A 72,089-nucleotide genomic window follows, 5' to 3' on the forward strand; every position below is an offset into this window, starting at 1 on the left:
CATAGCTTTCAGAGTTTTAATAGAAAATCTTCATCTTGGGAAACTTCTAGTTCACAGAAAATACCACCTGCTCTGTCCATCCCCTTCCCATGAAGCTGATTTTTGCAGGCTATTTAGTGTCACTACCAAACGTCACAACACTGCTACTGCAATATGAAATGCAGTTCTGCATCAATGTCAGTGTTTAAATACATAAAGTGAAAACAAGATTAGGAAAGAGCAAAAGCCATCCTTGTTTGCTATATGCCATTAGTTTGAAACACCATGGCTGAGCAGCATAAAGGTACTGACTGAGATGAAAAATAATTTCTCTAGGCCAATGGAAGTTTGATAACCTTACTCCAAGATGCAGGCTCAGGTTTTGCAAGAACTTGAATCAGAAGCCTGCATCTGTAACCTCAGATGCAGAAAGGCTTTTGAGTTCTCTGGCTTGTGGATCTAAGGGAAAGGCAGATTATCTGACAATTTGTCACTAGCTTGGTGCTGCAGCTCAATAAATACATTTGAGGCATTACCTGTAAGAGGACAGGTTTTGTACCAGCCTAATAGTGGAGAGATTCAGGACTTGTCTGTGTGTAGGGATGGGTACAATTTTGGAAAAATTTGCTTAGGAAGACTGTAAAATGCCTTCTCAAATGGGTTAGATGTTTTTTTTTCCTTTCCTTCTGCATTTCAGAGAAAGTTGCAGGGAAAAGTAGTGAGCAAGCTATCTCTTTCCCTGGTATGTACAGAGATAATGCGTTTGCAGACATACAAGGCCTCCTCAGACTAGAGACTGTGGGGAAGGAGAGAGAGAAGATCCAAAAAGCCTTGGAGAAGGTGGGGCATTGCCTTTTTCCACTTGAGGGCCTGGCATGTGCAGCATCGTTGGGAAGTGGTCCTTGCATCTGAAATAAACCTTTTTTAAATCCTTTCACTGCCTTGGCATTCTTAGGAAGAATACCTGCATATGTTTTATCTTACACTGTGCTTCCTTTGACCTGAGGTTATTTTTAGACTTGTTTTAGGTATCATAGCAATTGTCTTCCAGTCAGGTGACTACTACTGCCTAAATTTGTCTTAGCTTAGTTTTTCACTGTTGCACGGCACGGTGCATAATGTTAATTAATAGACAGTAATAATAACTAGCAATTCTATGCAGACTGAACCTTTTATGACCCTAGGAAAATTACTACAAGACAGTATATGCATAGGAGGATACAAAGGCTTCAGACTGCAAAAACCCATTAATTTTCATGGTCAGTCACTGCTTATTAAAAGGGTGCAAACCTGAGAGACAGGTAAATCAGTGCTAAAATTAGCAAAGAGAACAGTAAAACAACATAGAACAAAGGAACAAAGTGAAAGAAAGCACATCTGGTAGATAACACAAAAAAATTATTATCAAGTGGACTGAAAATTGAGAACGGGGATTGTTTCCCCAGTAATCCTGTCAGATGATGGAATCATTGTACCTTTCTCCTTTATTCTTTTTGAGTAAGCCAGTGGAGCACTGGAAGGTGAACACAACACCAGAAGAAAGGTATGTATATGTGTAAAATGTGTAACAGTATGATTAAGGAATTTTTCCAGTAATAATTAGGTAATTCAGACTATGATTTTCACTTTAATTACAACTGCAGTAATAACTGTTTATTGTGTTTGATTAGGCTGTTAAGACTTTAATTAGACTAACAATACATTTTTGGCTCTCTATATAAGTTGTGTCTTCTTTTTGCCCAGAACACGATTTTGAATATAAAAGTGAATGTCACATGTATGTACCTTGGTTTCTCTGGAGAGAAGTACACAAGTCTGTGGAAAAAAGAACAATAAAATCCACATTTGAAAACATCATATGGTAACATCATATGGTTATGTATTTATCATGCCTGTAACATTAAAGGTTATCCATTGTCTATCCGAGCTGCTGCTCAGTTCAATCTCATTATTTGTTATGATTACTAATTTTACATGTTTAGTTGTTTCTCAGGAATCTCACCCTGAAGGAAAGCAAAGTGAAAGTAAAGAAATAAAGTGCTCCCATCTCATCCAAAGGGAGAAGAAAATTTACCCCAGTATTCTATCTTTGCTAAAATTCTGTTCTCAGGTTTCTGAGTAATTACTGAAGCCCCACAAAGAGAAAAGTAAAAAGATTTAATTTTCTTTATGTAGTTTCCAACAGATTTCCTGACTGATGTTAAAATAAGGCTGTAAGAAAGCAAGACCCACGGACCCTTGTGGTTCTTGCATGAGGCTGCAAGCAGCAATTAGAAGCTAGGGTTTATGTTTTCTTTGTCTAGTTTGGTGCAGACTTTTTGCCTTCCCTTGCAATAGGCCAATTAAGAGAATAACTGATGTAACTGGGCCAGTTGTTTTTTAATCTAGATTGCTCTGTAGAGCACATGAAAGCAACGTTCTCTGTTCAGCATCTGTCTGATGGAGTTAATTATTTTTTCCAGAGTTATAGTCATACTTCATTCAGGAATACCTTTCTTAGCATCAAGTAAAACCAGGAAGCAACATTGTTTACATTAGTAGCTAATTCCATATTACATCACTTCATTTTCAGAGTCTGCAAAGATAAATATTGTTCATACACTTTTTATGTGCAATGTTATGACTGCATTACAGTGAGAATGAAATTTCCCTTCTTTAGGTGCCAGAAAGCGTAGTGATTTTAAAGACAAGAAAGACTTCAGTTGAAGACCTAAAATCATCCTCCTGCTTCAGGAAACAAAGCTGAACAGTCTTGTCCAACTGAGCAGACGACAAGAGATAAGCAAAAGTCAAAATCTAGCAACTGTAAGATCATCAAAAGCTGAACATCTAGTGTCTACCAGTAGACAGCAGATAAGGTTGAACAACAGGAAGTGAATGAAGGTGAAGAAAGCAGAAAAGAAATTAGAGAACAAGTTTTTCATAAGGGCAGAGGAATACATCTAAAAACCTGTAAAGATGCTGTAAAACTAGATGAAATACAATTTGAACTCTGCATAGTTTATATTTGCTTATTCTCTTTTTCAAGAAGTGTTAGTGCACAATGGGCATGACTTCCTAAATATTTTCTCTCCTTTGATATTTTCAGAGACCCAAGTGTACTTAATTAAGTGTATTTGAGTGGTGGTAAACCATCAGCAGACATTATGTCCTGGTTCTGGTCAGGACAGGGCTAATTTTTGCAGCAGCCAGGAGGGGCATGGCCAGGACCCTGGAGTTATTCTATACCACCTCATGCCATGTATAGTGGGCTGAGAAGGAGTGGGTCTCTTCTGGTTTGGGCCAGTGGCAGAGTGTGCAGCTGTGGGGCACTGGGTTCACCGTGGTGAGCACTCACGTGTGTCGTTTGCCTACCTTGTACAGTCATTCATACTGTTGCTGCTGTTCGTGTTCGTTCTTCATTGCTGTTTCTAGTAAACTGTTCTTATCTCAACCTGTAGTCTCTACCTTCTGTGACTCCAATTCTCCGATCAGTCCTGTCTCAGGGGGAGGTGGGGGGGATGTCAGCGAGCAGTGCACAGTCTGAGGCCTTTCATCGGGAACACTAAATTGGGGAATGCCATTCCTAAACTATACCCTATACATGGCACACTATAATGCCTATCTAGGGAAATGCATATGAGGGAAGAAAAAGTTTTTGAGAAAATAAATTCAATTCCTTAATTTGTTTCAGGTTTGAGTGCTATTTATTGTTATCTTTCTTCATTTTAATAGTTTTGAAAGTTTATTGTATGCAGCTATTTTACGTTCCCCTATTAAGAATCTTATTTTTACCCCTGCACAGACAGGTAGGTTATCAGATACAGAGCAGGATCTGATGTGTCATCTAATGATCAAGATTAATTTGTCATGTGCTCTTTGCTGATCTCTGTTCTGTGACACTAAAAGTGGTGTTGTGAGAGTCATTGTATTTACTCTATTGCTATTGATTACACATGACTCTGTTGAGCCCATGGTACTAGGACCATAGTTTTGACACACCTTTGACTCCAGCCAAAGCATTTTGCTGCTCAGACACATAATACCCTAAAAAGAAGGCTATATTATTTGGACAACCAGGCTGTAGCTATTTCAGCACATGTGCTAGGTTATAGTGTCCAATACAGGAGCACCCTTTGTTGCTCAATTGAGCTATGAGCATAGTGGTACATCTTCATACAATCCTCCATTAGCCACTTCGTATGTGCTGTGTACTAGAAGAGCCAACTCATTATTTCTTCTTAAATCAATCTCCTCTTGTCTGAACTGACCACTTTTTATCTAAATGTATGTAGTTTGCAACATTTCAAAAAAGTTGTAAATATTTGAGAAGGTGATATATTTTACAGACATAAAATGTGGCAAATTGGTCATGTAGCCAATACATGAGCATTCGATGTTCCTGCCATGGCCTGCAAAGTGCACTGCTGTGAACTGCACTTTGGCTTTTGAGAAATGTAGAGAATTTTCCCTTTGGCTAAGACTTTTCTTACCAAACCCTATTTCCTGTAAGGAAAGGTGGCTGCTAGCATGGCATTCCTTATTTCTAATTGAAATGTGTCTTTAACATGTTATGACTATATGAATAGTTACACATATGAATAAGAAAGGAGCCGTAAGGATGGCCATGTGTGTGACAGAAATCTGACTGCTACCACTATGTGTTGGGTATTTATTTTTTAAGTTATGAAGATAAGTCACACCAAAAAAAAAAAAAATATCAGAAATGTAGAAGCCATACCTTACTCCAGGGTTTATTTTGCTAAACAAGCATATTTAAAACAACATAATCTGTACTGCAAAGGGATTTCTATATTTACAAGTTAGTTTTCTCAAAGAGGGGGAAAAAAGATAGTTTATAGACTGACACATTTTGCAACATGTAAGTTACAGAAAGAGGATTTAATGTATCATTCCCTATATCACTTAGTGCTGTACATCATTCATAAACGATGTAGTTGCTTGTTCATCACTTCCAGGGGGAAGAGGTAGGAAACTGCTGCCAGCTGTTGATGTTCTGGCTTTGCTTTGAAACTCTGTGAGTTGAGGGAACAGCAAGAAACCAAACTCCTTACAGTGGGAGTTTTGGGACCTGAAAGGTGATCTCTGGTCCAAACAATCTTTGATAAGTTAGGAAATGACATCTGAGTGAACGTGTTATTGCAAGCTGGTTAAATAAAGGAATGTAGTTTACTGATATTAAGCCCACAAGAGATTTTTGTTTCTGTGTTTGACAGATCAATTTTGTGACAGCGTTGCTGTGAGAGAGCATACACACCTACAACACTGAAGCAACTCTTGAGGAGTTTATTCCCCATGTCTACAATAGAAATTTTTCAATCTGTATTATGATATACACTAAACCTGAGACAATGTCCGCGAATTGTCATGAGCTGCAAATAGGTAGACCAGTTAACACATCATCTTCCTTTTACAAAAGAAGTAATCATGTTAAATAGAGAATTATTTTGGTTCTCTTTCAGGAGAGTGAGGAAAGTAAAGCAGACAGGATAGCTCTGTTTAAAAAGGAGCAGATGTGAACTACCAGTATCAATTCTGTTTAAGCATGTGGAGACAAGGTCCTGATAGACAGGAACAAGTCTAAAGCACAGCTTTTTCAGGGTAGAAATACTAGTGCTATTTCCTTGTCTGGACATATAATGCAATGAAACCAGAAAACAAAGTTGAATGTGTATACCAGCAAGGATTTCCTGTATTGTAAGAGAACCATGAAAGAGGATTTAAATCCCAATCTTTTCTCCTTTCTCTTATCACAGGGGTTGCAGGGAGATTCTATTTTTCTCTTTTGTCCAGTTCAAAGAGGACTTGATGGCTCTTTGCATTCTGGATGGCAGAGGTGGAAGTACAAGTCACTTAAACCTGCATCATCTTTCAAAGATCCTAGGCACTGTTCATTATGGTGAGACCACTTCTCATGAACACTGTTGGTGGGTTTCTTAATTTTCTTTAGTTTGCCACAAGACTATATAAATAATTCATATTGCAACAGAACTGAACTATTTCAAAATATTGCTTGTTTATCAGTAGTATAAATAGGCAATTTTAGTACAATCACCTGATGCTAGGATTTTCAAAACAGTGTGGAGCATAATTCCTTTAGACTTCCTGGAAAATCCCAGCCTGGGATCTTAGCAGCATATAGAATATATTAAGAATACAGATATGTCAGGAGTTTCACATAATTATATATAGGATTTAAAAAGCATTTAGCTTAATCCCAGGAATTTTGAAGCTTAACTTGGTTTAAATGGTTCACAGACTTTGTAAGGCATAAATTGCATTCAGAAAGTCAAAGTGGTTTTTTCCACAATCATATTCCCCCTTGGAAAATGTGTTTAGTGCAGAACAAAACTTATTGCATAAGCCTCTCTTTTGTGTATCTTCCATAAACTTCAGACTACCCTTTCCTGAAATAATCTTATCTCTTCACAGGGTAATTTTTATAGTCCTCTGTTGGGGTAGAATTATCTAACTTTTCTATCAAATCTCATTATTTTAACAGATAGAGCAGTGTTTAATTGTCTCAACACTTAGAACCCTTGCTAATCAAACACTTTTTAAAGCACTTGGTAGATTCTTTGATAAAGACTGAAAGAATCCGAAAGTCTCTGGGAGAAGTCAACAAGCATAAACAGGATGACTATCTTTCAGGTTTCTGTTGAGGCTTTTCCTTATCCTTCCTGCACATCCATTTGTGTGCCAAGTTATTTTCATCAGCATTTGTCAATGGGAGCACAAAGGTATAAAACTACTTGAAAATTTACACTGGAAAAAAAAAATTGTTGGAGAATACCTATTACTTGAACTTAAGATGTTTTTGAAATTTAGATTCAGTGCTCTTTCAAGACATTAGAGGCAGGATTCCCAGGGAGCCCTACATTCTACTGTAGAGACATGGAAGTACAAATCTACTACTGTAGGGTAGGAGTTATCTGGCACTCTGGGACTCACTACACTGAGAGTGGGGTCTGGTCTGGGTGTCAGGGATCTTCCTTGGTTTGTGACAGTTTTGCCAGTTGGTGGCTCCCAAACCACTTGCCATACATCTGACATAAAACCCAGTTTAAGCCTGAGGTATCTTTGTATAGGCTCTGGCCCAGAGGCTAAAGACTTTCAGGCTCCTTTCTCAAAGTCAGAAACCTGTTATTTTTCATTAGGATAGTTTTTCTAGCTCCAGGCAATGCTCTGGTCTACTTCAGAGCAGTAGGTAAGTGACTCTTGCAACTGCTACAGGAAACTCATACTCTGTGTGAATAAAAAAAGGTCAAATATCTAGGCACTATTTCCTCTGTTGTAAACCAGAAATCTTATTACCAACTTATACACTTCTATTAATGCTTTGTGATCCTTGGATGAAAGTCTCTGCATATTATTACATTATCTTTGTTCCATGCACTATGTAAAGACCCGAGTTCAGCCTGGCAGTATGCTTCCTTAAACACTATCAATTGCACAGTGTCTGGCACTACTGAATTAATTCAGAATATCTGTCTTTAGAACCAATGCCTTTCTACATTCACTAAAAAAAAAATCCCAGCAACAAACCAAAACCAACCAAGCAAACAGACAAGCAGGAAAAAGACTTAGTTACAAAAGTGATGAATACTTTTGGAAGTAGCGCTAATCAAATTTTAACTTTTGAATTTTATGACTGAACAAATTAATTTAAAAAAAAACCCTGAGGAGATATATGGATGACTATTGCACTGGATTTTTCATTCTGCCATGTGGGTTTAAGGTACACTTAATTTTTTTGCATACTTCTTCTTGAATTTGTAGAATAGAAACAGCCTGCAAAATGAATGTCTAACAAAATTATCATTTGCTACCGGTATTTTATCTGAAGAGCTATTTTTTTTTTTTTCTGGAAAGCTTATCCTGGAGCTCTTTTCCCAATCAGTGTTCTCACAGTTAAGCTTCAAACCTCATTTTGCAGGGCTGGTCCAATCCTTTTATTTTATAATAATTTTTAAATTGATGAAGATTACTGGTTCAATCTTAAAATCATAACCATCAAGTGTTTCACTTTTGTCAGTAGATCTCATCCCCACAATGTCCTTATGAAACATATAAAGAATCTGGATCTATATTATGGATGGGAAAGAGCATACACAGAATATATATGGATCATGTTGCAAGAAAAGTTAGTACTGATTTAATTGTATCCTCAGAAGAAACACCATATAGAGCTATTTGGTTGGTCTCAGTGCAGGTACTTTGAGTTACATAACCAGAAATTTATTCTGTCACCCATCATATGGTTATCTGGTGTGGAAGGTCCAGATTTCTTTTATGCTTTGGCTCCTAAATTTAATTGGAGTGGTCTTAATTCTAACTTAGGATAAAGACACACCTTGAGATGTGAAAAAGACATGGCTCCACAAAAGTGTATAAAACACTTACCCCCCCCCAAACTATTTAAGTGGATGTTAAGCATCCACAACCCTACAAGGATAAAGGTCTTTCTGGTCTATTCATGGTCCTAAAGGTCAAGCAGAGAACTGGTTTCAACACAGGTTCCTGAAGTGAATGCTTTTTCACCAGATCGTTCCAATGAGGTTTTTCTTCCAAGCTGTTTTGGTATAGGAATCTATAGATGGAAGACCTTACATGCTTTTGAAGCTCTCAGATTTGACTGAAATGGTTCCTGCTACAGCTGAAAGTATCCCTATGAATGTCTCATACCATGGCTCCTTGTAAAAGAAAGCTTACACATCTTTCTTGACATCAGATTAGGGCTGGTCTGTTAGCACTTGTATGGAGAAGAGTATCTGATCTGAACATTTCTGCAAATAGATATAGAATAGTTTGGACAGTAAAAAACCTGGACACACAATTTTACTAGGTCTACCTCCAAAATGTACCATTATGGAATAGCAGCAGAACAAAGAATAGAGCCTAAAATCCAAAAAACCCATATTGGCTTCGATTTTTTTTGGCTAACTTCAGACCCAATTTTTCTGAAGTCTTTTTCCCCTCCAAAGCAGTGTTTTCCTTACTGCAGTGAAATTAAACAAATGAAAGATTACTAAAAAAAGAATGAAAAATATTTCCTTTTTAAAAAAATGTGTTCCACCTCTTGATATAATAATTTCTCCACATGATTTGGATTTGGTAAGACTGCCAGAGGAATGACCTTGTTCAGTACTTCATTTTATGTTTTCAACTTCAAGAATTTGAGGTGGCTTATGAGCCAGCAAATGTAAAATATGAGAACGCATCTTAAAGCAAATACATTTCTTTTATTGAGTAAATAGAAAATTGCAGCTTCTTATATGGCAGAAGCCCTAAACTATAAGAGTATAATAAAATCAAACCTGAAATTTCCAGTTTTATGTTATATTTTTCTCATGTCAGAGGGAAACCTAATAAGAACTGCCTTTGTTAGAAGGCATCTAAAAGAAAAGCAAATGAAAGGGAAAATAAGTTAAGGGGGTTATTTATTTATTTATTTAGTATCATTGTGAAGACTTTCATTATTGACATTATTTTATTCAAGGCAAAAATGTTTTTCAGTACAGCTAAAGAAAAGTGCCCTTTATACCTGCTCTTTAAGTACAGTTCAGTGCATTCAAAGCCAGAACACAGGAATCTATACAGAAAATAACAGGCCTTCTTCTGTAAAGCTTGTATTCAGAAATATTTTCAAGGCGTTAAGGGAAAAATGAAGTGGATGTACTGAGCTGGATCTTAGTATGCTTTTGTTGCCGATTTTTCCTGAAAACATTACTTCTTGGGGGAATATCTGATATAGAGTGAGAACATGTTAAAAGTACTACACAGAAAAGCAAGACTTGGGCTAAATTCAAGACTTCGTTGACCATCATAGCTGTGTATCTAACTCTGAGCAAGGTAAAGAGATCCTTGACAGCACACATTTATGCATCTTTCTGTATGGGGACATATATGTGCCAGCCAAATTTGTACCTTTAGATAGATACCTTTCATGAAAAGATTTCTATTACAAGACATATAAGAGGTATTTCGAATAATGTGATAAAGAGTACTTATATGCCATAAGACAGATTGTATGTATTGAAAAATGCATCTTTTTAAAAGGGGAAAAAGATTTACTTTCCCCCTAAATATTCTTTTATAGAAATGATAAGAATGAGCCATATTTAACTTTTATTGATGGTCCCAACCTTGGTGGATCTCTGTTCCCAGTCCACCGTATTTCAACAAAATATATAATATTTTCTGGCTTTGTTTTTGATAAATGTAAGATGTAATTTTTTGGTCTGAAAGCCAACATTTACATTTTGTTTTGTGCTACTTTAGCAGAAATTCGAGATGAATAGCATACCTCCAGAGCAACATCTCTCTTTGTCACTAATTATAATTTTCTTTCTAGCAATTCCGTTACAGAAACATAAATGATAGGATCATTTTAGTATAGTATATGGAGTGTTTTTTAAAATTTTTTAAGCTAAACTGTGATTATATTCCAGATAAATATAATCTATTGGCCCTTAGAGAGCCTTGACAAATGAAATTCTAATTTATATAATTCTGTGTATAAGACTAGTTAATTTACCAGAAAAGAAAAGACAGCAAGGCCAGCAGAAATTGAGACAATAAACTAACAGCAGAGAAAAGTCATGCTACAGAGTTTCTCTTTTCCAATCTATATGAAAGAATGAAAGCTTACTGGTCAAAAAAGTGCATGACCAAAATAAGAAGGAATATTTGGTGCAAATCATTATGTGATAAATAAGGCAGTGTTCAATAAAGAAGCCACATGCATTTGAAGGAGTTGCAACTTTTAGGTGATTTAATAATGCTACCTGGTATAGACAGAAAGGAAATGGGTTGGGCTTTATGTTTCAGCGTGAAACAGAGCGTGACATGAGTGCTTTGGCAGGCATCACACTCCTTTGACCGGCAATATTTCACTGTTGCTTAAGTAATGTCTTTCCACTGAGAGGCAAAGCTTGGGTCCTTACTCCCTTTTAGTTAATGCCGTCAGTTCTTGGGAAGGGCAGATTTCATATGCTGCCAGTTCCAGAGTGGGCATTCATCTTCCACTTGTCTAAGCATTTTCATCTCTTTCAGATGTGTAAGGTATTTTTAAGATGCAGGTAGGTATAATGTTGCAGAAATTCTCAGTGTTCTGCCAGGGCTGAAGTTAATTTGTGTTTCAATAGCATCTCACCAAGGTGATAGTACTGAGGAAAAATTATACACCAACCTCTTTTTCTCTTTTCTTGCTTTGTTTCATACTGGTAACTACTATGCTCCCTGGGATGGATCTGACAAAAGAGCTAAGGGAGCTAGAGCTGTGGGACAAAGCAATCAGCACACTCTGTCGTGCAAAAACAGAGGTAATATCTGTCCCGTGACAGCTGATCCTGCCCTGCATCACCCACTGTATGAAATTATCTCTTTGAATATTTTATCACATTTGTAATGGAAATAGTAACATAAATGTGATGACAATACAGGATGCTTCCTTTTTTCTCTACAAGAATTTGTAAAATTTTTATGGAAAAAAGGTCATTTTTGGCATTGTTTGAACCTTGTTTTAAACATGAGGAACACAGAATTGAAAAAAAAATGATGCAACATTTTTAATCTGTATTAAAACTCAACAGCATTTATTATGTTGATGAAATTCTTGATACAATTCAAACTAAGCATAGGGGGTTTTAATCTGTCTATTGATATACAGAAGCTTTTTAAACATATACACGTGATCATATACACTGAAAACATCTCTCCTCATTTTTCTTAGAACCACAGAATCAATTATGTTGGAAAAGACCTCCAAGATCACGGAGTCCAATCTTTGATTGATCACCACCATCTCAGCTAGAGCAGAGCACTGTGTCACATCCAGTCTTTCCTCGAGTACCTCCAGGGATGGCAATTCCAACACCTGCTTGGGCAGTCCAATCCGATTCTTCCCCTTCTGTGAAGAAATTCATCCTAATGTCCAGCCTGAACCTTCCCTAGTGCAGATTTTGGCCATGTTGCCTTGTCCTGTAACTTTTTACATATGAGGAGAGACAGCCCCACACCTGGCTACAACCTCCGTGCAGGTAGTTGTAGGCAATGATAAGCTCATGCCTGAGCCTCCTCTTCTCCAGGCTAAACAACCCCAGCTCCCTCAACTATTCCTTAGAGGACTTATGCTTTAGACCCTCCACGAGTTCCTCATAGGACTTACCCTCTAGACACCTTCCTACCAGACTAATATGAGATTAAAAATCTGAAATTTCTTCCCCAAAATAGTCTTTGCCATGCTAGAAGGTAATTTCTGAAACTAGCAGGTGTGTTGTAAGTGTATCTTACACTTTTCTGACATGTATACTAGAGCTCTGGAAAGGTAGTAGACTGGCACAGTGGAAAATTAATTCCTTGATATGACCTTGTTGTAAAGTTTAGGCAGTTCTTAAGCTCATTTCTCATATTTCCTACTCATCCCACCTTAAATTATGCTAAGGGATCTGCCCAGATTTCCAGAGCAGTTTATAGATGGACTTTTAAGCGCAAATAATTTGAGACTAGAACAGTGTGTTTGTCATTCCTGGTAAAGTGGATGATCAAAGATTTCAGCCTAAAGGTGATACTGCAATAGAAGACTGTACAAATAATAAATGATAATAATTAATCAGAACAGTCTAAGCATGAAAAGTAGCACTATATAGCTCCCCCAGGTGCCTCTTCCTGACATGAAGAGTTCACCTTGAGGATGAATTGACAGTTCATTCTCTATGCCCATGAAATTTCCAGTCTCCCTGAGAGGCTCTATTAGCAGCAATTGTGTTTGTAATTTGTAGACATGTCAATCAACTAATTTCATATAGGTCACTGAACAATTATTAGAATGCAACAATTTGGATTTTTACTGACCCAGGCTGAATTTCAGCTGGTAATTTACATCTGAAAGACTCCATATGGTATTACAAAGTCCCCGAGCCTGCAGTTTCCAACTGTTTATTTAATTCAGGTATGTTTATTAGTTTTAACACACATTCACACAGTCTACACAACTTAGTTTGTAGATCTGCATGGATAAATTCCATTGAATTGACATTATATGTGGAAAGCATAGTTTGCTAAATTAATTTGTGTGGGCCTAGGACATTAAGAAAAAAATGGTAGTGATTTCAGAGTATTCAATTTCTTTCCTCTTTTTGTTGTTCTTTTTTTTTCAGAGTGGGGGCTTCGATTCTCAATTTCTGGAAGTATTGCACAGAATCACAGGATGCTTGGTTTTGGAAGGGACCTCTGGATATCATCTAGTCCACTCCCTTGCTAAAGCTAGTTCACCTGGAGCAGGTTGCACAGGTTCACATCCAGGTGGGTTATGAATATCTCCGGAGGAGAAGACTCCACAACCTCTCATGACTGCCTATTCCAGTCCTAATATCGCCTGCAAAGTGTTCATCCTCTTTGTGATTCAGTTTCTGTCCATGGCCCCTTGTCCTGTCACTGAGTTGAACTGAAAAGAGCCCAGCCCTATCCTTTTGACACCTGCCTTTAAGATATCTGTACATATTGATAATATCCCCTCTCAGTTATTTCTTCTCCAGGCTAAACATCCCCAGCTCCATTATCCTTTCTTCATAAGACAGATGCTCCAGTCCCCTGAGCATCTTTGTAACCCTCCACTGGACTTGCTTCTGGATCTCCATGTCTTTATCGTACTGAGGAGCCCAGAACTGGACACAGTACTCCAGATGTGGCCTCACCAGGGCAGGTTAGATGGACCAGATCACCTTTGGTGACATGCTGGTAATGCTCTTCCCAATGCAGCCCAGGATACCATCTTGACCATAAGGGTGCGCTGCTGGCTCATGGACAGCTTGTTGTCCACCAGGACCTCCAGGTCCTTCTGCACGGAGCTGCTTTCCAACGGGTCACCCCCTAACCTACCCTGGTGTGTTAGGTTATTCATCACCAGGCTTCCCTTTGTTGAACTCGATTAGGTTCTTCTCTGTCCAACCTTCTAGCCTTAAAATGGATACTTTTGCCCTCATTTTTCCTGTGTTGCCCAGCCTGACTGTCTGGCCAGCCACACAAGGCTTTACGGTCCAGCTTGTGCTGGGAGCCCTGGTGTGCCCTGGGAAAGGGCTCTTCCAAGCAATATGGCAGCTGTATGAATTCCCCCTTCCTGTGACCTGGACTGTGGGCCCAGAGCCTGACAGCTGCTTTCTAGGAATCTTCCCCTGAATCACATGACATTTGTCCCTGGACATGACAAATGTAAGAAGGTTCAGAGGTTCCATTTTTCTTGAGCAGATGCTGTGCAGCTTAGATAACTGACTTAATTGCTTTTTCAAGGTTTTACTCCTGGGAGAACTGCTAAAGTATTTGGACACCTGGGAGCACAGTGAGTACTACTGATTTATCTAATGCATTTACCATCAATGCTTTTTCTGGGATTAAAATTTTGAACTAAAAAATGCATAATATCTGATTTTACGAGAAGTCCATATTCTTGCCTAGCTAGGAAAACCACAAGGGAGCAGCCTTTCTTAAGGTTTCTCAGTTCTTTTGGTTGTCAACCATAAAGCACAGAGAGGCACAAACAAATAAAGTTAGGGTAGAACTTTCCATGCATATCAAAGATTTCAAGACTTGACAGTGGGAAGTTCACTTTCTTTTATTATTACAGGCAGTGCTCAGTCTTGCATAAGACAGAGTGTGTTTGGCCCAGATCTACAAGAGCTAATCAGCACGCTGAGAATTAACTATGAGGGTAAGTGCTATGCTGCATTAGCCTCGAGGCGTAGAGAGTGCGCTTTACAGAAGTGGGCCCCACAAGGACTTCGGAAGAGCTTGCCTCTTCAAACTGTGCAGAGTCCAGATAGCCAGGTCTAGTTCATAAGTGTAATTCTTCTTTTGGGAACTGTAATGGGCTCTGCACTTCACTAACCTGCAGGAATAAGACACAAACTTCCTCCTCCCTGACCTCTTTGACTATCCATAAGCTTTGTTAGTGTTGAAAAGTCTCAAGCTCTGCCTGAAGTCTTGTACAAGCAGCCTGAACCAAATCTGTAGAGCAATGACAGCAAGAGTCAGCAAAATACTGGAAAGAAGGATCTCATTCTCATGCAAATGTCTTCAGAAAGAAAGAATAAGAGATGTGAAACATACAGAAAATATGATATATTACAGTAGTTTCTAAAAAGAACATTTTTCAAAGTTTTCTTGAGCTGTCAGCAGCTGTTTAAGTTTGTTAAGAAGCAACGGGGCAAAATGAAATCTTTTCATATATGATTATTTTTATATTTTCAGTACCTTTTTACCCCCCAGGTACTATCTAGTGACACACAAGATAATGCACTGTGTCCATGCAGAAACACAGCAAAAAGATCAAACATTTCACTTCATCGTCTTCAAATACTTTCATGCTACCATGGGCAAGAAGAATAGAGGAAAAGAAGCAAAAGTATACTTTAAATAGGATCTAGGAAAGAAAGAGTTTGTACACTGAGCTGCTATAAATTACTGCGAGTAAAGCTGAAAAATCGCCAAATGCTAGAGATGTAACAGTCTGGAAATGCAAGTAGAGATTTAAACTTCAGCGACCAACCCTACCTCCCCCCACGTTACTTGGAGAAACATAGTCCCTGCTGTTCACCTGTTAGTCCCAGGAGTAAGAGAAATTGCAGGTGGACTATATATAAATTATCCACGATTATACAAATATGGCCAATCTAAGTGTGAATGCAGTCATGGAAGCATTGAGGGACAAGCTTCATTTAAAAAAAAAAAAAAAAATTAAAAAACCCCCTAAACCCCACAACTCACAGTTAAGGTATAACACAGTAAACCTTGAGTGACCTTTTTCTTTGTTTATGTTCTATGTCATTAATTTACATTGTCGCTTTTTAAACAAGTAAATAATAAGCTTCTCTCATAATTTCCCTACTATTTCATCAAAATGGTAAATGCTCATTTCTATCATGATGAGCACTTTCTCCAGGATAAAGCACCACTGCTTTTCCATCTATTCCCCTGCAACATATGATTACTCTCTACTCTACTCTCTACTTAATTTTATTTAAGTATCTCAGAACTCCGTTATATAAGGAGGTGAATGAATATCATAAAACAAATAATGAGGACTTCACACCACTTTCCAGTTAGTTAAGAAATATAAGAAGATTTAGGAGGAAACTCATTTTGTTAAAATTACTCGGCAGTTGGAACACTAAAGAAATTAAACCTTTTGGGCAACCACTGCAATTTTTGCATGCTTGTGGTGACATATGAAAACTGTTCCTTGGCCTAAAGAGACTGTGTTAGTGACTGTGTGATGAATTCAGCATGGTATGGCAGGAGAGAAACTGTCAAACCTTATTCACAGTCACATGTAGGAAGGGTAAGAAGATCTGCAAGTAAATGAGAGCTGTTTCATATGCTGTCTTAATGTACCATAATATTCTCAGGCTGTTATTTATGACTTTTTATAACACAACCATTTTGATAGCTATCTGTTACTTCTTCCAAATGAAGTAACAAAAGCATGTTGTACAAAAGCACGTTGTAGATAGAAAAAACAGATTTTTCGTCCCCTTATTCTATTGATTTCCTTGTATCAAAATCAATACAGTATTTCTTCAAGTTTATTTAAGAACTGACCAAAAGATACTGTGGAGCAAGTCTGAAAAAGCCCAGAAAAGAGTGAACTCTAGGGACTTGTTCATGCAGTGTTTAGTTTCCCTTCTCCTGTGAGACAGTGATCAGATGAAAGGTAGAATGTATCAAATGAACACAATGGTTCTATTTGCATTTTTTTTAAAGCAAGTCTTACTTTCCTTGTACTAGTCTTAAGAAAGTTTGGCTCACTAAGCTCCTTATATGTCAATTTGTTTTTCTTCTGTTACATGACAGTTCTATAAGAAAAGAGAAAAAGTCAGATGCAGGAAAATATGCCTCAGTCACATAGCCTGATACCACTGTGGCAGCAGGGAAGGAGGGTATTAATGGCATTATTTAATGGCAGAAAAGAAAGATCCTGCATGGACCATGATTCTAGAAAGAGTCCATGACCTAAACTGCTCAATGTCTGATAGTGGCTCAGTGAGCTGTTAGTACCCTTCTATATACAATGGTTTTTCCTCCTTTAATTCAATTTCAAACTTATGAGGAATTTCCAAAATGATACCAAAATGACAATGATAACAGGACCAAATGTTGTGTGTGTGGTTTTTTTTTTTAATTAAAAGTAATCAATAGTTTGATGATAGAAAGCTGCAATCCCAGCTGTATTTTCAGTTTCGTATTCAGTAGCCACAAACTGCAGGACAACGTTCGCGACAAACTCGCGTTTTGAGAAACCTTTCAAAGACATGACAAAAATACAGCCTACTCTTTATAGCCTCCAGCAAGACCATCTCATGCTCTGATCTCTCTAGATTTTACATGCTCTGGTAGGCAGGTTGAGTGCTTGACTGGCAAGCGCTGGCTTTTCCAAGGAAACCCAAGACACTGCTAGTGACCGTGCTGGCTGCTGTGCATTTACCACAGTCTTTGTTCAACACTAAGCCTGTCACCTGATATATCACTAATGAGCACTGACTTCTGGAATAAAGGCTCCAAGTCAAGTTGCTTAATCACCCAAGGTGTCATAAGATCCCACATCAGGGAACCTACCAGTTTTAATGTACTGTTGAATTACATTCTTCCTGCAGCTATATTCAGAGGCAGAATACTTTAGTTCCTGTTTGAAGCTCTTCTCTTGTCTGATACATCGTATTTGGTTTTCTGATTTATGCAGCAGGGTTTGGGAGATAAGATTGCTCATAAATACTCTTTAGTTTCTTTGAGTGTATGGAATTAGCTTATGATTTAATATTTATAAAGTATTTTGGAATCTCTGTGAAAGGTGCTGTAAGAATGCACTTCAAGGGGCTGTTTCAGATATGCAAGGTCAGGCCATAGCAGAAAAGAGCTAAGAGAGAGAGCAAATATAATTTCAGAGGATATATCATAATTAATAGACTTTGTCAAAGGGAATCCTAGGGCAATCTGCAGATGAGGAAGATGATACATCAACAGAGCCTAAAAGAAGTCCAAGGAATTTACAAAAGCATAGCTTCCTGATGCATACTTGAAGTGTTATAACTCTACAAGCATGAGAGTAATTGTTAGACCCCAGCTACCAACCGAGTCCCACACAGCCACTCTCTCACTCCCACACCAGCAGGACTGGGGAGAGAATCAGAAGGATAAAAGCTAGAGAACTTGTGGGTTGAGACAAAGACAGTTTAACAGGGAAAGCAAAAGCTGTACATGAAAGCAAAGCAAAACAAGGAACAAATTCACTCCTTCCTATGGGCAGGCGGGTGTTCAGCCATACCCAGGAGGGCAGGGCTTCACCACATGTAATGGTTACTTTGAAAGACAAACACCCTCACTCCAAACTTCCTCCCCCTCCTCCATCTTTCCCCCACTTTATATACTGAGTGTCATATGGTCTGCAATATCCCTTTGGTCAGTTTGGGTCATCTGTCCCTGCTACATCTCCTCCCAGCCTCCCATGCACCCCCAACTTCCTTACCAGCCTGGCAGTAAAAAAATCAGGAAAGTCCTTGGTCTGTGTGAGCTCTGCTCAGCAATAATAAAACCACCTCTACATCATCAAACCTGTGTTCAGCACAAATCCAAAACATAGCCCCATACTAGCCAGTACGAAGAAAATTAACCCTACCCCAGCCAAAACCAGCACACTAATTTATGATTTATCTGTAAATAGTGAAATGGTAGGGTTGTTCAGTTTGCTTGTTGTCTTTTGTTTTAGAAAAATGCAAAATGAAAATTAAGTAAATTAACTTTAATATCAAATAATCATCAATAAAAGGAGACCATGCCAACTTGCTGAAGAAAATTGATATTTTAAACAAAACAGCCAATAATTACAGTAATTTTCTGTTCCACAAACCTCTGATTGACAATACCTTCAGATGGCTTCCCATGTAATTTTATAGCTCTAGCAATAGCTTAGTGTTGCTGCTGAATATTACAATAAATATTGACTATTTATCTTTCAATGGATGATAGTATTACAGTTTTATTCAAACAGGAATCTTTTTTTACAGTGGCTTTCTAAAAGGAGATTAATATATCATACAAATATTTATTATTATAGATAATACAGTAGAGAGATTATTGAGTCCACCATGGAGTCCAATGCCATCAGTCTGCCTTATCAGAAAAGGGTCCCCACAAAACCAAAAGTAATCAAACCCTGTAGAGGCAGAAGATTGGCACTGGCACTGCAAGGGCACTGTATTTTTGAGTGACCTCAGCAGATTAGTACAGTATGGAGAGTCCTATTCAAACCTGAACTCAGAACAGGTACATATTACTGAAGCAGGTTGTAATGTCTCCTCTTCTGATGCTGCTGGTGATGTTTCTCATGCTTCTCCTTTTTCTGTTCAGGTTTCTCTGCTTACTACAATTCTGCATGTCAGAGCTCACAAAGCTGAAGAATACTTTATTTGTAAGGTGGAAGGCAATGTTTTTAGCACCCCAAATTTAAAATCTTTTTGCTTTGATTACCTTCTTCCTAAAGTTTCTTATACAGGTTTTAGTCAGCAGAACTGTGTTGCTAACATAAACCCGACACCAGGTAAACAGTATTTTGTTGTTTGGGACTGAGACTAAAAGAGCTGTCCGGTTCTGATAGAGTCACAATTGGGTGCCTTGGGAGAATTGTTGAGCCTGAGTGGAAATGGCAGAAATTCAAGGAGTGACACTGGGACAGCCACTGGTCATGCAGCAGTAATTGTTCAGTTCTGGTTCTCTCCATCTCAGAAAGCATATAGTTGAAAACAGTATGAGAAAAGGCAGCAAGGATTATCAAACACCAATATTCATGGCAGAAACAGTTAAGTAAATGAGAAGTCTTCTTTTTTGAAAAATAAATGAGCAGACATGGTATAAGCAGATTCAGGTACGTAGGGATTGGGAGTGGTTGTTTCCTGCATCTTCCCTTACAGGATATAAGGGGAGGAAGGGGTCAAAAGTAGCCAGCATATATGAGTTGAGCGGTCTGCAATGTGTAGTTTAGTTATAGTGCTCCTGGCCAAAATATGTTGCAATTATATAAGCTTACACAGACCCCAGAGAAAGCTGGTGAAAGTCATGGAAAACAAATCCTTCAGAAATTTCTAAATATGCCCGGCCCAGGAATTACTCAAGCTGCAAAAAAGTTTGGAGGCAAAGGGGATACTTCAGGGAAAAGTGTATGGTAACTCTGTTCTTACACTCTTGTCAGAAACTTCCTTTTGTTCTCTCTGAGAGATAGACACAGGGCTTAAAGGACCTGGTCAGACCAAAGAGGACTCTTACAGTTTTGACATGCAGGTGGAAAGAAGTCACACCTTAGGCTCTACCTGGATCATCCAGGCTTACCAGCTGCTTTGAACACAGGAAGTAAGAAGCACCTATGGTGCAAAACAGCACTGAAATATTGAATGATCAATAGAAATTGCATGTTAACAGAGGAAAAGGAGCAACAAAGAAAGGACCTGCAGTGGAAAAACAGGCAGTTAAAAGCTACATGAGAGTTAAAACTCCCTGGAAAAAGAAGAGTTTTGAACAGCACTTCACTCTGCCTTTTCTAGCAATGGATGTCAGAAAAAGGCAGAGATTCAGAAGGTAGTCTTCATTCTAACAATAGCTAGCTCTGAAGCTCTTGATGTGTTTAATAGCTTCCACTTAACTCATGTAGAATATACCGACTGTAAAACTGCTAGAAATATTTGAAGATTCCTGCATTCTATGGAAATGTAAAATGGACGAGAAAGCTGAAGGCTTCTCTTTTTTTTTTTTTTTTAAACAGTAATGGGAAAATACCTTGAGTATGGCATTTTCCCATTACTGAGGCTGAAAAACCAGTTTTGCAATCTAGAACAGTGGGAGGAGGTGCTAAGATACGATGAAAGGAATATCCAAGCAATGATAGAGTATGTGCAATGTACCCAAAGACCCAGCGGGATGAGGTAAGATAACTTTTCATATACAGAATGAGCAATATCTCTGCAGAAGATAAAAAGGTTGCAATGAGGTGTTCATTCATTTTAAACTGAACATTAGCGGGCAGTAAAAAAAGTGCTGCTATACTCATCCAACCAGGACTGGCAGGAGAAAAAGACAGATATGAATTAACAAATTAATCTTTGTGGATATTGTATGTATCTATTTCTGTAAACTGTATGTGTAAACTAGATACATGTGCAAATAACATACTAGAAGACAAAATTTGAATAGTATCTAGAAAAATTATTATGTTCTTATGTTAAAAGCATGCCCATCCAGAAACTCAAAGGCATGAGACAACGGACACTGAGTCTAAGTTATATTTAAGACCTAATAGAAGAGGGCTGAAACTCAATCAAGTAATAAAAAAAATGTAGCTGAGAATCTCTCCAAAGTGTATACGGGTTTACAGTAATACAACACAGTCAAAACTGTTACCTGTTCATTATGAAACATTAAGCACCACTATGCTCAAATACATAGGGAGACTTTGGCCTTTCCAAGACAAAATCCGAATTTAGTTTAAATGTATCATAATCCCTGTAATTTAAAGATAATCAATATAATATGAAAGTGACTATATGCAATTTATTGTCCCTACTTAAAAAAAAAAAGTCTGAACGTGCTTGGCAAAGAAGCAGGGGTCTTTTATACAGCATTTGACACGAGTTTAATAGATCAATACCTATTGTCCATTTAATCTGATAAAGATGCCCTATCTGATCTGTGACAAATATGTGCACATTGAGGTCCAGAATTAACACCAAATGTGGGATCTTAAAGAAAATAATGAAAATCATTATCAAAGTGTGCCTCACACAATATCATCTTCAAATCTCAGAATGTGGAATACTTTATTGAACCAGACATTTTGCTGTTAATGTCTGCAAGAGATAGCATCACCTTTGCCTGTATGGCATGCATTAAAACAACAAGAAGAAGTGAATTTCTTGTAATTCTGCAACTATTTTAACAGAATTTAATTGACCTAAGTAAAAGAACAGATTGTCTTGAAAATGCATACTTTCAGAAAATGTATTTCATATAATAAGAATGATTTCTGACTGTAAATAATATCAGAATGCATTTTAGTAGTCACTCAAATTTAGCTTTGACAGGAAAATTGATTATTCTTTTCAGAATTCGTAGTGCAGGGACATGATGCCAGAGACGGGACGTAGCTGCTTCCTGAGAATGTGACAGGAGGTAGCCCTGTCAAAAGCAGGGTTTGAATCTATTGAATCTAGAAAAATGCAGAAACCGTTGTTTTTAGGGAACTGTAGTTTTTACATTGTTTCTAAACAAGAGCTTCAAGTTAGAGCAGGACCAATCTCTTATTTCTTGCATTGTTGTAGATAAAATTAAACAGTTTTCCTTTTCAAAGTAAATCCTTTTCTTAGAATTTCAGAATCCAGTCATTTATGTTTCCATTGAGAGGAACTTTATCATGGGATAAAGGTTTAATCCCCAATACACTGTGCATTTTAATCAGTTTAAATCTTTGTCTGAGAACAGACATTTCACAATCAATGGATTTTAATAACCTTTGGGGGAAAATTGCATTAAAGGCAAGTAGTAATACTTTTCTGGTTTCCCTCTTTGTTACTGTTGGTTTTCTATTTTGTTATTAAGAATCTTAGCATGAGACTCAGATCTTCAGGCATTCATCTGCTCTTGATGATTTTTCCTCGTATGAAGTTCTAATTCTCTTTTTGTGACAACATAATAATTTCCACAGCAGCTAATTGCAATATTTGTAACCACTGATTAGAACTACAGGTGGGGATATGTAGTCAGGACCTACTGAATTAAAAACAAAACAAGTTCCAAACAAGCCAAAATAGATGACAAGGAACAGAAGTGTTTTCATCATTGTGTTTCCAAAGCAACTATATTTTTTTTATAAAAAAGTGGATGTAAAGCATTCACTGCCAGTGAAGGACTTCTTTAGACAGAACCTCCTGGTAATTCAGTTTTCTTTACTGTGATTTCTTTACAGGAGTGGTGTTTAGGGTGATTGGAATTGTAGGTTGTGGTTTTTTTTCTGGAGCCACAGAAAAAGAAATCATCTACAAACTAATGTTTCTGTCAGTCTGAGGTCTCTTCCTGAATGATTAGAAACTAGAGCAAAGCAAAGAATTTTGCTTTTATCAGCCACTCTATGTTTGCTTGGAGAGACAGTGAAAGAAGGAAATATCAAATAGTTTTACTGGATCACTGAAGAAGGAGTTATTAATTTATAATTTGCCCTACAAGGGATGCATACTGTGACAGTGTCCCAGCACCAGCACAGGAAGCAGTTGTAGCTCACCTGTCTTTCCTGCCTTCTTACCCTCCATGCTAGTATGCTTTAATTATCTTTCCACATCTAGCCAGGCAACCCCGAGGTGGATTAAGAAGAAATGATAGCATCCCATTATCCAGGTTTCTAACTCAGGCACTTGGAAGCTGCTTTTCATGTTGTTCCTAGAGCTATGGTTGCAGCATTTTTGATGTGTTTAATGCATTACATCCTGGATTTTTTAAATCAGAAATGGATGGGATAATTATAAGAAAAAATGTTTCAGAGCAGCAGGACGGTAGCTGGCATTTTAGCCTTGAGCGTGAGGGTGGACTTTCCAGTTCATTGGGAAGCTCTTCCTCCCTGCAGTGCAATTTCTTCCTTCAGATTTTGTACAGGCTGCTATACTCAGCAGGAAAGATTAAAAAGGGCTGTGACAGTCTATCCCCAAGTGAAAAATAGAGTGCAGGCATCAAAACAGCTAGACCTGGCTTAGATAAAGCAAAACTATGATTTTACTTGTTCTTTGCCTTGAACCTAATTTCAGCCTATATTTCTTGGAGGACCGAAAATGCTTATTCAGACCTTAATTGCAAATATCAGATAGAGAGGAGCTTTAATACCAGGTTTTGTGCTATGGAAGAGTAGAACATTTTTTATTAACTAGTATTTTTTTCTGGCCTACCACTTTCAGCTAGCAAATAACGGTCTGTGTTAGGAATTCTTTATTGGATCCAAGCTGGAAAATATGAACAGTTTCATAATAAAACAAACTGAAAAATGGCAAACAATTTTTTTCCCTCCAACTTTTATTTAACTGGTCCTTACACCTATTAAAATCACCTCAAAGTCAATACTATTGATTATATTTCAAAGCTCATTATGAGGACAGTTTGAAGAGAAGTGGCAGGTTATCAGACTTTGCTTTAGATTACATTTGTCAATACTATATTTTAAAACATCCTTTGTAACAACACGGTTTTGAAGGTTCATTTGCCACAACTTGAAAGATTTCAGTCATTGATGAAATATGTGTTCTGTGCAAGGGTACTAGGTTTTTTGTGGTGTAAATAGATCTGTTCTGCTGCAGACCCATAAATGTTGAAATCTGGATCTATACTGTAAATGCTTTTAATGTCAATATGCATGTACCTGTATAAGAACCAATTCATATGAAGTCCATGACCTGTTTTTATGTTCACTTTCAGTTAATATTCACAGAGTGACTGGAATGATCGATCAAAACTCTGTTTATTAAACAAAATTTTAATCTCAATTACAGAACCTTTTGAAATTGCTTGAATTTATTTTTCCACTTCTATGGACAAGAGTTTTCCTCTAACAGGAGTTGTGGACTTGTCTGATGGAAGAAGTGCTCTTCAAGGGAATGGAAAAAAGTAGATATTGGGTATATAAAAAGAAGTAATTTGCAACCGTAATTGTGAAGCAACTGAAATTGCCTTTGCTTCGTAACAGATTAAATCAACTGTGGGTAACCAAATGTAAGAGGAAAAAAACCCCAAACCACTCAAAATTGCATCAGACAAAGGCATGGACTAAGTGCTTCTTTTTTTTTCCTTCTGCTTGTCGAAGGGTGGTCTTACGTAATATTGAGACTACTGTTCTGTGAGCCTGTGATAGACCTCACAGAAGAAATTAAGTGAAATAATTTGCTGAGGAAGATGGTAGCATATTCTTTTGGTTAAAATTTGGGAATTCCCTGTCCTTTTCTATCCTGGTCACAGTGGCATGCCTGCCTGCCTGCAGATGCAGTGGTCTGCCATAGCACGGACTTCCCAGTAAATTGCTTTATGCCTTGTTCCTGCCTGGCCTAACCTTACCTTTCCCCCAGAGAGTTTCCCAGGGGGACAGGGAGTCCATGAGGATGATCATTTCTCCAGCTGCACTCCTTGAATCCTACACCTTTTATCCTGCCAAACAGTGCTGGGTTTTAGACTCCAGCCTGTTATTACTGTTGCCCAACTATTTTCCCCTCATTTAGACTCCTTCTGAAAGAAAACCTGTTTATTTGTGGAGATCCCCACTCCTGCATCTTCACAGCCCCAAAATGATGAGAATCACCTGAAAATAAAGCTGATGCCATATCATATATGAGTCCCCAATAGAAATTGCTCAACCTAGAATCCTCAAGGGATATCTCCTTTGCGATCCTCTGGTGACTTTTAAAACTTACCAAGGACACATCGAGTATCTGCTGGTTGGCCTAGCAGTATTGTGTTGTGTTTGTGGTCATTATTTCTTCAGTCCACTGAACTGCAACAGCCAGCTGCTGAAATAAGTGCATGAAATCATTTGTCTTTGAGCCAAAGCAGAGTATTTAGGGCAGACAGCAGTGAGAGAAACTTGTGCTTGCTGCTACAAGGATGACATTCGTGTTACTCCCTTGTAAAGTGCTAGTTCCATCAAGGATGAGCAGCGCTGTAGTTGTTCATCCAGTCCGGAAGAAGCGAGAGTGCCAGTTCCTAGAATCCTTTTGGCCAGTTCTCTCCCAGCAGTTCACTGTCCATTCAACCTCTTCTCTGACAGAATTGTAGTCTTCCCCTTTTTCAGGCTCTGCTGCTTACCAAGAGAGAGGAAAGAGGAGACCTGCATGTTGCAGGTGACCTGCTGCATACTGGAATAAGCAGAGTTCCTGACAGATAACTAAACCTGAGAGCACGCCATATGCTGAAGTGTTCACGCCTAAAAGCTTCTGAGGCAATGTTTGACTGTGATACTACAGCTACAGTTGTTCACAAGAAATTCAAAGGCAAAGTTCAACTTTCAATTTGCTTGCATGAAAAGTTTGACCAGATAAGTCCTTAAAAGTAGATGATAAATACATCATATTAGAGAATTCATTCAATTCATGAAAGATGTACTGTCATTCGGATGAGAGCTTAGCAGATTATTGTTAATAATTTTTTAAACCAATGAATTCAGCCTCTTGGATCAACAATTGCCTGTGGAAAGATTCTTGAAGTTACCTGATTGATTTTACTCAGAGGTGGGTTTTTCCCCCTCTTTTTTTTTCCCTTTTCTACTGGGATTATACTGTGAGGAAAAGATAGTGATTATTTTACAACTGAGTAAAGTTGGACCTGTATTACTTACATTTTTTCATATATAAAATCTGAGTTTAATCATTTTTTGTTTTAGTTTCATTTGTGAAAAGATATATGACTGGGGACACCAAAGAACAGAAAGTGTAATTTAAATTGTTAGCATCTACCTGGACCAGAAGGATTCTACATCACACATAATTTCTAAAACCAGTAAGTTAACATAAGATTTTTACGACTGGGCTTCAGGCTTCAGACATTTTCTTTTTAGCAACTGCATAATCTATTCATGTAGGGGAAGTCAAAGCTCTGCTTTTCTTGTAGTCCCATTTTAGGCTTCCAAACTAGGGAGATGTGGAAGGAGGATCCCTTCACATGGAAAATAGCATGTACGGTTTATGACAACTCTAGTGTATTTGAATGTACAACATAAAAAATGATTCTCAGCTTAAGTGTAGACATGCAGATTTTCTTGGCAACTACAAAAGGAATAAACAAAGTGGAAGAAAATATTTTTTGAAATTTGAGCCAATATTAGAACATATTGTCTGACATTCATTCTCTTGTGCTTGAGACATTAAGTAAGAAACTGAAGACAAAAATGGATTTAAAAAAAGTATTTTCACTGAAGAGGACTCTCCGTATTTTTTCCCCAGAAAATCTTGCTAATAGGAAACTAGCCCATCTTTTCTGTCTCTTCTCATTTCAAGTTTTAATCAGCATTCTGCATCCTTGTTAGATTTCTTCTGGAACTGCTTGTTACAGAGTGTTTCACTTACTAACCTATCTCAAAAACTGTGCATACTCTTCTTTCTAATGTGTCTAATGTCACTTCAAGCATGTTTGTGTTTGCTCTTCTTTCTTTCAGCATATTTACCATGTGCTTTGGTTTTCTGTGTTGGCTTTTAAATATGTTTGTCCAAGATATTATGTAAGAGACCTTTATTCTTCCTCTTAATTATTGTAATTTATTTGTGTGTATGTGTGTGTGTGTGTGCATGAAATGGTGCTTTAAAAAAGTTTAGTATCTGTTTATTTATGAACACTGGAGAGAGCTTCCATGTGCAATATGAGAGAATCTGCAAGGGAGAGAAAGAAATACAGCTAAACAAGTGGGATAAATGAAGGTGAAAAATTTCTTGAGCTTCATAATTTAGAGAAATGAAATTTCTTCCAGAAATTAATTGCAGCTGTATGCATGCATGTATCTGGGGGCAGATTTTTTTCTTTAGCATAGCTCATTTGAAGTGCTAAGGGCAAGCTAAGTGCAAGTGGAAAAGAAAGAAAATACCAAATATTTGTTGTCAAGATTGCAGCAAAGGAAAACTGAAAGAGAACAGCTGTAGAGAAAGAGCCAGGAAAAAGATGGATATGCACAGGATTGTGTACTTTACAGCTGAAAGATATATGTAAGGACCATATTAAAAATAAAATTCATGAATTAGAAACCTAGTAGGGAGCAAAGATTGGGAAGTATTACGAAATGAAGAACCTACTCCTCTCACTTGTACTTAACTGAAAAAGAAGAGGAAGAATTTCACCAAGCCAACTTTTCCATTTCTGTAGAAGATTACTGTGCTGTTTTATCAGGGATTGTGATAGAAGGTGCATTTTATATTCCCTTTATATTTTGGCAGGGAACTGACACTTTGTTATTTACATGCATTATGTCGTTATGTTTCATTACACAGTATAATAATATGACACAGCTAAATGACAAAGTCCCCAGTGAATATTTTAAGCAGTAAACATCCCAGGACTGCAGTAAACATGCTAAATTACAAATTCATGGAGTGGTGAATATGGCCATTCAGCGATATAGGAATAGCTCATCTTAATAGACAGTGTGTTCTGTTGAAAGGGCATGGGCAATAGGATAGTGTTTTATTTATTTATTTATTTAAGGGCTGAGTATAGAAACCCTCAAGGAAAGAATATGCAAATTTATTTAAAGCAAATGGCAGAGTAAGCTTGTAGCTGTAAAGAGTTGTCCAGAGTGGGAAAAATCCTGTGGACTTCAATGATGTTTTCACCACTATTATCTACATTTACTGAAGAAAGGGCAAAGGTACTCAGACATTATTTGCAAATTAAAGGCTAGGCTTAGTGATGAAATACTGAGGTTTTATTAGCAACTGATTACTCAAAAAGCTCAGTCAATTAAAAATAACATCTTTAGGAGACTATGCATGAGTCTTGAAGTTGATCTCTCTTTCTCTACCTATAATCCTCCTTGTCATCTTCTCATGTCCATAATGTCTGCATGATGTCACATCATTTAATTTTTTGGTGTAAGAAGTGTCACTTTTATTCCTGACTTTTGCTAAGAAGTGTAAAAACAAATATGGCTGACAAAACAATGAAATAAAAGGCATTGTGTACTGTTTTTTTCTTTTATTTCTTTTACCTTTAACAAGAGAAGGCTAAAGGAATGAGGTGGAGTTGGAGGGTGAGGGCAAGGGTAGTGTGGAACACTCAGCTAGAGAAGAAAACAAGAAAAACAAGTAACCCCCAAGCCTTTTATTTAAAATACACTTTGTTTTAAGGCTTCTAATTACTATTTCCCATCCTGGAAGTGGAAGGCCAGGTTGGATGGGGCCCTGAGCAACCTGGTATAGTGAAAGGTGTCCATGCCCACAGCAGAAAGTTTGGAACTAGATGATCTTTAAGGCCCCTTCCAACCCAACCCATTCAATTATTCTATTTTATGATTCATAAATATATTTATTCTAGATGATTATTCTATAAAAACCTTTAACATCCACCTTTCCCACATTAGTAGGTTTTGGATTTGCCCTTCTCTATAGACTGTGTTCTTTGAATTCTCTGCTAGATACTGAATGCATCCTCTCTAGTCAACCATTATCTGTCAGTCCCTTGCTCTGTGAGATTTTCAAGCTGATGAGTTCCTCGAAGCTACAATGGTCCCAGCCTGTACGTGCACATCCTTGAGTTAACATCTTCATGACTCACAGTTACAATAGAAGAACAAATTGTTCTAGAATGTCAGAATGAAGGTAGTAAAGTGCAGGCTGTTGAAAATAATGAAATGGAAGTAATAAGAATTTGTTTTACATTAATTCTTTGGGATTATATAAAGACAGAAGATTGCAGAGCTGCAACCATATGTGTTTAGACAAAAATAACTTAATTACTGTATGTTAACTGAGACCAGGCTCAGGACTCTAAATTAAAGTTATGAAAACACCATAGTAACAGGAGAGTATATGCAGTAAAGGACAATATACCTTTAAGAACAGAAAAGTTATATTCTGCATGCAGACTTACTTACCAGAACAGGAGAGGTCTAGATGTAACTGCATGATAGAGAGAGTACAAACTGTGTTATAAGGAAATGGATAAAAATGTGCAAACCAGTGTGAAAAGAGACAGCTCAGGAAATGTTTGTATGCATAACAGATTCTCTTAAAGAGGCATATCATTAATCATGAAGACTTCAATTACCCTGGCATAGACTAGAATAAAAATCATGAAATGACTATGGAAAGTTATTTCTGGAGGTAAAAATGGAGTTATTTCTTTTCAAATCTGCTGAGCAATCAGGAAGGTCAGACAAGTCTTTGGATGTATCCCCAAGAAAATAAATATATGTGATCAATGAGACAAAAGTTGGTGAAGATATGATTCATGTGATTGTAGAGCAACAGCATCAAATTTTAAGCACTCAAGAGAATATTCATAAGGCTAGAAGAATAAAAATATTGGACTTTAAAAGGGCAGAGTATGAAGAATATGAAATATATTTAGAATACTGCACAGAATATTAAAAAACATACAAAGTCCTTGTAGCAGAAAGGGAAGCTACTTATGAAAAAAGGAGAAAACATAAAAATCTAGCATTTCAAAACTGTGCAAAATTAAGAACAATACCTGGGACAGTTTCTGGGTGGTGTACATATAACTTCATTTGCTTGGCCCATTTACACCAACTAGAAATGGTAAAATGCTTAAACTAAGATTAAGATAAGAATAAAATCAGACAAAAAGGACATTTATAAGTCAAATGTGCTGCGCAGAAAGGATTATATTAGAAAAAAGTGAAAGAAGAAAGAAATTGGAATAGCTACAATGAAATACACATACCTCTAAAGTAATTTCACTCATAGAAAAAGCTTTAATTTTCATAAATACATTAAACAGGTTTTTTTTTTTTTGCTTATGATTTCTGCTGGTTTTATATGTAATTCCACCATGAGTTAAAAAGCCCAGATGATGGTAAGCTACAAGTAGACAATTTAAAACAATGTCTTCATCTAAGGCATGTTAGACAGAAAAGGATGCTATTAGTTTTTATGACCTGTGTGTCTGCTGACTAAAACAACAACAAAAAGCTGGTTGAAGTGAATGCAATGTATCTTACAGTTCACAAATCAAACAAGAACTGTAGGAGGTCTTTAAACCATTTAAAGAATTTCATGGACTTTAAAAGCCATTCTCTGTGAGTCATGCTGTCTTTAAAATACTCAAGTTGTTTTTTTTTAGAGGTTGGCAAGCTAAAAAATTCCATCATAAACCAATGTATTACTGTTTCTGTGATATTTTGTAGAAAAGCTAAGATAAATTTTCCATATGAGAATAGCATGCAGCTTAATACAGAGGTATATGCAAAGCAAGAGTGTCCCTTACTGTAATATAGGACTCTATGTTACGAGAAAACTGCTGAGAATGTGGGTAAAAACTAAAGCAATAATCACTTCCTTTGAAAGGATAAAATTGTTTGTAAGGTAAAAGCACCCAAAACAAACAAGAAAAAGTTGGGGTTTAAATTTTAAGGTTACAAAGAAACCTGAGTGTATTAGAGTCAGTTCCATTAGAAACTAATTCTTCGTCATGACCTAAATGAGAAAGCTGCAAGGGTGACTGAAACACAACTGTGTCTCACAAATGTTTTCAGCAAAAATATTCAGGACACTGTGATATAAAATAAGAAAAGAACAATGTTCCAAAAGAGACGTTATTGGAAAAAAGTCTATTTGTTGTTATATACAGTTATAAAAAAGCTCGGAATTGTTCACATCATCTCTAAAAATAAATTTATAAATTGAAAGCTGTTAGGAGGCTGAAAGTCTATGTATTCTCTAACCTAAGTAAGGGCACTTGTTAAATGATAGATATGTCCTGATTTTCTTTTTTCCCCCGGATTTTGTCCTGTGAAGGAATAATTTAGCTGGGGCAGAATGACCTTATTAGTACAGCTAACACTGAAGAGATACAAGGAAACTGTTGGGATGGAAGGACAGCACTGCTTTCTTCTTTGTTTGGAGCAGGGATCATGGGCCATAGGAGGGATAGCAGATGGGGAAAGGAGATATCTTCTGTGGAGGGCAGAGAAGTCTACTTGGCAGAGTTTCCAGACACCTGGAAGCAGTATGTTTCTGTCTAGGCTTTCAACAGAGTAAAGTGCCATGTCATGTACTGTACTCTTATCAGCTCTGCACTTTATGCTATCTCAGCATTTTACTCTGCTCATAAATTTTCCCATTGGCACAATAACTACATGCTGTACTAGATAAATAGGTGAAACGTTCAAAAATGCCATGAATCAGGAGTCCAAAAAACCCCTTTCAGAAATGGAACTAAAGTGTGAAATGTCAAAATATATTCCTCCTCGGTACTGGAAACCCTAATATATTTATGTAGTTGCCTGCTTGTAAAAGCAAAATATTCTGTCTCTAGACAGGATGGGCGTATGTACTGGGGCACGCTGAAGCCTCTGTCCCATGTCAGCTCAGCAGAGGCCCCGGATGGAGCGTGTCCCAGCTCTCTTTCCTTCCTGAAGCAACAAAGCCACAGCTTGAGTGCAAAGCAGCTGGTGTCTGCCTGGTTTGCACCCTACCAGGGACTGAGGTGGGGGTGGGACCTACATACAGCCTGGCACTTAAACGGTGCAGACACGGATTCCTGATAGCCTAAGGAAAACTCAGTGCAGCTTCCCAGTTGCTGGCAACAGGGGCTCCAGGGTGCCCTCTGTGATGAGAGATCAGAGCTGCCCTGTGCCAAACATGATTGGTTGCAGCTGGTTCCGGTTGCAAGGCATGACTGAGCCTTGCAGCCAAGGTGGTGGTGACTCTGGGAAAATATACCTAAGGAAAGGCAAAGAATGCCACCAAGGCAGAGGACAAGGGAGAAAACTAGTGAGAAATAGCGTTGTGAACACAAAGGTCAGAGAAGAAGGAGGAGGAGTAAGCGTTCCAAGTTCCCCAGCAGATATCCCCACTGCAGCCCATGGACAAGACCATGCCAGACAAAATGGGTCCTTCATGGTGAAATGCAGCCCATGGAGAGGCCATGCTGGAGCAGAGGGAAAGTGTGAGAAAGAATAAGAAGCAGAGAGAGCAGCAGCCACTATGTGCTAACTGCGACATCTCCCACCCCCCACCCTCCCTGTGCTGCTGGGGGCAGGGGAAGGATACAGGAGTGGAAGAGTGCACTTGAGCGTGGGAGAAGCAGGAAGACAGACATTAACATTTGTCTTCATTTCTCACTATCTGCATCTGGTTTAATTGGATATAAATTAATGGTAATTGTCCTTATATCAAGTCTGTTTTGCTCACAGTAGTAATCAGCTGTCTTGACCCAATAGTTTTCTTATTTTCCTTTTGTCTTGCCAAAGAAAGAGGGAGTGAGTGAGCAGCGCGGTGGGAGTTGGCCTGTTAGCCAAGACTAACCACTATGAATTTGAAAAACTGAACAAGAAAATGGAAGCTAAAATTCAGAATGAGAGAGAAATAGTAGCTAATCTTTCACACAGATATTGAAGACATAATTTCCCACACAGATACAGGGATTTCCAGATTCACCCTGACCTACAAGGCAATTGGCAGTCCTCTTACCAAGGTCTGCAAATTAACATGAAGGAGAAGGAGAGGGAAGCGTCTTCCGCCTTTCCATCAGCAACTCCTTCCTGCTTTCCAGGATAAGGCAAGGTGGAACAGGGCCTCTTCTGGTTCCCTGGATACTTTTCAACTCTGATAATTTTTTGCTTCTTTCAACACCTTAATATGGTAAATTTTCTGTAAAAACTCTTGTGTCAGGTGGAAGAGAATCATATAAACATTCAAATATAGATGGAATAATTCCTATCTTACTTAGATCAACTTTATTCTCCATTACTATTTTCTGATAATGTTTAAAAAAAAGTTTCCAGTTCATTAAAGACTGTAAAGAGTCAGAATTAAGACCCTGAAAATTTTGACTCTTCGTAAACCGTCACAATAAAAATAATTCTGTGTCAGAGCTAGAAGAAAAATGTTTTAACTCATATATACTTACAGTTCAAACAGAAAAGTCAGAAATATTAGTAATCAGATAATATAATACCCTTGATAAAAAGGATTTTGAAAACTTTACCTTTTAATCTGCCGATCTATCCAGTGTCATAACGGTATGTCATAGAAAAGTGTCTGAATTAGGCTAACCTGTAGAACGGTGTGTGGTGGAAGAGAACAGATATATGCAATGTATAGAGAAAAAAGCCTCAGGCATAGAGCAATGTTATATAAAGAGAAAACTGGGCATACACACAGGCATACACATACAATACAATATTCCTACGTCTGTGTTTACTTTCAAGAGGTATTTTTCTGAAAAATAAATTACAGCAGTAGGTGAAAAGCCTACAAGGGAACCAGATAGATGAACAGTGCTGCAGAATTCCATCTCCTGTACAAAGAAAAAGTATACATCATAGTTACTGTCACAATTGACTGTTTTAAAGAATCAAGAGCAAGGGCAACTGCTGGGCTTAAAAGAGAGTAATAACAACTGTCTTAGTGACACTGCAGCTTGTAAGATGCTGTGAGGTTAGGTTGGTGGACAGAAAAAGAGCTGGCATATCATCCATAAATCATCGAGCCTCGGCAGAGACAGAGTTCCTTGGATTTTTAACCAACGAGGAAATCAACCTGAATTTTCAGTAGTACAAGTGAGAAATACTACACAAGGGCTGTCACAGAATCCCAAGTTTCTACAAGACAGATTGATGGAGCATCTTCAAAGTGCCATTTTGTACTTAAAATAGGAAACTTATAAGCTGCCTTTTAAGTGTCAGTTCCATTGCATTATCTAGGTTAAATACCTTTTCCACATTTTGGATTTATGCATTCATCAAATTACCTTTTTCTGTAATGTCATTGAATATAGTAGGAGAAGAGACTAGGATGTAGAGCAGGTTGTACATTCATTTTGGTCCTCAGTAAATATGGACAAAATAATTAGGAGCTTATAAACTCAAAAGATATGTAGAACCTGTGATGCAACAGACCCTTTCAACATGTGTTTAAAGGTTTAATTTAACAGATACAAATTTTAAACAAGCAGATACTCAAAGAAACTCCACAGCAGCTACCAGTACACTAAAGTTGTTGCACTTTTGTGATCTAAATCTGCAGGAAATTTCAGATATATTCAAAAAACACCCACAAAACAGGTCAGTAAAATGCAATTCTATTTTTTTAAAAGGTTTTCCATCAAATCTAGAACTTGTAAAAATTGTGTTCTGTCCAGCTCCCTGTAGAAATATCATTTAGTGCAACCCTCAGAACCTCGCAAGTTTTTTGCACTTCATAATATAGTCTTGTACCTCACGTGTCAAGAATAAATCAATGTCTAAAATTTTACTTCTCTGACATTCCTAGTTTAGACTGCAATAAGTATGCTGACTTGATATTTCTAGAACTGAAGAAATCCTTCAGCTTTAATTTTCCTTTTGCTTCATGCAGCTAGCTGATAGAATACAGGTTTTTTATCTTTTCATCTTGCTTTCAACTTTCTTTAATTTTTTTTATTATGCTTCATGCATAGCACATGACAGTAAAAGAAGATATAGTAATTATCAGAGAATATATTCCATAAAGACAAATAGATGGGAAAAAACCCCAGTTACAAGCAATGAAGTGTCTTTATACATTATTTCCTGCAGAGCAGGCAGATATATTTCTAACCTGACAAGGAAACTATTCCCTACTGAACAAATCCTAGGCCTCTTAAATTGCCAAAACTCTTGTTGACTTCTAGGCGATGAGAATTTTGCCAGATAAAGACTGCAGGATATGACCCTGTGTGAACTCTCTAGGACATGAATATTAAATAAGACTTATGGCCTAATAGGGGCTTTGGACTTAAGGCTTTATTTCCAGTGTGCATTTATATAATCAACCTTCTGCATTCAGTAATTGTACTTTGGTAGCTATATGATCTGCGTAGTAGCTGCTTCATGGGTTATGCAATCCTTCTTCCATTGTACTGAAACACATAAAGAAACCGAAATTTTATGCTTGGTGCATAGTGTCTGTCTCATTCCATGTGTTATACGTTGAAAGAGTATGTAGTTTCTGTGGCTTTCCCGCAAACTTTTTTTCTTGAACCCTGACACAAAATATCGTTTTACCAGAGCTTTGAGCATTTGTGAAGAACTGGACATCTGAGGCTATGTGCTACATGCACTGAAGTGGAAGATAGTTATAAAAGGTGCAAAGAAAAATACAGTCTGTCAGCAGGCAAGTATTTTTGCTTTAAAACTATATTTTTAAAAACTTAAGTCAAGGCAAAGTAAAATTAAGCTAACACAATCTTTCCCCTATACTTGTATGTTATTTTATTTTCTCTTTTCCAAAAGTAGATACTTTGAAAACTATGATATGTAAATGGTAAATGATTATTGCATCTCAAATCATAGGTACAGTAAGAGGCTGGAAAAAGCCAGTTCCATAGCTAAATCTAATTCAAATTTTTCTTCACTAATAGCCCGCAAACACGGAACTTACTGTCCTTGAACCTGAAGTACCATAAGATTATATACCTTAGAATTCCTGGATAATTTACCATAGAGATTTCTATATGTTTCCTAAAAACACATGCAAAATTTCACTGTATTTTGTACAAACATCATAAGGTAAAAAAAAAATTTTTATTTTGGCAGAACAATTCTGGATGTTCTCCAACTGTTTTTCTGTGATACAGAATAGTCACACAATTCTAAGTGTGCTCTTGGTGGTTTAGCTTGCTTCATTTCATGAACTTGTATAAACAAAAGGTCCTTTTGTTATAGTGTATGATTTATCTGTTGCAGTTGCATCAAGATTTACTCTGTGCAGGCAAGACATATAACATGGGCAGGATGAAGCTAATGTGCCACAAGAGAAAGGTTTAGAGAACTGATATAGTTCCTAGTTTCCAGGATAAGGTTAGAAAGGTCTGGTGGGATACTCAGACTGGGAGGTACTCTAGTTGTTGGGGGGAAAAAAGATGTTTCCTCTTTTTAAAAATAAATAAAATGTTACAACATTCAAACAAGCTTCAATACCAGCTCAGCAAAGAGCACTCAAAGATTGGTTAACAGAGGTTCAGATCTTAACAGAGAGAAAGAGAGAGTGAGTGAGTGAGAGGCACACATATACACATAATGGTATGTCATATCTATGTATTCTACCCATCATCTCCAAATGACCACTCTTTGTTAAAAAAACAAGATAGGAACTCAAAGTTGACCATCATCATTCATCTTTTGACTCTTCTGTATATAAACATGTCCCTGCAATTTGCAAACATGTATCTCGTTCCTTATCATAACTAATTCCATGTGCAAGGACTTATTATCCTAACATTGCATATGCAAATACATGAGCTGCAACTCATTTTTCCACCAAAGTAACTGCGGGTCAAAACTGTTGAATAGCTACCTTTATCAGTCAGCTACCAGGCTGTGACTGCTTAATAACCTGATAGAGGACCTTTTACAGAGAAACTCATTTTTCATCTTTATCTTTATCTGAGGGAGAATATAGGTGATAGTTATCTGTGATCACTAAAATTGTATTATAAGCTTTATATTGCCTGTCATATACAAAGGACAATTCCCTTAAACTAATAATTTACCTGAAAAAACAAAAAATAACCATTATAGTTTCAGGATTCTTTTGTATATTTGTTTTATAAGTACATGTATTAGTATATATTCCTTATCTTTGCAGGGGTTTTGTTGGTTTTTTTCCTCTTTTAAGGGTTAAGAATAAGTAACAAAAATTGAATGTATTGAACACCTTAAGCTTATCCTAATTTTAGAGATCCAGTCAAAAAATAAAACTCCTGTCTCACTGACATAGTAAGCAACTATATGACCGCAGGGAGAAACTATTTAATAATTTATCTTTTGCAAACAAAAATGAGAAACATTGTGCATAACACTGTATCATCAAAGAACACTCTTTTCAAATTTCCTCCTGTTTACTTAAACAATTTTAAGAGAAATGAGTATGTATGGTTGTAAATTATTAGCCTTATTTAAAAAATAAATTAGCTGGTATAAACTGTATCACATAGTAATTATATAATTATCCCTCCTCCAATCGTGAACTGAGGATTCTTTTGTATGGGAAAGACATGAGAGCAATCTCCACAGAGAGGAGCCCATGGTTGCCTTACTAAGTGCTCTTTCCAGGCTGCATATCCCCAATTTTGTGTTGTAGCTGGGAGTTACATTAAATATAGCAAAATACATTTTGTCTGTAAAGAAGCTCATGAAATTCCCCATGTTGGCTGTGGTAGATTCAATCAGCTCATGAATGGGAGAGCAAATCAAAGAAAGTCTCTCAGGCTTGGGGTTGTAACCTAAGCTTTTCTTTTCAATCCCACACAAACAGACCTGCACTGACATCTCAGATATCCACACTGTTCTTGCTTGAGATGATGCAAATTATATGTGCACATCCTTGGATGGTGTCAGGACCCTGTGAGTGTTAGGTCTAAGTGTAGCAAAAAAGAATGTTCTGAAACACTCCAGGGATTAAACGGTGGTTCCAGTGAAGCCAGTAGGATCTTCAACTTTGGCTTCCACACAACTGAGATTTTACTCTAGTTCTTTTAAATGTGGGCTACTGCCTCTGTTGGAAGAACTGGTTCTTTCTTTTTCTTTCTTCCTCTCTTTTTCCTTTTTTTTTTCTTTTTTTTTTTTTAAGCTTTGCCTTGAAGTAAGTACTTGTGAAAGATGTTACCCAGAGACTGATTTTTTTTTCCTACTAGCCTCAGAGTTGTTTCAGCAAGGAAAAACTTTCTTGTATTAATGTACCAATATGCACTAGCCTTCTTCTGCAAGAATAGCCTCTGACAGTTCAGTCTTCATACCTCTTCACCTTTTTTTCTCCCCCCTCTCCCCCCCAGCGTGACTATGGTATGTTTGTACAGGTGAACAGTCTAGCTCAAAGAATGTAGCATATTTCTGAGAAAGGACTGGTTAGGATGCTTACCCAAATGTAGATCTGATTGGGTTGCTATGAGATTTATTCTATGCTTAGCACTACATAAACTGCATAGTTTTGTCCTGTGAAATTGATGCCTCTTGTGATTTTTTTTTTCTGTAACCAACAAGACTAAAAGCTCCTTAATGTTTCTTAGTCCTTAAGAAAATTTAAATAGGAATTAGTATTAAAAAAAAGTGAAATAACATATTCCTTTTTTATTTTTACACCTTCATATCATTCATGATGACTGTATTCAAGGTTCAGTGCTCCCTAAATTGGGTATATGAATTAACAGAGGAGCCATTCCTACCAAGCATACATCAAATGTTGGCCAACATTCATGTTCCAAACTTGAGTCTATGGGTGCTGCCTCAAGGCAGCATTATAATATTGATTTAGACTACAGAACTTAAACCACATAGAGAAATATGACTTCTATATACTTCTTATTCTGTACTTATTATACTTTCATATACTTCTCGGTGAGTTAATATGACCTCTTTATACTTCTTAGCTCCTCTAACTTCCATGATCATACAAACTCCCTATGATCAAGTACAATTACATTATAATACAAAAAGCATAGGCTAAGACTCGAACGGCTGTAACTCATTAGCTGACAACATGACAATTTTATGGTACATATGCAACCCAGCAGCCAAATATTCCACTCTGCCTACTGACAACACATAAGGAGAAATCACATAAGGGACTGTCCTGGAACTTATTTTCCACACTGAAAATATGCAAAAAAAGCATTATTAATAGCCATTATTTCATGATGTGACAGTTCCTACTTCAGTGTGAAGGGACATATCCCCTGTAGGAAATATTTATTTTTCTTTCTCAAACACTATTTCATGCTTGAAGGATCCTTGTAGACTCTTAGTCCATTTATGTTCCGATTTCTACTGTCCTGTTTATCGCTATCCTGACCTTTGCTGCTACTGCTGGAACAAATACTGCCAGCAAGAGCCAGAGAATAATAAAACTGTATGGTACACACAATCACATTTGTTACATAACTAATTCAGGACATCGGACATTTTTTACAGCCTAACAATATGAAGTATAGGTGAGTTTTTCAAGGTCCTCTTCATTTATATAGTTTATCAAGACACCTTATTCCACTTCAGTTCTTTCAAAGAATTTAAACAATGCTCAATGAAAAGAAAACAGGAGTGCAATTAGAAACGTGCGAAGGTTAAAACTGGTAAGTATTGACCTTGTCTACAAAACAAGTTGACACTCCTTTGCATCTCTAATTAGAAAATGAGTGTAATGGAATTTTATTATTATTGATCAATAGCTGTGTTATGATTCAACTAATTATGTTAAGACAGCAAAGAAATAACAATCATGGCATGTATTCATTTAGCTCTGTATCTCACAGTGATCTTTCTGGAAGCTGTGAGAATAACTGTTAGAATATAAGACAAGCAGATGTATTATCCCAGCCATTGGAAATCTTCAGCTTAAGGATTCCCATGTGATATGGTTTGAAGCTGGCTCCCTGCCAAGTCTCCAAACCTCACCACAAGAGTCCGTCCCCCCCACCCCCCCCAAAAAAAACCTCAGGGAGAAGAGGGAGAAAAAAACAACTAAGAAAACCCAAAACTTGCCTTTTGAATCAGTTTGTACTTCAGAGTGTCGTAACATCTTGTGACCACAAATTTTGTAATCTCAGTATTCACTGGATTTCAGTGCACATTTTATTGTCAATGACTCCAAATCATGAGGTGATCCTGAAATGCCTTGCCTAAATCTGGTAGAATGTGGAGATGATTTCAAGACCCCATCTTTGAATGCAGAGAACATATATGCCACCTACAGTAACAGACTTTAGTGGGACCAGAAAAAGCCAGTATTACTAATCAGTAGAATAAAAAAGCTATTACTATATATCTATCTATCTCTTTAAGCAGAACAAAGAAGTCTGATGAGGGAAATAGGACTTATCTTAAACGGCAGCAAATTAAGATTTAAAATACGTAATAAAAAAGGTTTGGAGTAAAATGGGACTAAAAATACTAAGAAAATGTATAGTAAGCCTTGTGTGTTGACATGAAAGGGATGACTGTGAAGTAAGCTCGTTGAATTTCAGAAGATGTAACTGAAAGCTTAGATTTTGGATGCCACTGTGATCTTATGCAAAAATGGCTGCTAAGAAAAAAATTGTAATAGTCCCTTAGGAATGAGTCTCTCCTCTCCTTGCAATACTGACAAAGGGTAGCAACAGAAAACATCTGATTTAAAATTCAAATCCTGATAGACCTTGGGTGGCTTTATTACTTTCTGGTCCACCTTGTTACAAGATGTTGAAGGATCAGGGATGGTAGAGTCTAAAACTCTGGAAACCTTTGTAATAAAAATTGTAGTTCAACTGGGGCTCTACTCTTGTTCAAAAAGAATTTGCAGTTACTTGCCTTTAATTGCAAAGACCAAATACCCACTTCACAGCTGAGTTATCCATAAAACTCCCTGTCTCCCCGCCAGTTCTTATGAATTCTACCCTGCTACCAAGCAAAAGCAAGATAATGATTGTAGAAAGTCTGGGACACCCACAATAAAGGTTTCCTCTAAAGTGTGCGGTTGGGCCCATCTCTCATTTGAAATACATTTTAGCTGGCAGTCCTGTAAGAAGCATTCTGATCCAAAAATTCAGAAACCTCTTTTGATGCCATCATTAGTCAGGCCTGTTATTTAGAATGCCTAAACATTTTTTTAAAGTGATTGAAGACTATGATATTTTAAATGTAATATCCCAACACTCTGCTAATGTGCTCTTAGACATCTATTTCATCATGAGTGTATTTGGGCAACATGAACAAGATTTTTTTAAGGAATCATCTAAAATTACTATGCAGCAGGTCTGTTCTCCCTGCACTTGGTATGTATCACACATAACAGGTTCAAGTATAAGTGCTGCTGTAACAACTCCTTGAATCTGACACCTGATTTTTTATTATGTTTAATGCATGTGGAATGTAAGAAAGGGGGGTTTGGTCAAGAAACACAATGAGCTAGTAGCAGTCATACAGAAATACAAGATGATATGAGGTGTTTTTAAAGCACTATCTCAAAAGGCAGTGACCTGGAGAGAAAGTGCTAAAGCCAAATAATAGTTTGAAGCTTGTATTCCAGTCACCAGACATAAAGAACAATTTAAAAAACCCCATATCTGGAGCACAGACATTTTATGTGTGCTCTATTTCAATGCATTGGGTGTATGAATGACACTGAGAGTCACATTCTGCAGAGATAGATGAAGTTGTTGATTTGTCACTACAGCTGCATTTGTTTAAACAGGCAAATGACAGTGAAGACTGTCTTATCCTCATCTGGCAAAATAGTCTGGGTGATAACCATATACTCTACCCTTAGCCACCTTGATCATTCCTTGACATACCTTATGTGCAAAAAGCTCTTTCTATCTTACTGCTTGCTTCAGGCTGTCCATTTAGCTGCTACATTTCTTAAATTTTGCATAGTACCTTAATTCCAACTCTATTTAAAATGTGAGTCTCTTCTGGAGTACAAATGAAAACGCAACAATAACAGCACTGGCAGTTAAATGATAACTTTCAGATTATCCAGTTCCTCTTTTTTTCCTACTTTATATTTGAATTCGCTATCTCAGATTCTAATAACTTCATAACTGAAAACAAGTCCATAGTCAGGAACTTTGCCCTGCATTCCAGCTTATATATCCAACTTCATTAACAGCTTGCAGGCAATCACCACTGTTAATGAATCACCACTGTTTCAAGCAGCTTTCTGTTCAGACAGTTTTTCTATCCACAGGCAGTTGGCTTAATCTGCCACAGAAAATTTCATGTGATAGTATCAAATGCTCTAACAGATTCTATCTTTGAGCTCTCTTTCCCAACGTTATTATTGTCTTATATCACCATATACGTGTGTGTATATAAAATTATAGTTTTCTTCACTAACTAATAGTACTTTTTTTCATGTTATCATAATAAAAAGGCTGAAAGAAACAATCAGAACTTTGCCTGTGAGGATCTAAAGATTAGTTACATTTTTAGAAAGAATAGGGAATTATTTGGGAAGCATGAAGGTGAACAAAACTCCTGGTGTTTAAGAGCTCATTCTACTATGAAAAATAAGATTTTATTTAAACATCCCTTCATTTGCTTCATGTAAAGCATATGCTGATACTCAACTGAACCTAATGGTAGTTTATAGAGCCTTCCTAAATCTTCGTTCGAGAAGCCTGGCCATGAGTACTAGGGCATACAGAAAGGTACAATCAGAAATGTTGAGATAATTTTTGGCTATTTTTTACCCAAGAAGCTAGATAATTTTTGCAAGTCACTGGGCACCACTGAGAAGACCCTGGCACCATCCTTCCACCCTCCCTTCAGGTATTTATATACTTTGAAAAAATCCCTGTGGAACCTTCTTTTCTCTAGGCTGAGCAGTCAGAGCTCTCTCAGTCTTTCCATCATAATCAGCTGTAGCTTTAATTTTATCTAATTCCAAGAAGCAATGATGACTTTACGTTTCTGTCAAATTTGCTGATATAGAAAGTACAATTTGATACCATCAGTTAGACTAGGTTTTTCTTTCTCACATCAAATGGTCATGGCAATTTGGCTTTAACAACTGTCAGGGCCCTGAGGGCACTACCTGGGCGGCCCCTTCCCTGCTTCTACCTTTAACTTTACTTGTTCTTCAACTACTTCAAGTGAATGTGAAATCAAATAGTAATTACTGCTTCCATTGTAGATTAGTTACCTACAGCCCATGAGGCCCTTTAAACAAATCAATATATTCAAGCAGGATTTATCAGCTATGTTCCCTACAGAAAACTGGGGCACCAACTGAACAGCTATTTTCAGACTTGTGAACAGCCTTCAGTTAAAAAGCGCTGACGTTAGTTTTTTGTTATCCCGAATGCTGTGATCTAGAAAGCATGGGGGAGGAGAAGAAACAACCTGAAACCCTATATACAAATGTCACCTCAGCACCTTCTGAAGTGGATTTTTAAGTGTCATTCACCTGCTCGACAAGACCATTTTCCTTCAATGAACAGTTTATCATTTCCAGTCAGGAGAACTAAGACACATGTCATTGAATATGAAGACGATTCAGAGAAGTTGAATATATTTAGGAGAAAGTTTTATTGGGAAACATGACCAAATTGCAGTATAAGCACTTGAGGACAACATTTTCAAGAGGAAACACTTAACAGTTGTTTTTCAGGTGAGTCATTTTTTCCCCAAAGACATTAAAAATCCTCCTTGAAGATGTTTCTAATCAAGTTAAATTCAGGAAGACTGAAAATCTGTATGTAATTATAGACACTCTGTTGCTTATTTCTGCTCAAAGAACACTCTTAATTTTGTCAGCTTCTTGTGTTTAGCTATTTTGCAAAAACTTGATCAAGACAAGTGCTAAAATGTCAATGTCTCAGTCCTAGTAAAAGGCACATGGTTACAAGATCAAAATGACTGATACTAGACTCGTATATATATAAAGCTTCTTAGAAATATGACATCTGCTTAAAACTTGAAGCCTTTCAGCAGCTCACAACTTCCCAATCTTTGAGTTAAACTTAAAGAAGGCATGACAGATTAAGCAAAGCCAAAGTCAGGACCAGTAGAGGTTAAAGTGAGTGAGTGTATTAAGCAAAAAGGTTTTATGAGATACAAAGAATTAATTCGATTGACTCCAAGAAACAATATATAAATACCTAGAGGTATATATAGCATTTCCTTTTTTTTTGATACTGTTTTCCTGATACTTTCAGTCATGTGATCTTGACATGTATCATGGCTAAAAATGAAATTTAGGCAGCTAGGAGCAAGGGGATAGTCTGAGCTAGAAGCAATTGGTGATGGTACTTTAAGGGTAGATAGACTTTGTGCCACTATGCATTCATGTGGTTGGTCTGAAGCTACAAGTCTCCTTGGAAGCAAAGAGATCATTTAAAGGATGACAGGTGATGACTGTCAGTTGAAGGAGTGGATAATAGTCCTTGGAAATGAAAATAAAAAATCTAAACAACGTTTGATACCTCACTGAGAATGTAAATTCGTTTCTGAAGACAAATATGCCTGTCAATTGAACAGACTCTTCCCATTCTTTCTCTTTTAAACTTTGATTTCTGGCTCAGATTTACTAGGTACATTTAAAATTTATTCCTCTGATGCTATTTTTACAAGTTCCTTTATAGACTAGAACAGCAATTTTAATAGGTTCTAAAAATGAAGCCTTTTATTTTTGGTGCACAGAACACTGTGTACTAAATGCGATGTAATAGAAGTTGCACAAAACACAAGAACTTTAATACTTTTACTCTGGATTTAAGAATAGAAGCTTATACTTTACATTTTTCTACAAAACCTGATATGTAAAGCTTTTCTTTAAGTAAATGATTGATTATTTTTCCTTCTCCTCCACATAGTAGGAATGAAATTTGAGGAGCTATTTCTTGAAGCCAGTAATATTTATCACACAATTGAAATTTTGAATCATAATCCTTGTGGATAAAGTGCAGGTTTCAACTAAAACGAAACAGAAGTCTGCAGAATGATGTTAGGGAGATGATTGTAATAACAGAAAACTCTAAATAATAGAACTATTAGTTTTAGAAAATCAAGGAATAAATGTATATTTTAAAACATGGTCAGTTGCTCTGGGTAAAAACGAATGCTAAGAGTTTATTTTTAGTTGCAATAATGTTTTTACAGTCCAATAGTCCAAAATAGTACATAAAAATTTAATTAATAATACAGTTAAAATTGCTTCACAAACAATTTCTATTCCACCTTTTCCTCTGTTGTGATGTTCGTCTTTCCAGTGTCCTTCTGAATCCCGAGGTCAGGAGATGAATCTTTCTCAGCTGCCACAGGGTTGGTAGTGATAATAAGTCACCAGGAACCTGAAGACTTTGGAGGAAGGAGCATAATGTTTGTGGTGGAGTTTCTTTCCTTTAATTTTCAGATTTGTTTCTACAGGCTTTCTCACAATATTTTCCTTTCCATCGGTCCCTGACTATTCATGACAAAAAGAGCCGTTGTTTGTCATGCACTAATTCCCTAGGCCTGTGTGACATTGTTGCACAGGGTATTTTTAAGGTACCACATCTGGAGTGAATTCACCTGACAATGTTGCAACAAGCTAAATCCAGCTCAGGCTCTACCAGCCTGGGTGAGACCTGAAACCTTGCACTGGCTAGTCTATGCAAAACCTATGGCCTTCTACTGGCAATGGTAGGAAGTCATATTTACTGGGCTAGACCTATTGCCAAAGTGAAGAGAAACATACCACTGACTTCCGTCTGATGGTATCTGACTCAGCTGATGCATTCCACCAGGTAAAATGGAAAGAAAATAAAATTGTACTTGTGTTTCCTGAATGTATCTTCAAAATTACTAGACTATCAAAAGTTCAGAGGACAAATGTCAGGTTTTTTTAAACATTCAGTATAGTTAACTTATGTATATATTGTTATATATATTGTTAAGAAAGGCACTTTCAGTGGTTGGAGTGTAAAACTGAAATTATTGAAACATGGTGAAAGAAAAGTATTTTCTTTCTTACTAGATGGAAGACTTGAAATTACACATATTGGTTAACATGCTCAGAGGTAGAATTGGAAAAGTGAAGGCAATAAAAACAAGGCAACTTCCCAACTTCATAATCCATTTTATATTTATTAATCTAGAGTTTGTTTGTAAATAAAGCTGTTTTCTTATTCATGCAGGTTTTTTCAGTGTTAAATAAACCAGTGAAAGCTTCTTTTGAGACTGACCTCTTTCAAATGTGGAGTTAGAAATGTTCCTTATTAACTTGCAGTATTTCTTTTATGCCACTGTACAGTTTTGTTGTTATTTCTCTAAATCAAGCACTGTTAATATCAATATATATCCATATTGAAGTTTTCCTCATACTTACTTACTTTACTCTTTAATGCTTGTTTCCAAATCTTGTTTGAGATAAATGAAAATGGGAAGAAAGTTATAAAATAATTATGTTTGAGATGAGTAGCTACATCTTTCATAAATCTGTTTTTTAATTACAAATGAGCTCAACATAGTAATGCATTTTACTTTAATTACGATTTTGATGACCTTCTTAGAGCTGAAACCTGTTTCTCTTTATTTAATGACATGCATGTGTGTGTTTCAGGAGCTCTGTTGCTAAGTGATTTCCAGGGAAGCTAGTGAAGCAAACTAATGAAGTGTCAGATAATATTTTGTAGTGTTTTTATGGAATGGCATTACTGGACCAAGAAGAGACCTGTCTTACAATTGCAAATTCTTCAGAGTTTGTAGGTTTGAGAGAGTATATCAGACTCAAATTTGAAAACAATCCCCCCATCTCCCCGTTTTACCATATCCAGCTTGTACATTTGACCATATTGCATTTCCCTGTTTCTTTTCTTTCTATTTCTCTTGTGTGCTCACTCTTTCTTTTTAAATAAGCATCACAATTTCTCTTTCCTGCAACTTTGTTTCTGGAAGAACCTGAAGTGCACTGCATCTGACATATATAGTGTATAAATTCAGCTTTAAGATACGGAACTTGTCAACTTCAGAGTGTATCTGTAGCAGGTGGAAGTGACACAGCACTGACTTCAGTACAGCTCTGTCACAACAATAATGGAACCTTGGCCTAGCTCCACAGTTTTAAAACAGATTTGTTCATAAGTAGTCTCTCTCACAATGGCAAAAGATTGGAATCTTAAAATAGAAGTGCTTAAGCAATTCCAAAAGGCAATTGGTGTAGGATTCTTATACTACATCATGTTACAGAGGGGAAAAGAAGCCATATTTTCTCTGGGATCAAGGATTTTAAGTCTTCACTAATAAGTTACAGAGCATCTGGTTAGGACTTAGATATACCCTACAGAAGAGGTAAATGATATATCGTTTAGTTACAGGTTATATGTGATCCTAACACACATTTTTTAAAAAACCGATTCTTTAAACTGGTTACTAACGTATTGAGAGCACATGAAGGAAAAGGAAGCATTTCTCAAGGATAACTGAATGTACAAAATGAAGCTCCTATCACATTTCAATAATTAATAAAAATCCCCTGACCTTTCTTAAAGAAATGAACCACAAATGATTATTATTTTCTTTTTAAGACAGTGAAGTCAAAAGCATTGTGTAAAGCACAAATGTTAAGCTAAACTGATTTAGACTTTGAGAAATTATAATTTGAAAATTTTAATTTGCACATATCCTAATTTAGAAAACATGAATTTCACAATAGCTTTTTCTCTCATTCTGACTTTCCTCTAGATCTTCTTTTTTTCACTTAATAAACTACCTCCCTCCACTGATCCTGCTGGACCAAAACCATGTTTGTGTTATACATTATTAAAGTGGTGTCAGACTCATGATATAGTATGCTTGGGCCTTTGCAGCAGCATTATTTTACTTGGTGTTCCCTAAAAAATACTCAAGAGATTCTAAAGCAGTATTAGCTCCTTTTGCAATGTACTACATAACCTGTTTAGTTGTATGTCATTAAGTTACTAAACAAAATCAAAGGTGCTGCTGCTTCCTACAGTCTACTTCAGAGTTACTTTTTGTAGGTGGGGTTTTCAGTCCCCACCGGAAAGATCTATTATTTGAGGGATGGTATATATTTATTTATATTAAATTTGCCAGTGGGGAAGTCACACAGAGGGTGATTAAAGAGAATAGCTTGCCATTTCACTGTGAGAGTATGCACCAAACCTGAAAGTCTCTCAATTGCTCAGGTACCTACAGCCTCAATGTACTCCTGTTGCAATCTGCTTAAAGGGCAACACACTCCACTCTAATTTTTACATTAATTAGGTCCTGTCTCTCTTTCCAAGTTTGAAAGCAAAATATTTCTCATGTTTCTGTGTAACAGAAGAGAGTAGTTTTCAGCTAGAGAGGAAAATGAGACAAGAAAAGGAAGGGATGTATTTCAATTGCAAAGATTAAATGTTAAATAAAACTAATCTCATACCAGTCTGCAGCATGATATGCGGGTACCTTATATCCTGTGAAGGACAGAGCTGTGAAAGGATTGCCTTTTCGCCTCATTCTGTTTGCTGAAGTCTGAGCCAGGTGGAGCTCTCCCAAAGGAGGGAAAGTAGGTCCCTTCACAGAAACAACCGAACATCTAGAAGCAGAAACCTGATTTCTGCTTACTTTATTCTGCCCTCTGAAGAGAATGGGAAAGACCACAAGCTAGAGACTGTTATACAAAAAACCTGAAAGACTTCAACAAAGAGTGGGGGAAGGTATATATGTAGCCATCAGAAGTGAGAAGACATTTTTCCCATGAAATGGGCAACTTCTGGAGTAGGGGAGAAGCCCAGAAGCAATATTCAAACAGTTCAATAACACTTGCTGAAGCAAGTGAAGGCAGAGCCCCACCCTGCAACAATATATCGTGCAGTCTGTTGTGCAATCCTCTTGTTTCGGTGTTACACCCGAGCGATTCAGATTTTCAGTCTCAAAAGTCTCTGTGCTAGTTGGTGTAGTAAAGAAAATCAAGAGCCTTTTGGTATCTTGTGTCGTACTCACTTTTCAGAAAATTTCAATACCATGGCTTACTAGGGATGTTCCACGTTAGAAAGACATTCATAGTTAACCTATATTTAGTTTGCAGTGAACCTACAATGATGCAATACAGTCATGTTTGAGTGCTGTCCTCATCCTTTTGCCAGTCAAGAGTGGGCCGGAGTGCAATATTTCTTGCCAATAAGCTGTTCCTGTGAATAGTAGGAGATGTTAGTGCTACTTTCATATCATATGTAGACAGTTTTCATCTGTCTGCTGATATCGTTATCAGTACTGGAACTCAATAGAAGCTGTGATTTTTGGACTTGAGATTGCAGTTCTTGTCGCCTGGGAACAGTGCAGAATCAACAATATTTAGTATTTAGTATGTGTAGCAATATGACGTGTTTCCCAATTGCACCTTGTCTGGAGCAGACTGATATAACTGTATCAGTTAATCTTCTCTCCTCACACTCAAAGTTTGGCAACAGACATGTTGTCTCCAGCTAACTTCATAAATGAGTAATAAATACTTTATCAGAGTATTAGGCATGATGGTCTGGGACAAAATTTGTTAAATCACTGAAAATGTTTAACATCTGATTTGTTCTACACTGGTATATTTTGTTCTATAATAAAAAAAAATAAATAAATCTAGGTGGACTTTGTTAGTCTGGGGGTTTACCAATTCCCTGCTCAGGACAGCTAAATATTTATTGAGTATATGAGGACTCATTACACCCACATATAATGAAAAAAACCTCAGACATTTGAAGGCAGAAAATAATGTAGCAGATTACAACTAACACTTTTTTTTTGAAAGCGGAATAACTAGACAACCAGTACTTTGTTGTGTCCTTCTCTTGTCTCCACCTTCACTTCACACCATCTTCCCTAAATCAAATTTACAGTAATACCCCTTCCTGTAATTTATTTATAGTAATTGAGAAATATAATCCAGTGAAAGATTTTGTATTACTGTACTCTTCCCTAGTGTCCCTGGTGCATACATGATCTCTGTAGAGGATTGCTACAAAACAGTATGATGGAAAGTAGTGGGTAAACATATACAAGGCTGTGTTGTGTTTTAACTCTTTTGTCTCCTTTGAGAGTGTTACAATCCTGAATCAGAGCCTCCAATCCCTCTCTCTTTCCCTGCAACAATACCCACAGTTCAAAGACATTTTGAACTGGTAGGACAAACTCGGATATTTAACCTCAGTTTACTTTTCTTAGCTTTGCCAGCTCAGCAAAGTATGCCACATTATATTTCAAATTAAATTCCTTTTTTAGCCATGCCTTTTGATAAATGACAAAGCCTTTTACCAACGACTTTTATTAAGTGAAGCTGCAAAAGGGATTTCTTCGTATTCTTAAAATTAAGGAGACATTCTACCTGTGTAGATTTGTTCTTCTGGGGGGGGTGGGGCAGTTTGTGTTCCAAAATAAAATCCTTCACTTCACAAAACAAGTACCTTCTGTATGACAGACAACAAGAACATTGTTATTGCTGCATCATTAACAAACTTCTTGTTTAAACACCAAATATGTTTTCTGTAAAAGGTGAGCTCTTGTTCACATTACATTTATTTGTCTGAAATGTTTGTCTTTAAAAATACACATAGGAGCCTGAAGGCAAGTATTATAACTGTATGTTTTGAAACATTGATCTAAGCATTGTTAATGGAAGAGTTATCTAAATCTTGTAGAAGTAATGAAAATTTCTCCAGGTGTTAAACTGCAGAATCTTCTGTCACTTTGATATAAGGGTTAGACAACAAAGTGGATTGCCTTGTCCATCAAAATGTAGTTGAAGAAAATGTCACTGACTACTGAGGTTAAGAGTGACAAATATACAGGAAAATTGATGTGGAATTTATCAAATTTAAAAAAACTAGATGCTCACCAAAACAAAAAAAAACCCAACCCAAACCAAAAACAACAATAATGGGAAAAAAGCTGATGCAAGATGATAAAGATGATATTAAGTTTGCATTTAGCTCAGGAATCAGTTTAGAATTGGATAACAATGAAAGAATAATGGCTTAATCTAAAAAGATACATTTAAATTTACTTGATTTAATTTCCTATCATTGGCTAGGCTGAGAAGAATATAACTGTATGATTTTCACACGGAGTCTAACACAAAGGTAGAAAAAGTTTGCTTAAAAACATACTTACCTTCTGCTTTGTTCTATAAGGTTAATCATTATCTTGAGTTTTAAGCTGAGCTATGAGAAAAAGAAAAAATAGTTAGAGTGTACAATTTTGTTTGGTAGAATGATTTCCTTAAAGACAACACATTATTTGGCTTGAATTATTGGGTGTAAGAGTGGCCAGATGGAAAATTCAATTTACATTTTATTTTAACTGATGTATCAACTATTCCATTGACAAAGAGAGGTGTTACTTTGGTGAGTGAGAAAAATGTTATTTTCTGCTTATAGTTGCATTAAAATGTTACAGTATGTTAGAAGTTTTCACTCAAAGCCTTTTCATCACTCTTGCTGTTTCCCAGACTCCTCCATTTTTAGCTGTTCCTAGAAGTGAGAGCTCTAGAAGGTGTTACTATGGATGACATCTTGCTGCCATTTCCTCCATCCCTACCCATATATTAATGAATGCACAGTGTATTAAAAGGGCTGCATATGTTACGGACTTTGTCAACCCACTTCAGGGTCTTAATTGGTTTGCTGAGGCAGTACCGATATTTCTTCCGTTTTCTTTAGCAAAACTGACAGCTTAAGAGAACAAGAGTTCAATCCCTGACTTCCCAAATCTCTCATTCTTGTTAAATCTCCTTTTTTTTCCAAGAGAACAAGTCAAATACTCAAAGCCTGGGTCGATCTTCAAAGCTAAAGAGGAACTTGTGTTCTACTGCTTGAAAGAGGAAAAGATAGATAAGCAGTAGTTAATCTATGCTTTTATTCATTTACCCATCCCCTCTACTTGTTCCTCTTCTGCCTTGCTTATATTTTTCCAAAGGCAAAGAAACAATGTATTCCCTAGCCACAAACAATAGCTAACATTTTCCATGAGCTTATGCTTGTCTCACAAATCTGGGACGTCAGAACTGTGGCATTGACTTTTTTTCCAGCAGGTGTCATAGAATCATAGAACAGTTTGAGTTGGAGGCAACCTTTAAAGGTCATCTGGTCCAATCCCCCTGCCATGGGCAGGGACATCTTCAACTAGACTAGGTTTCTCAGAACCCCATCCAATCTGACCTTGAATGTTCCAGGGACTGGGCATCTCACACCTCTCTGGGCAACCTATTCCAGTATTTCATTACCCTCATTGTAAAAAATTTCTTCCTTATATCTAGTCTGAATCAACCCTCTTTTAGTTTAAAATCATTATCCGTTGTCCTATTGCAACAGGCCCTGCTAAATAGACAGACCCTTCTATATAGACATTCATGGAAAGTCTTGGTTTCCTACCATTAAAAAAGTCATTTTGTACATACCACCTGTTTCCTGAACATAATTTGATGGTTGCAGCTTCTAACACACCTATGATTTGAGATCTATTCGCCTTTTGCACAGGTTTCCCCCCAGATGTCTATTCTCTAGGACCTTCTAAAGAAGCATGCATGGGACATGAAATGCTGAACCATGTCAGTGGATTTACAGGGTTTTATTTTGTAATGAGAAAAAAGAAAGGTACAAGATTTAGAAAGCGTAAGAGTTGGAAAAGCAGCCTACTATTTTCAGTGGTATTTCACGTGCTGGTATTGAAAAGTGTAGCACTTCTCTGTTTCTGGCAAGAGGGCTTGTCTGAGTTCAGTGACAAGGTAGCACCTTGTACTACTTCCTTAAAAATCTAACAAGGAATAGGAACTCTTTAAAACCAGAAAACATCTTATTGGTAGTAGTTTCATTTTCTCATAATTCAAAAAGTATTAGAACAGACAGTATTTGAACTGGAGACATGTTTGCATTTCACAATATACTTGTTTTATTTCCTATGTTATTTTATTCATGACATTTTTTGATCATCCTGACATTAACTTCATGTGAAAGACATATTTTATTTGAAGCAAATAAGAAAAAAATTCTCCACTCTGATTGATGGATATTTATGATCTTGTAATGGTCAAAGCAGAAATTTTGCAAGTACCAGACACAAGATTGGCTATTTTTTATTTATTTTTTTCTTTCTTTCCCTGGGCTGGCAATAAAACTGAAAGTCTTGAGGAACACATCAAATGTAGAGATGGTTTCTCTAAAAGAAGACCTTTCTGGGGAAAACAGGGGATTAAAAGAGTTCCTGTTCTGCCCCATAGGGCTAAAACTACATCTGATTACAGTTAAAGAAATGCCATAGAGCAAGGAAAAAAGAAATTAGAAAGAACGTTTTGTATTACTTGCAATTCATTCCATTTTCCCTTTAGGCAAACAAACCATTATCTTTAGTGATGGCAAAGTCTTTGACATTATATGAAACTTTCTTATTTTACTCTAAGCCCAAGAAAAACACTTCTTTAAGAGGTGGGTGAAAGAAATAAGAAATTGATAAAAGAAGTGTTCAACTTTTAATTAAGTTTAGCTGACAACAGTCAGATTAATGATTTGCTTTATTTTTCCTTCAATATCAGAAATCCTGTATCAAACCCCTTGGTTCAGTACAATGTAGTTTACCATGCAGAGAAAATTCTATGGCTTCCTGCATTTCCATAGCTAATCTTTTATTATCCTAAAGCCAGCTTTTATAGCCCAGAGCATTAATTTTTATCTACTGACGAAATTTTAAATGGGCATCAATATTGGGCAGTCTCCCTCCCTCTCTTTGCTTCCTCACAGTCAGAAAGCACAGTAAGCAGCTAAATATGTGTAAACAGCCCCAAATAAATTCAGTTACATTTCTCCAAGCTGAATACTTTGGTGTGGTTCAAAAAGTTATATTAATATGATAATTCTGCAATTATGGTTTGCATTTGCTAGAATTTCGGACTATTTGCTCTGGCTCCTCATACACAGCTCCAAAATGCTTTCAGCTAATTTTTCTTCTAATTCATATTCTTATTTTGAAGCATTTGTGATTTCCACTCCACATGTTTTAATGAATTTTTCTGTTGAATAATCAAGAGTTTGCAAGTGAAAAACAGGGTGCTAGTGTAACGTTATACAATAGAGAGGAGAATACTAGTGCAGGCTATATATTATCATGATGGCCTACTTTCACTACTGTGAAATGCTGAGAACATTTTTAAGTGAACTCATGTTGTTCATTTCCCATTTCTCTCAGTAATTGTTCATGGAAAGTTATTGTACCTAATCTGCACTGATGGGATAGTAATCCATTAAGTTTATTTGAATACTGCTGTGTATCCCAGGCCCAAAGAGGAAGAGATTAAACCTCTTTCTAAGAAGTAGAGTCACAGCATCTTGCAATAGGTACCATATGGTTCAATTGACTGAATTAAAGAATCTAATTCCAAGAAAGATGTGGGAAGACTCTGAGATGGCTATAACCATTCCAATTATAAAAATAAAGAGGTGGGTTAGTGATCAGTAGCATTAAATCCCAACAAAACAAACTGTTTGGAATGAGGAAATGAAGAACAAAAATGAAAACATTGTTCTGCTACTAGGAGTAGCAGAACTGCTGTATACAAATGTATAAGGTATCTCATCCTGGTAAATGCATGTATTTCTGGTCTTTATCTGCTTTGCACTCCCTCACAAAAAAAATTTAAAAATATTAGTAAGAGTAGGAAAAACAGATAAAGGGAATAGAAATGATCCAAGTTTTGAATTGTCTTCCATATGTATGACCAATTAGATTTTTACTCTCCTCTTTAAAATCTCATTGGTTTTAAAAAGGTTACACTGTTATATGGGAATGAGTTACTTGTCCTCTCTGATTTATGTAGTACAATTTGTTTGCATATAAGCATTTAAGATTTTTTTTATTTAGGAATTGGCAGGTTAGAGCATTATCAGTTTTGCTGCTGACCCACCCAGATCCCCTCTTTACAAGTTTTTCAAATGACAATCTAGCTGGTATGAGCATTTTACTCTACGGTACTCTTGAAATAGCATATCACTGTCTATCATTTCGTATCTTGTCAAAATGCTTAGCCAGTGACTGAACTGAACCAAATGCAAAATTGTTGCTTGTAAAGTCTTCTCTAAGTTGACATAACTGGACTGGTCAAATCTGTGACAATACATTTTCCCCCAAAGTCATTGGCATCCTTGTCATTTTCATGCCAGTACCTTATCTCTGTTCCTGACAGATAGGGCCTCCTTCCATTCACTAGTAAATTAAATAGTAAACTAAGTAATGTTTAAGAGTGAACTAAATAATATTTCATATTAATGGGTTTGTGGATTCCTTCTTTATAAACCTTCTCAGCTATTTAAATAATCTTTTCCGTTAGGACTAGCCTCCTGTATTTATGTTCTGTAATTTCTTCAACATTCATCAGAACGTGTTTAGGAGGCAAAGTGCTAATACACATCTTCTAACAGTATGTATTTGTAATGGACCCCACAGCAGTTGCCCTTCCTCCAAAACAGGGGATATACATTTTTGGTGTGTTAATGAATAGTGTTGTCCAGCTTTCTCAGTTTGAAGCTGAAAAGCAGCTGCAGAATGTACAGACAAAACACTTACAGGGACAAGGGCCATGACTGAATGACAGGCAACTAAGAAACAATTGACTAGTTTAGAGCTACAAGACTTCAATATTTATTGGCATTAAAGGCTTTTCTTAAACATTTTTATAATTTTAAAGGCTGTCTTTTGGAGACCCAGAGAATACAGCTATTGTTGTTAGACAGCATAGACAAAAATGTACATACATGTAAATTGTAGTATATAAAGTAGAGAAGAAGGGCTCTTGAATTTAACTTTTCTGTAGGAATAATCTCTCCAATTCTGCTTTTTTTTTAAACAGTTATCAAAATTAGGCATAGTGGGACTGTCACAGCTCTCAGAATCTTGTGTTTGCTTTTCACTTTCTAAGAAAATGAATAAGACTCCTAAGGAGTGTGATGGTGTTTTCAAGCTTCCTTAAAAATCAGACTTCACGCTAATTTATTTAACTATAAAAGAGGACAGAAAAAATAACTTCTCATAATTTTTCTTTAAAACACTTATCTTAGCATACCCTAGATTTAAGCCTAGTATGATCTTTATTACTTTTTAAATGGAACTTCTCAGAGTTATTTGTCTTTGAAACAAATCAAGAAGAAGACCGTATGTACCACTGCAGACTATCTCAAAATGCAGTTTCATAAGCCCTTATTTCAGTCGAGGAGGGATAAAAAGAACCATTTATTTTCATAATGGCTCTATTAGGGCAGACTATGCCTCTGCCTAGAAATGCCCTGTTAGCAAAGCTGTCATCCAACAATGATCTCTGGGAAGGTGAATGAATATAGCACAGACTGTTCCTGCATTCATTTTAGAATAGTCAATAACTTCCCCCATGCCTCTACTATTTCACAAAGCATCATAATTTCTTAAGGTTTATTTTTTGTTTAGTAATAATACCCTCTCATGGACCACAATTCGATCCACAGTGAAAACTTGCCTAAGCAGAGAATTATACACTAGAGAAATATTTACAAGATCTATTGTAATTTCTGCTGCAAGCAGAGTCATTTTTCAGAATACTTTGTGAAGTTGATATACTGAATTTCTTCTCCCACTGCCTCTGGTCATACTCCAGGGTCATATATGACTGTTCAAGACACTGATGGTATAAGATCAAGGAGATCCAGTTTCAGAAATAAATTCTTTGTAGGACACTTGGGAACAGTAAGTGCTAAGAATAATAGGCTGGACACCTCTTATGAAAAGGTGTTACTTGAGAACACTCAAAGCTTAAGGAGTTCCAGGAAAGGATAATCTCGTTGAAGGCTGTGTGTCCTTGAGATAAAGACCAGATTTTGCATGTGATGATTCACTACTGGAAAATAAATTTAGAATAGATCTTTCATTTTCAAGATTAAAAAAAAAAAAAGAAAAGAAAGAACGCTGTGGAATAGTTTTGAAGAAATTTTGGACTATTGCACTAGCTTAAATAAGATTCTCAATTCCCATCGGAATAATTGGTCATGTGTGTTTCAAATACAACAGTGTGTGTGCAGATTTGATTTCACAGGATAGGAAGAGGGAAAATGGATTTCAATTGGAAATCATCCTGGATGGAGTATATGGAAATATTGTTTTCAAGGCACATGAGAAATACTGCCATTGTATTTTGAAATAAAAAAGAGAAATGTGAAGCAAAACCAATTGTAATGATTAATTTGACATTGATCAGGGCACATGCAGAAGAATATTATATGGTAGATTACGATGAGGCACAGATCATTTACTTTGAAGTGTCAATAGAAAAGGTTGAAGCAAAAAGTGAGAGAGACATTGCTGGGATTTATTCTGAGATATGGGTGTTGGTTTATAGTATGATGTTAATAGGAACCAATGATTTTGAAGTTGTGATGTAAAATATCCTTTTTAAATTATGGTATTAGTAAAAGTTGATTAATTTTATTATTCACTACCTTGAAACTAACCTCTTATGGCTTACTAGTGGACAAATATCTATACTGTGATACAGCTCAGTCATTTATTTTTTTTTTTGTATCTTTGCATGCATAACAGCATTTGGCAATTGCTTAGGTAAGAAACTGAAGAACTGAACAAAGATTTTAGGTGTTAAGATAAATGCACTAATTGTGCAATTAAGTTGCTGAGAATTGCACCTAACTACAAAAATGTCCCGTAGAACAGTGAATATTAAATGAATTACTTGATCCTAGGCCTATGATCGGGTTTTCAGATTATTTTTTTTTTTAAATAAAAGAGATTGAAGAAGTTTGAAGGAATTGAAGTGGCTCTAGGGAGAAGACTGATAGATACACTACTCCAAAGTCTCTAGTGGCACTGTACTGTTATGATTTGGGTGCTCTGATCTTGCAGCCTGAACTGATGTAGGAGGAATTTAAAGTGATGGCTCTGAAGGACATTAGGTCAAACCCAACATCATTATTCGTGCACCGTTTTTTGCTATGGCATCAAGATATTATTCCTCATATCCTAAACTTTTCTATCAAGACTAGAAAATAAATGCATACCACATTCACTACCCTCTCCTATCACAAAGATATTACAATAAGGATTTCAGATCAGGTGTCAGTTCAGATTCTAGTTCTCAGCACAATAAACCATGATAGCTGTTAAGGGTTATAACAATCTCTGTTTTGGAATTCCAGAAACAACGAAAAACCAGTCCATCAGCACCAACAACTTCTGAATTTTTCAGATTGTCTTTTCATATCTCTGAGTATAATCAGTATTTTGTCTCTTTGGATATACTAGTGTTATTTATTAGACAACATCACCCATTGCACTTAACTCAGTGGCAAGAGTAAAATTCTCTTCCTCCTTTTTCCTTCTGTGAGGTACATTTTCTTGGTTGAAACATCCATCTATTTATTCTTGATACTGACATGAACACATTTGATATAATATACGAAAGAGGAATAAATGAATGGAAGTAATTACCGGCTCTTGATTAAGCACTGACAAGAGTAGTCCTGGCATGTACTTGGGTTTATCACTTTAAGGTGACATTAGGTAAAAAACTTCAAATCTCTCTTTTAGGGATGAAAAGCAACAAAGCCTTTTTTTTTTACATCTGGCCTGAAGACAGACACTTCAGCTGACACTGTGGCAGACTGTGAGTAAGTGGGCATAAGATATTCTGTCACCAGACAAAGTGACATTAATATTGTGCCCTGCCATGAGTTATCATGGCCACAAGCCATTAGTTCCAATTAAAATAATGATTTTCTCTTTCAGGATGTAATGCCAGACTTTGTATCAGGTCAGTGATTAATGCGTATTCCTTTTGTGCCTTTAATGGTGAAATACAAACAGGGTAGGCTAATCATCCATCTTCTTTCTAGCTGACATTTTTAAGTAGGACAAGCACACACTGGATGCAGGCATTCACCTAGGTATAATGACTGTTTAGTGAACACAATCATTTGTCTCAAATTCAACCTGGGGCTTAAAGCCAGAAGATCCAAGAGGTGCCAGTTCCTGGTACTGATTATTTACAAAGTATTTTATTTTTGAAAAATACTGGATACCTGTTCCCATGATTTTCTAAGCAGAAATATCTTCTTTTTTATTATTAGTTTTAGTTTTAGTTTTACTTCACTGGAGACATTTTCAGTGGATTTCACAACAAATTATTCCAAACAATCTAGAAGGACTGAAACACAGTGTCATGCTATCACAGTTCTAAGTAGCTATTGCATGTTGTCTGTGCCATGGTGCTAACTGTCTATACTTATTTTTGTTCAAGGCATACACAAGACAATCAGATTTACACAACTCTAACTAAACAGGGTTAAACTAACTGCCTAATGTTTACTGTGGACTACAAGCACAGATATAATTATTAAATACTAGTATTAGTTCCAAAAGTGACAGAAGCAGTATGTTTATAGAAGCCACAACAACTCACAAAGATGATTCATCATACTTAGAAGTCATGTAGCTTGCAATGTATGTTTCAAATAAACTCTTGTACCTACACTTCTGAAAATCATTCAAAATAATTTTTAGGGGCTATACTTTTAAAGCTATTATGTTATTGAAGAATTTCAGGCCTTACGTGTGGAATTTTCTTGCTGTTTGTGCCTACAATTAGCTGCCAAAGACCACAGTGCGTAATGGCTCAGGAAGCTGTTCTAACATTTGCATAATAGTATTATTTGCTTTGCTTTGCTTTGTACACACACATATTGCCTATTCATGCCCTGAAAGTCTTCTTAAGTGTAAGGAAAGTGCAGAGCAAATAAATAAGTTGAAGCTGTTGGTTTTGGAGACAGTAATAAAGCTACTGTATTAGGTAGTCCCTTGTTTGAACTGATCAGCTATCAAAGTCCCATGAGAAAAACGTGCTTTTGGAAGCTGCCATTTCTCAATTGGTGTTTGTCCACTCACTCAGATACATTGAAGGAGAGGGATTGGGCATGTTTTTGGGATGGATTTTACCAGCTTGAAACTGCAAGAGCAGACATTTCACCCACAATTCCATTCCACAGTATCCAAGGATTTTAATTTCGTAGGAAAAGATAGTAGATACCAGATCAATTATGCCAGAGATCAAGATCTTTCACTGCTAGAGCAGTTCAAAATTTTTTTTAGATTTTCATTTAGAAAAGACTGTTATTTGTCTGGAAGAGGTAATAGCATTGTTAAAATTCAGCTAGCAGGGTCAGTTTCTTAGGTAAGGGATTCCTCCTCCCATAAGAAACCAAGAAATGAATCCAACAATAGGTATTTGCTCCATCTACTAATTCTCTTGGCAGATTAAAAGAGAAGAAAGAGGCAGAGCATTATCGAAGTCCTCAAGACAGACTACTGGAGAGAGAAGCGTTACTGAAAACTACACCACAGTAGCTCCCAGAGACACTTACCACCTCTCCTACTTAAGTCAATATTGCTTGTTATGAAAGAAACCAGAAACAGCTGATCAATACGTAGTATGCAGAGGAGTTCCTGAATTTTTCTTGTCATGAGGAAAGTTCCCACCTGCTGAGGCCAGTTGGAGTTTTAAAACTGCTGAGTTAATGTCCCCGTAATCTTCAAAGAAAGGGAGGGGAAGAAGGGAAACTAAATACCAGTTATTTTGGGTTACTTGATGTGTGCCATCACAAGCAATAGAAAAAAAGCCTTCTTTTCATGTTTACATCACTACTCCCAATAGCCACCATGTCTTCATGGATATTTGGGCATGTTTGAGTATTTGAGAGCAAAGTTATCACATAGGGAGTACTAAGAATATCTGGAGCTCATGCAGCAGCCATGTGGCCTTTAAACAAGATTTCTACATATACATACCACTGATGCTTCTTTGTAAACCTACATTCCTCAAAAGGGAATGTTTTTTTCCACTTAGAAGTGTTCCACTACCAAGAAAGGTAGCAGTTTTATCTACCAGACGCCCAGCTACATTGATTTTGTCAGTTGAAAGTATTGTCACGTCTAAGAATTAACTATAAATCTCAATAGGGAAGAGCCTCTGTTTTTTTAGGCCTGCTGCTGTGTGAATCTTCCCCTCCCACTTCACAATGACAGAGAAAAATTGGATTCTGTATAAGCCTACAAGGAGAGAAAAATGCAGTTTTGCTCTCAGTGTTTTCTAGCTCATAGTATTTTCTTCAGTCTTCTTCCAGGACTGTTTCCTGTTCTGTGTTTGTTTTCATTCCTCCAACAGATTTCTCTTTTCCTGAGACAGGTTATTTCACAGTCTCATTCACTTTAGCCCTTGAAGTCTCCACTAGACTGCATCTCTATATACCTGAGAAGCAATTTGCTTTTCATTCCACTTTCTTCTCCTATGATGATTTGTGCATCCCTTTTACACCTCAGAAACTGGTTTGAAACCAGTCAAAATAGATATAGTGCTTAGTTCCAATTCATCTGTGCTTATGCAAAGTGATGCTTCAGAAGAAACTGCTACCTCTTCTCTGCAAAACGGAATGGTATTTCTTTCAGGTGCAACGACAAACACAGAAGTAACCATTCGGGCAAATTCTGTCTTCAAAATCCACTAGGTGCTATGAAGCAAACCTCCTTGTGATATTGCATACAGGATCCTTAATAGAAGTGTGTATTATTAAGGTGTTCAAATCTGGCATGATACCATCACAGTGACTTGAAATTCTCTCCTCACTTGTTATTAGTACCGTAATTGTGTGGGGATGGCAGGGGGACAGGGGACAGAACAGTAGGAAAAGAACTTCCCACTTTTCCTGATTAGACCATAATTTGGCCCTTCCAGCAATCCCTGTAACTCTCCAGAGGACTCAAAGTCCACCAGCTACCAAATACCAAAATGCTGAAGCACGGGGACTCTGCAGGGACCATAGCACCATGCTCCAGGTTAGCATAGCTTAGAGAGGATTTGTAAACAGGCAGGATCAAGCACAACAAAGACTACGGCCACTGCAGCCTGCAGGTTGGGACAGTGGATACAGTCTCACCTGAGCTCAGGAGGCTTCCTTCCCTCTCCTCTTTTTACTTCTCCTCCCTCACAGATCAACATCGTGGAGGGCCTGGGCAAGTAAGCTACTGATGCCATAGTTGTCTGCTTAATAAGGAGGCCATTTTCACAAGCTACCCATCTTTCCAGAACAGGCTGCATCAAGAAGAACCATATCCACTCCTGATGTCATCACACAGTTGGCTTTAGTGATATTAAGTTGCTGTCTTGTTTTTAAGTTGCTTTCTTGTATTTAAGTTGCTTTTCTTGGTGTAAAACTGGCTGTAGGACTCTTTGATAGAAATTATTTTTATACTGAAAAGCAGTGAGAGACAAATTAAAACCTTTATATTTATTCTTTATATGTGTCATGGTTTTTAAAAGAAATGGGAAGATAAAGTAATTAAAAGAAAAAAACCCCAAAAACCAACCCCAGCATTTGAGTGCTCTACAGAGTTTTCCAGTGTTGTTAAAATGATTGTCAAAGCCACCAGTATCAACACAATTTGCTACTGTGCATATGCCCATGCTGCATGGAATTCATCATAAACATATTGTATGTAGTGAATGAAGACCTTCATAGTCTGCTTGAAAGGGTTCCTGCATGGTAATGAAGAATGTTTCTATTTAAAGCATGGCAACTGGTCATCTTTTATGGTCACATTACAAAAAAAATTCTAGACAAATAAATACTGTAAAGTGGTTGTAATGAGTATGAGTTGGGAACATTTGTTTTGAAAGATTCTCTCCCTATTTTTAAGAAAAGTTATCATAAATTAATTTTTTTGTTATGTGGGACTTACCTAAAAATTCCTGATAATTGCTAAAATAAATGATAATGACATTGAAGTTTTTTCTGAATATCAAAGCTATACATTAATAGTAAACTACTTATGCTGAATTACAGTGTGTAGTAGTTTTAGCATTGTTCTCTCTATATAGCTGTTGCAGATGTAACAGAAGAAATCAGAATCTTGAATGCTACAGATAGCTGAAAACACTGCGGTTTTGGCAGCCTTCTTGTTAGGCTCAAGAGAGTGTTCTAAGATTGAGTTGGAGTCACCGTCTTTAATCTGCAGTAGAAGGAAGAAAGTTATAGTTCAGTTTTGTGGTTGGGTCTCTGCAGATACATGGATCACAGTCAGCTTCAAAGTGATGATACCTTAAGGTTGTTTGGGGTCCCTTTAATCCCCCCACCTTCCCTGTGGTGCCAGCCTGCTCTACTCTTCAGTCTTAGGCAAACAGTTAATCTACTGCTAACATTTAAAATTGTGCCACATAGGTCAGTTGGCACAAAATCTAAGGCCTAAAAGGTTTCATGTTCTCCCCACTGTGGGATGCTTCTTGTACTGGAACTCGTACTTCCTTTAGCAGTGCAAATATTTCAGGCTCCTGCTACAAGACAGAAAAGATCAAGCGAGGGTCAGCTAGTATGAGCTTCCAAGTGAGCTTTCTCTCAGGTCTAAGGCTGTTCTTTGTGATGTTGCTACACAGACACAGAATCTGGTACTGGTACATTTAAACCATATTACCTGTTTATGTAAAATACTTTTCATATGGAAGTAAAAGGACAGTCTAAGCATCTAATAAAATCACAGCTTCAAACCAACATGTAACTTTTTTATTATCTGTTGCTTCAACAGTGTCCCTATTACAATCATTAGTCTTTTCAGGGCCAAACTTTATTTACAGTGTGAAGGCTCATGGAGTGGTCCATCTGGCTCCTGGCTGGGAAGAGAACCTTTCATGCCAAAATGCACCTCTGAGAGAAAGCACACGGGATGTGAAATGGGGCTTAAGCTAGAAATGTCAAAACATTTTGCATATCCTCATATTTGCAGCATCAATCACAAAAAATCTGGATCTCTCTCTGTTTTAAATATTTTAAAATTGCATCATGTAACTATTCATGAGTTTTGTCTTATTGTTTGCTAGCAAGCAAGAAATTTCATGTTGTCAAGCCATCTCAGGCATCTGCATTCAACCTTATTGATTTCTGAGCATTTCTTGGGGTGGAAGGTCTCTTTTCAACAGACATGCTGATATAATGGAATCTATAAGTAACTGGAGAGATGGTATCTCTTGGTCTACCAGGCCAAACATTAGTAGTGAAACCTCTCATGCATCTACAGCCCTGAAAGCCACAAAGCAGCTCTATTGCACATGGGGATACAACTCTTGGCAGGTTAACTGGTGTGAATTTGGGCTTAGAGGTTTGTTCATCACCTGTAGGTGTCAGGATAGGTGTTCTCTATCCTGACTTGTGCCATGACATGAAGAAGAGCGAGAAAAGAAAGGTGTGTCTGTGAGCAGTGGAACCTCCAGACCTTGCTTGTTAAATTGATCTTGAAATTAATATTAAAAGCAAAAGCTTATGCTATGTAGCTGACCTTGAGCAATGTTAGCTGAGAAGCAAAGAAAATTAGTAGTTTAAATGAGCAAAATGTCTCCAAGCTCTCAGCATTTACAGGAAGTAAGGAATCAGGGAGGGTTGGGGTGGGGGAACAGGTAAACGCAGAAAACACCTGAAGGATAAGAATTTCTAGATCATACCTAATAAAAGCTCAGCTCAGCCTGATGTTAATGATCTGTGTGTGAGGGGCTAAAAGGTTACCACATCTGAACTGTGCCTCTTTCTTACAGAAATGACAAGAAAGAAATGTTCCATTACTGCTCCAACCAGATCCATAATGACTCCTCTGCCTTTTTCCCTGCTGTAGGTAAAGGCTTACCTATGCAATTTCCTTCTTTTGTCTTCACAGAGTTGAGGATAAATTATTTCAACCTCTTTGCAGGGGGCATTTGAAACTGAAGTTATTTTTAGGGAGAAATAAATTCTTTCATGTAAGATGCGGGAGTTGTTGCTCCTCAGGCAGCTGAGAGAAAATGAAAGGCACTTCAAGTCTTTTTAAAAGCTGGGTTCTGATGTTTAGCTTGAGATCAAAGAGGGAATGGGAAAAGGAGGGGAAGCCGAGTTTCTAGTAAGCTATCGGTATATACAGCCTTGTATATGCGTCCTTTGAAGGACTTGCCATTACATTTCTGATCTTTGAACTCTTTTTCTTACTTTATGATGGTGAACTGAATTTCTTTTCAGTTATGTTATTGTGAAACTAATGACTATGTCTTAGATGTCTTGAGAAGATTATACTAACCTGAAGAAAAAAGAATACAGTATATGGAACTTGGTTATTACAGTCATACTTTTGTTTGTGGGAAAAATGCCAAAGTAGTTTTAAAAGATTAACATCTGAAAGTACACTTTACCTGGTTTTTGAAAGCACAGTTCAGGATTTTGATGTCATGCTGTAATACTTTATGCTCAGTGCTGTTACTTTAATATATTTATTTTGTTTGCAGTAGACCTATTTATTTTCTTTTCAAGCTGCTTTATTTTTTGAGAGCAGTACATTTAAAATTTAAAATCTGTTTCGTTGCTGCTTTTAAAAATACTTGCAAAGCCACTGCTGACTTGTGTGAAAAATAATAATCAAGATAAATGAGCTACTAATAACATTTGTAACTAATGCAGATGCCAGCCAAGTGTCCCTAGCTCAGTAGAATAACAAAACCTTCTTGTTGTTTTTGAGCTAATGCTAGGCGTACCACTTTGAGGAAAAGTATGGCTAATGGTGTGTAGCTGAGGGGCAGTACTGTCGTTATCAGCGTATGTAGCCAGAGAGATTGGTTGTGGAGTTCAAAAGCAAGCGGTATTGATCTCAGCTACAGTACACTTACTGTTTCCTACGCTTACCCAACCTGATGTTATTCACTGGGACCAGGAATCAATTAGGGCTTATGGTTTCTGCTATGGAAAAATAAAAGATATCTTTTCCAATACTGTGTGGGTTACATATATTTTGTGTTCTGATGGGAAATGGAACCAACCAAAATAGGAAGCAATTTCTTTTAATATTTTCACATGGTAATAACATTCTCCATTAATACAAGTTTTTCCTTTCTAGATCTTTAAGACCTTTACTGAGATGGGGAAGGAATGTAATTCTCATTATTTACAGCTTGTGAAATTGATGCAACAGACGGAAGAACTGCCTTGCTCCAGGGGAGAGATGGTTGAAGTAAGAAGAGTGGAAGCATACTTGCAAGAGTGGTTTGAGTGTTTATAAATATATGCAGTAGTGTCTTACATTGTGATGATTTCTGAGCTTCACAAATTAATTCATGAGCTTCTTGTTATGTCAGTACATGGTTTTGTCAATAGAGGAAGATAGCTTTTAATACAAATCCCCAAGTACATTTGCAAGCATATGGTAGAACCCCTGGAGAGGTTCTGATTTGGATCAAATGAGTGATAGAACAGACATGATAACAGGAGGGATTGTTTTTTACTCAAGAGTTGTTTGTTTCTTTCTGGGACAAAGACTGAGTGCTTATTCACTTACAGCCTTTCCTGTTTCTTTGTTGGGTGCCCATATCACACATCACAGGAATGGCATTACAGCAAATTGTTCAACTCACTGACAAATCAAGTTTTCCAAGTAGGTTCTGTTGTCACTGTCACTCAAGAAGCCTCCATGAAGGTAAGTGCAAAGCTGCAACAGAAAGCAGAAAAGACGGCCCTAAGCTCAACCACTGTTTGTAGTACAGGAAAACTGCTTAGTAAAAGCAGAGAACATTGTGTAAGTGTCTGGGGAATTCAGGCCTACTGCCCAGCTGATGCAGATTTCTGTGGGATCTCCTGATGTGTCCTTGGCATGTGTTAAGTGGGAAAGGAAGTGGGGGAAGCTCCAAGGATCTTTGGAAAAGCACACACTCAGCTCTCTCCATGCTCAAACCCCCCTTGTTTGCAGTGCTATTCTTTCCTGGGGAAGGAACCTGGCTTGTGAAAGCCTGTGGGAACACCCCTGGAATTTCTGCATACACTGAGGATGTGATGGGAACACCTCAGCTTCATATGGTTACCTTCTTCAAAGGTTTTATAGCACAGTCTATCGTAGCTATGGCAACAATAATCGCCTTAACACAGAAGAAAGCAAGATGTTCCAAGCCACAGCCACTGGAAATTGAGCCCATTATCACAGAGGTACCTGTGGCCATTGCAGATGCACATTGGCAGAGGATAGAAGTCAGTACTGATACAGGTGGATGAAATGTGGGAACAGGACAACTGCACCTTCATCTCACCCATCCTGACAAAGCTCCTGCCTATTATTGCAGTAGTCTGGGGCCTGGCATACTTAGCAGTCTGGCACATAGCTGCCAGAGAAAACAAAGCCTAAAAACTTCTTATTTCCCTACTATCTCATTTCTGCTTCACAGTGTGTCCCAGCGCTCCAGAACAGTCAGATGAGACCATCGCCATGGTAGATCTGATGTGAGGCTCTTCTGACTAAAAGGCTGGAGAGGTGAGGCTCTCAGTCCCTATCAACTCAGAATAATGAAAGCGATAATTCTCTAGAATTGCTTATTTCCTCCCCCTGTTCCTCTGCGATACTCCCAGGTTGCGAGGGTTCCTTTTGTCCCTGCATCAGGCAGAGATCATGAAAACCCGTGAATCCAACAGGAGGTAGAATAACTTTCTGTGCTGAGCCCTCATTGCATAGGCACCTCAGCCAATAGCAATGACAGGCTTTGCAACCTGCTTGAGGTTGGGTTTTTTCCCACCTGCTCTTCATCTTTTAGCTCTCCTAGTAGATGAGCTGAGGTGAACTATCTCCAGGTGAACACACTGAATGCTCTCCATCATGGTTGGATCTTCTCCTAACCCTTTGTCCCAGTCCTACTCAGATAAGTGTAGTTCCCAAACCTGCTGTAAGCTTTCATGACATTGATCTCTGTCTTCTTCATCCTACTGTCTGCACTGTACTGAGATTATTTTGTTTATAGCATTCAAAAAACAAGTACCAGTGGATATAAAGCAGCTGGCAAGCAGACAGAATACACCATTTGTTATTTTTTTTATTTTGCTAGGTTCAGGTATATTTTTCCGCCTGGTCTCAAGACAAGGATCGCATACAGTAGGTGTGAGAAACGTTTTAATGCAAACTATGCTCAAAACTGCTTCTGGTAAAATGATAGTGTCTCTTTCCAAACATGGGCTTGTCCAATTGCAGATAGGCAGCATCTCTAAGTAATTTGGTACCTTAGGTAATCATAGAATCATTTTTCTTTTCTAAGGTACCAAATTACTTAGTGGTGCTGCCTGTCTGCGATACTCTCTTTGAATTAAAAATCTCTCTTTGAATTAAAAAATTCAATCAGAAACAATAGATGAGATTATCCTATAAGTGGGAACATGCATTATTATTAGAACACCAGTGTCCCAAAGAGCCAGTTCTGGGCATTAATTCTTCTCTGAGAATATAAAAACACCCTTTTTCTTAGTGTCATTGCCATACAGCTTTTAATTGCAGCAATTTTGGTTTCTCTCCTGCTCTCCACCTTGTACTTCTTTTGGAGGTAGTCCCTCAGTGTTCCAGAAATGCCTGTGTTAACGTAGTTAGATTAAAAGTTTTCACAACAACATCTCCTTAAAATGACAATTGGGAAGGGAAAAGCTGATGACAATGTGAATTGGGAATGACAACTGGGAATGGCTTTGCTCTGATGATTTCAGTCCAATGAGATGTCCTCCACAGTATGTATGCTTCTTTGAGTAAATCACAGAAAAGCTGAGCTACAAGCTGCAGCTTAAAGGAGAAGTCAAAAAAGAGCTTCCATGAAATACCTAAAATGTTCTCTTCTTTCCATAATATATTTTCTATTACTTTGTAATTTCTCACATTGCTTTCAGTAACAGAGAGCTACATCCTTGTGAAATTAACTCAAAAACTTTCCTTTGTCATCTTCAGATGTTACTTGTGGAGGTTGAAGGTTAATTTGGGTATTTTTCTTGGCTTGTTCCATTGCTCACCTTCCTCTGGTCCCTTTTCTGCCAAAGCTTATTAAGCTCACAACTGGATTTATTCACATAATCATATCTGCTCTCAGGAAAGTAGAATGGGTTTGAGGCTAGTACTCAATTTTGTTCAGAGGATAACACGTGAGGTTTTTTTAATTTTTTAAAGAAGACACACAACATCAAAGAGGAAAGAAAGCAAACTTGCAGCCTCTTATTTTTCATGTTTCAAGAAAACAGTGCAGTTCAGATGGTATTTAGGTTTTCCCCCCTCACACACTGAAGGTATCAGTTTTGGTTTTAATTGCTGATTTCTCTGTGGTACCTGTAACATATCAAATTAAGGCTTTGAAGGAAGGAGTCTAATGTCATCTTTGCAACTCATATACTGAACTGATCAAAAGCTTTTCAGTCTTTTCACTTAAACTGATTTAAGCTTATTTAAAAGATGTGTTCAAAAACATTCAGAATTTAGCTATTGGGGTAGCTAATTGCACTGAATGGTCAAAAATGTGTTGTAATGTCTGTTAGTAGTACAAATTTTACATGACTGTGTCTGTAGACATTCAGTGGATAAAAAGCAGATCCCATCCTGTGATAATGTCCTCCTTCTCTTGTGTGTTTTGTCTGCATTTTCTAGACCAATGACTCACTAGGTTTTCTTTTTGCACTTTAGCACATCCTTATCTGAATAACTACTGGACATGAGCTCTGCTTTGTTACCATATTGGATCTTGAAAAATGGATATCTGAATCTTCTGGTAAGGAAAAAAAAAGCAAGTCTCCCAGTTTTAGGGCACACAAAAAAACATCCAAACACTAAGTTTTTCTTCCATGTGACTATTTTGTGGGAGGTGGGGTTGTATTTTTCTTCTTCTAAGTATATATTAAAATAAGAGAATAAGAAAGAAGAACGTCTGCCTTAGAAAGGGCTGAATGCTGTGATCACAGTGCAGAGTAGCACGACTCTGGAGGCCAGAGCAGAGGATTAGAAGACGTTTGATGCTGTGTGGTTGTCTTGGCAGCTCGTGGTTGGAGTCCTGCCTCTGCACAGCGAAGGTAGTTGCCAGTGTAGGAGGCTAGAACCCATAGAGCAGAGAGAAGAAGAGGAGCAGGTGACTAAGAATGGAGCTGAATTTGGTCTAAATTTTAACTTTGATCCTCACATTCACTCAAGATGCTTCACTCTCTGCAGCACAAAGCAGAACTGAAACCAGGACTGTAGCAACCATGGTAGCAGCCTGTGCACTGAACTACCCTTCCTAGAGATGCAGAAAGCACATGCTTCTCTTCCTCTCCCCCCTTGCTTTCAGCTCACAATAAGTATGAGAATGCAGTTCTTTCTTTTCATCTAAGGTTAGGGGGTCTGTTGGTGAGGCTGCAAAGATGGAGAACCCCATTAAAATTTTTTTTATTCTTCCTCAGAGTGCATAGAAAATTTTTGCTCTGCCTCTACCATATTAAAATTGTGAGGCCAGATTCTTAGCAGGGGCAAAGTGATGTAACTCTGGGGAAATCAATTTAATTATGAGGATTTAAACAACAGAGAATTCCACTCCTCTATCACTTGCATCTTACTCACCCGTATCCCTCTTTTTCAGATGTGATTATGTATATATTTGCTAAAAATCACAGCTTACAGAAAATGTGAAGTAGTAGAAAGCACTGCCACATAGAAAAATAGAAGAAGAAAAAGTAGAAGAGGAAAGAATTGCTCCAGCAACAATTTCTCAGTGTTACAATTTGCCAGCTTAATGATACATAATTTTATCTTCTTTAAAAACAAATCATGGTAATGGAGCTGCAGTTTGTGTTTCTTTCCTTTTTTTTTTTTTTTTTAATAGAATGTTTAAATATTTATTGCAAATAAGGGCACTTATATTTATATATCACACTCTGCAGCAGCCCTTCACTAACAAATAATTTCTTACATGGTATTTGTTGCTGTATAGTTGCTACTGCCACCATGCACTGAGATGTATCATAAACATCAGACTTTAACATCATTACATTTTCTGTCTCTTGGATGGGATTTGTGTTCTGTTTCCAGATTCTATTATTGGATGAGTCTCTCTGGCTTGAAGGAAAAAAAAAAAGGAAAACAAAAAGAAAACAAAAAGGGAGAAGGGAAAAAAGTCTAACCAATGTTTTTAGTAAACCTTTCTCTTAGCTTTACACAAGGTCTATTTTTTTCCTTTCTTTTGTAGACTCCATGTTTTTTTAATGATTGCTCCGCTGCTTGTAGAAAGTTGAGAGGATAAGAGAAGGAAAGAGAAAGCACTCAGAATAATTCAATTTTCTCCTTTGTGGAGGGAAAAATCTGTCTCTGGGCTACATCTAAAAAATGATAAAAAATGATGTTTTCCCTTTGTAACTTCTAATACATTTTATTTAAAGAAAAAGTTCTTTTTAATCTCAGAAGTAGGTGATGCACATACTTGAACTTGTCAGGAAACAAGAGAATTTTACAATGGAACAGACACTGGAGACTTGGGTGGAGAGAAACCTGATGCAATTCAACAAGGGCAAGTGTAGGGTACTGCACCTAGGAAGGAAATAACCCCAAGCACCAGGACTGATTTGGGGCTGACCCACTAGATAGCAGCTCTACAAAGAAAGACCTGAGAGTCTTGGTGGATGACAAGTTGACCATGAGCCAGCAGTGAGCCCTTGTGGTGAGGAGGGCCAGTGGTATCCTGGGATGTATTGGGAAGAGTGTGGACAGCAGTTGAGGCAGGTGTGAGAAACTAAAAAGTAAAAGGTTAATGACTCAAACAATCAACCATTTGCAAAAGCAACAGGGTGCTTTGTCAAGGCCAGGTTTGCACCCCCAACCGAAGGGGAGGAGGAGAGTTTTTGAGTGTGTTTTGTATTTTGTGAAACCTCTGATTTGCATAAGACAGAAGAGTGCACACTCACCACTAGAGGATGACCATGACAATCTGACATTTGTTTAAAAACAAGCTGAGTTTTTAACAGATAAGGGAAAAACCTGGTAAGAAGCAGACCCTGTGAGTTGGGATAATGCTTTTCGTCATGCCCATGTCCTCCCTTGCACAACTGGCTCAGGTGTAAAACTCCCCCCCACTGGGGTGAGCTATTGTGACTTTCAC

The 72,089-nt window shown here is 37.2% G+C and overlaps 1 long non-coding RNA gene across 1 annotated transcript; it reads left to right on the forward strand.

The window, feature by feature from the left end:
• Positions 1-11,573: 11,573 nt before the first annotated feature.
• On the forward strand, positions 11,574-29,020 carry LOC116798496. The gene is made up of 3 exons (XR_004360906.1): positions 11,574-11,583; positions 17,667-17,676; positions 28,899-29,020. It is a non-coding gene; the product is annotated as an uncharacterized LOC116798496 (long non-coding RNA).
• The last annotated feature ends 43,069 nt before the right edge of the window (positions 29,021-72,089 follow it).

This window comes from Chiroxiphia lanceolata, chromosome 1 (assembly GCF_009829145.1).
Source record: "Chiroxiphia lanceolata isolate bChiLan1 chromosome 1, bChiLan1.pri, whole genome shotgun sequence".
Taxonomy (NCBI): Eukaryota; Metazoa; Chordata; class Aves; order Passeriformes; family Pipridae; genus Chiroxiphia; species Chiroxiphia lanceolata.